General features: G+C 42.6%; 1 protein-coding gene across 1 annotated transcript; it reads left to right on the top strand.

The window, feature by feature from the left end:
• Positions 1 to 31,190: 31,190 nt before the first annotated feature.
• On the top strand, positions 31,191 to 42,039 carry ISL1 (ISL LIM homeobox 1). The gene is made up of 6 exons (XM_074166543.1): positions 31,191 to 31,218; positions 32,070 to 32,259; positions 35,315 to 35,574; positions 37,593 to 37,879; positions 39,322 to 39,489; positions 41,682 to 42,039. Exons 1-6 carry the CDS (start codon positions 31,191 to 31,193, stop codon positions 41,796 to 41,798), a joined length of 1,050 nt encoding a protein of 349 aa, XP_074022644.1. The 3' UTR covers positions 41,799 to 42,039.
• The last annotated feature ends 30,050 nt before the right edge of the window (positions 42,040 to 72,089 follow it).

Consider the following 72,089-nt stretch of genomic DNA (forward strand, 5'->3'; position numbering starts at 1 on the left):
TTTTCAGTCTTGTAAAACATATTACATGAAGATAGTCTCTGGTCATGCTAAATGAATTCATTAAAATCAGTAGAACTCTTTGGTACATAGTTATTTTAACTCTGGTGAATTGTAAGAGATTACATTTACATTTAACTTTCCATGAGAAGCACTAATGAAAAAGGTTGCACATCTTGTAGTGAACATGCCTTGCTTTTGGATTCTATGCACATGATGTGGGAGGTATCTTTGACATATCTGCATATTTCACAATTCTTATAAGAATTTATGTAGGTAACAGGAGAGGTGATCCTCGGTCTTCCCAGGCTGATTCATTTTCAAAGAATATTCTATTATATGTTATTTTTATCCTTTTTGACAAATCCATTTTTAAACACCTTTGATCTGAAGTAGCTGATAAGGACTCCAGGTTCTACATTGCAATTGAAACAATTTTAAAAAAAAGTACTTTGACTATCATCTACTTATATATGGTACAAATGTGTGAACAGATCTAACAAGATTCTTTTCGTCATGATTCAGCACATCAGGTTTCACGAAGTAAGCATACGCTTAAGAACTGAGCTGAAAAACAGAAGTTTACTCACATACTTATAGCTGGAAATGTTAGGAGCTGAAATTTAACAATTTTAAGGATCTTCTTTTTCATGTTTCGTGATTCTGCTCTCTTACTTACTCAAGTTACTGCGTAGATTTGAACCACCATCCTAGTATCATTCACCAATGTGATATTAATAAGGACCGGTGGATTCATTCCTTCTACCAGATTTTTTAGGCAAAAACATGCTGTTCATGAGTGAATATTAAAGTTTATGCCTTGAATTTCATGTGACTAATTTAAAGGTCATACTTGTTAACTGTTGCAAATTTTTGCCTATGGAACCTTTGACATTATAAAATGAAATATAATCTTATAACACTCTAAAATTCCTTCAGCCAATGGATTTTGTTTCATATGATGTGGCATTTCACATCTTGAAAGCATGGCATTCCAAGCCCTATTCTTATGGAAAAAATCAGAAGTATATTGTGAAACTGATTATGCAGACACCTGTAAAGACTAACTGTAAATGAGTATGTTGTAATCAGGACTGAAAAGGACATGATACTTTCTTTTGTGTTATCACTTGGAAGAATGAGAAGAAATTAACTCACATTACAAAGGAAATGGACAATATGTCGTGTCTTGCAGCAGCACGTGTACAGCTTGCTTGAGATGAGATGAACACCCTACTCCAGTATTCCTAGTTCATGATGAATAAGCCATTTTGATTTCTTTCTCTGAACTCTCCTGACCTGATACGATGCTGCAGGGTTCCAAGGATCAAGTCTCACACAGCCCTAATGCTTCGGTAGACAAGTAGTGGTTTTCCATCGGTGGGCTGTGGGTCCTGCCTGTTTGCAAAAAAACTTCTACTGTGTAAAAAAACCCCAGAGTCTGCTGTCAACAGGCTTAGGCTTAGCCTTAAATTTGCTACAGATCCTCATTTCCAGTCAAAAGATTTTAAGGATGTGAAAACTGCAGGCATTTGAAATTATTGTAATAGATGTTTTATCTCAACAAGATGTCTGCTTCTCTAAAACTATACTTGTAAAACTTCAGCTTTTTAATCCTTGAAAATTATGCTAGTGGAGACAATGTAGTTAAACATACAGGATATAGTTTGACTGGAAGGTGCCACTGTCACTGCTGTCAGGAGATTGTAGCCAGTCATGTCTGAAAATCTGGGACACATTCCTTCTACTCGCACCCTTGTACTTTGCATTCTGGCTAGCGTGCTAGTAATAATACAGTAATATCTTTTAGATGACATGTTAAATCAAAGTTTTCCAGAGATTAGCGATTACATGGTACATTTTGAAAAAGAGAAGGATAATAAATCTGGTGTCCTGACAAATTTCTTCAGTAGTCTTCATAACCTCCCCCCCTAAAACAAGGGCATGGTCTCTTTGGAAACAAGCATTCATGCTCAAAGAGATGTCCTGCTCAAAAAGCTGCTAAAAGATTAACGGATATCTAATGCTCTAGGACACATTGCAATATGCCGTTTTTGGAATGCCACAGTTTCACGGTTGCATTAAAGCATAATTTTATTTCTATGCTCAGCCTACAGATTGCAGATGGATCTATTTTCCACTGGTTTATTGAAACACTGGCAATTTGAAATATAGTACTACAGGTCACACATTAGATACAAACTGTGTAAACTGCATATTTACATGAAATTAAAATGAGGGTTTGAATGTATTGAAGGTTATGAGACTGATTTGAGAATTTTAGCCAAAGAAAATTATTTGCTTTGTTACATACTTACTACCTGTTACTGCCCTATAGAAAAACAAAACAAAACAAAACAAAACACTGGAGTGCTTGAGTTCAGTTAATACATTTAAAGTGTCATTTCAGTTTCTATATAGTATCCAGCATTTGAATAGGATGTTTTTTTAGGTGAACACACACCCTAAAAAAACCAACCAACCAACCAAACCAAAAAAAAGAGTTCTGCAAAAATACTGCTACTTCTTAAATGTAAGGGGAGTTTTTTATTTGAAAAGCTAGGTAGCTCTATCACATTGCCTTTTTCATCAAAATGTAACTTACTCCTAAACAGAGGAAGAATTGTAAATGTTGATTTTCCTGAGTGTTTCCAACCAGCATATTGACACTTTTTTAATTACAGGGGCAAGTAATCATAGACAGGTTTATACCATTTAAGGCAGAGATTTTCTAATAATTTAAAATGCATGTGATACATTTTGGAGCATTTGGGGTGCATTAGGTAATTGGCTTTCAGGTGTGTGCAAAAACACTGTTCCCTGCTGTTACAGTGGAGGTTCTTTCAAACTGATGAAGTTCAAAGTATTGTATTCACTCTGACCCTTGCTTTACCCATGGAAACTGGCAGGATTTATATGCATTTATGGTTTCCTTGCTGTACCCATGCGGACTAAGTGGGAAGAGTTTTAGCCTTGGAATGCCAGCTTGTGTGTTATTGCTGCTGAATAGCACAGCACATATTTTAAATTGGAACAAAACACTAATATGTGCTGTTAGATGAAGCTATTCTGGTTACCTACTGGGATGGGGCAAATGCAATGTCTTGATCTGTGCCATGTGCAAGACGTGCATCTCTGGAGCCTGAAGCCCCCTGCTCGCAACTGGTATATTCAGGGACCGGCAGCAACGCCGGTTGCTTCAGACTGGGAGACCACTGGAGCACCACGGCTCCTTCTCAGTGATGATTCACTATTTGTTTACAGACAACAAGCTTCTTTGCAGAAACAAGGAACCTGTTTCTGAGGTGCTCTGAAAAGGTTGAAGAACAGAGCTCAGGCTCCTCAGAAGCGTGCAGATTAATGCTGCTTTCGGGTCTGCAAGGAATGTGTGTGAGGGGTGCTTATCCGCTTGGGAAAAGAGCATGTTTAACCCCAGCCAACAACTGGAATCACACAGCTGCTTGCTCACCCTCAAGAAGGGAGGGGTGGGAAAGAGGAAACAAAAAAGGAGGGCAAAGGGAGAGAAAAAAACCTTGTGGGCTAAGATAAAGACAGTTTAATAGAAACAATAACCAAAAAGGAAAAGTAACAATAATAATAGCAACGATAACAATGACACGGATCACTCTCACCTCCAGTGAATTGGCACCATCCCAAGCAGTGATCGTGAATTCCCACCCCCCAGCCAACCCACATTTCTATACTGAACATGATGTCTATGGTATGGAATATTCCTTTGGCCTTTCCATCGTCCCATCGTTCTGTCTGTGCTTCTATGGGAAGCTGCAAAAAAGTCCTTGAGTAGTGTAAACATCACCTAGCAACAACTAAAAACAATAGGTATTATTGCCATTCCTTTCACAACAATCACCAGAAAGAAAATTAACCCTTTCTCAGCTGAAACCAGATCAATGATAGATGCAATGAAGATATTCAGATAAATCACCAAATGGCCTAACACCGTGAGCCTGTGATCCTTTAGACACACATTATGGCTCAAGGATAGATTTTGAACTCAGGAACAATGCTGTCAGCCTCTGTGGAGGTCTGTAATAATACCAGATGGAATAATTTGCAGAGCCAGAGTCCCTGAGCCCTTCTTTTGGCGATAGAGACGTTACAGGAATTACTCCCCTTCAACAGCATCTGAAGCAGGTCGTCTTCAGGGAACTGACAAGAGAATAAGATTGTTTAAAAAGTTTAACTTAAAGCTAAAATGTTGCCAGTTCTGAAATGATTCTAAATATGAAGCACAGTAAACAATAATTCTATTATTCCATTCAGTGTTCTATCTTTTATTCTTTATGCAAGAAGATAAGCTCACATTATTTGTAATGACATACACTATGCCACACTATGCCAAATGTCAAAGGGAATTCTGTAGTATTTGGTAAGACCTTAGTTCCTTTGGTAGTGGGCAAAACATAGCTAGAAATATATACATGTAAACAGAATGACCAGTCTTTTCTCTAGTAGCATAAATCTTAAGTAAATATGCTAAATGAAATAGCTAAAGAAAGTTCAGAAATAATCAAGGTCAAGCAGTGAATGAATCAGGTTGTTTAAAATCTGTCTCTGTTAGAAATTTGGCTACATCACAGATTTTAAAAAACCCTTAATTTTGGCTAAGCTACAAAGAGATTTCAGGCTTTGGCAACACAAATCAGTGAACAACTCACAGCCAGGGACAAAGACCATACTGAGAATGTGGCCAGTGAGTTCTTGGATTTTGCTTGACCAAATGACTGCCCTCTTACATCCACACTGTGAAAGCTAGCACAGCAGTCATTGCAGGGGCTCCAAGACAATCCAGGTTAATAAAGCAACAGCTGTAGGTGGAGGTAAAAATGTGAGGCTGTGATAAAGGCCCATCTATCCCCATGCTCTGTGCCATCCTGAAACCATAAGCCCACTTCTGTGGAAGAGTAAGAATTTGGCAAATGTATACAGAACTATCCTCTTGTATTATGCTAGCTCTAGGATCTTCCGATTCAGATGTGTTTTCTACAGAAGACAGAAATAGCAAAGATTGCAGAGACCACAGGCTCCCTTTTGCCTCCACAGTCTGTGATGAAGTCCATGTTTGGGAGACTTTGTTCAAGGTAAATATGAGGTCAGATTATGCCATATACTCTCATAACTAGAAAGAATGCACACTTATGGCACAGCTTTTATAAATAAACAAACAAGCAAATAAAAGATAAATAACATGCCAGATTCTCTGAAAAGCAAATTAGTCCATTTCCAGGAGCTTTCTGGTGACTAAATGTGACTGGTACCCCCTGCTCGCTACCCTGGCAATGTGGTTAGCATAACTAAAGCCATTTTATGAGACAAGCAGCCATTCTCTGTGACTGAGCAGGTCACGTATTTGTTCCGTTTCCCCTCATTATCAGCCCTGAAGGTCCTGTGAACCAAGTAGACAAACCAAACAGACTTCTTCTTCGCCTCCCTACCAGCCTCAAGGTTCCTGGGCGCCAGGCTGATTACTCCCTCCTCACCGGCCTTGAAGGTCCCAGGCACCCGGCCAGCCAGGTGGTGTTGATGACCCCTCACAGAACAGGGAAGCATAACAGCACACAGAGCAGTGTCCACAAAATCAAGTACTTACATGCCTTAAGTGGGAACCTGGACCAGAACTGCTGCAGGACAGTGAGACCCATGACCCCCCAAGGTCAGGGAAGCCTCCACTGTCCTCTGCTTCCTCCCAGGATTGAGTGAGAAACTCATATTCTTCCATATGATTTTTGAGTCTACATTGAGATTGTTATATTCATACAGTATACCATGTATTAAGATCTGACCCAATCTGCAGAGGGTCTGGGTGATTAGAAATCATAAATTAAGTTGTATTAAAAATTCTGTGTTACATTACTTATAGGTTTTACTACATTGATTCTGCTTGTAGAAATCCTGTACCATTCTAATGATAAATTCTGTGTTATACAAATCATAAAATCCCGTTAAGAAAGTAAAGCTTTAATTGTAACTACAATTTAGTGCCATCATCATTCTGCCAAGGATCCCTAAAAGAACCTGTCTGTCCCCTCAGTGCTAAGTGACACTAAAGCTGTGGAATTTCCAGCTGGAAATACAAGAGCAAAAACAAAGAGCTATTTCCTCATCAAAAGATAAATCCTGCAGGAGTCACATTTCACAGGAAGAATCCAGAAAAACATCATAATATGGTCACTTCCCTGCAGCAACAGGACTCTGTTTGCTGAAGATTCCCATTATACTTAATTACAGATGTGAGTTGGGATCCAGGACCTCGTTCCAGGCTCCTTCTGACTCCATGTTGGGTGACAAGGCTCAGGCATTAACTGTCTATATATCAAACTGTGATTCCACACAAAGCAGAACTGTTACACAAGGCAGCATGACCCTGTAGCATGTTTTTAACTGGCTTCTTGATCTGGACCTTTGGAATCCAAGCCTGATAGACATGCCCTTTTCCCACAGCAAACATGACTCATGAAACTGGCCATCTCTTTCATGATCAGGTGATATACTTCCCCCAAAACATATATGCAGAGAGAGAAGCAGTTTGGCACATAAGAATTAATGGCAGTTTTGGGATTAATGCCACTTTTGAAGCAACTTCGAAGCAGGAGGAAACATGATCTGGCCCTTGCTAAAGTGGAAGGGGAGAAAAAAGAGACTCATCATCTGTAGTAAAATTGATAAAGCAAAACACTTACTTAATAATTCTCTATCGGGAATGACAGAGGAGCAAAATAATAAACAGATGACCAGAAACTATGATGCAGACCAGAAAACACTCTTCAGTTTCTACTCTCCCATGGGAAACTATATATTGCAAATAACATTCTCTGGGCAATATTGTGCTTTGCTCTCCACTTGCCTCGGCTTTAACCTTTTATTTCTGGTGGCATTAAGCCACATCAGCATGTCATGTCTTAAAATAAAAAGTTGTCTACAGGTAATAGAGATCACTGCATGAGTGCCTCTGGAGAGGACCTCTTGAAATCCACATAAGAGCTCAATGGGATAATTTAGACCTCAGAACATATTTTTTGATATATGCAAGAAAACAGGTAGGAACATTTTGCATTCCAGGAACTTTGAGAAAGACAGAGGTAATAATCAAGGATAAAACCAATTAGATTTACAGAAATAGATCTGAAGCAGTTTCATGGAAGGTGCATAGTGTCTGGGTGACTACAGTCAGCCATAAGCCTCCTGAAATACAGAATCCCAGAATCCCAGAGTCCTCTTGGTTGGAAGGGACCTTTGAGACCACTGAGTCCAACCAACAACAAAAAAACCAAAAAAAAACCAAAACAAAACAAACAAAAAAAAACCCCACCAAAACAAACACAACACCAAAACCAAACCAAAACAAACACCCACAACCCCACCCCACATCCACCCACAACCAGATACAAACCAACAATCTCGGGCACTAGAGCATGCCCTGAAGTGCCATGTCTACACGTTTCTTAAATACCTCCAGGGATGGCGACTCCACCACCTCCCTGGGCAGGCTGTCTCAGTAAAATAATTCTTCCTAATACTTAATCTAAACCTCCCCTGCCACAACTTTAGACCATTTGCTCTGGTCCTGTCATTATTCACTTGGGAGAAGAGGCCAACACCCACCTCTCTAAAACCTCCTTTCAGATGGTTGTAGAGGGCAATGAGGTCTCCCCTCAGCCTCCTCTTCTCCAAACTAAACATGCCTAGTTCCCTCAGCCTCTCCTCATATGACTTGTTCTCTAGACCCCTCACCTACGAGACAAGAGACACTCTTGCACTGTGAAGCAAATCTTTGAGTGGCAGCCATGAAAGCAATGGGAGGAAAAAGAAAAGGAGAGTAAAAGGTAACTTTCTAAAACTAATTTCTTACTTTTCCTAAAAAACACTTGTGTCTCAGATGTTTAAACTTCAGGAAGCTAAGAAAAAAACATGAGTCCTAGTCAAGACAGAATGAAAAGAGTATCTGAAAGTATCAAAAGGTATGTTCAGCTATGTATTATCAAAGTGAACATACTACTGGTTATTAAATGAAGTAACTGATTGGACTATTTTCAGAAGAAAAGAGATGGGAATTTAACTTTTAGGACTTTATAGATAGTTCCAATTCTTACAGCTGCAGCAATTCCACTGATCTAAGACAAGCTGAGCAAACCTACCCAGATGATGTTTGATCCCATATGCCTACAGGAATAACTTGCAAAGTGGCAGATCAGAAGTAGATTCTTTATAATTGAAATGAACTTCCTCTGAATTTTAGCAATGCAGAAAATTTTAACTTAGTAAATAAAGTCATATTCTTCTGCCATACAAAACCACGGATATATTCCACCGAAAGTACATGCTCCTGCAGATTTACTTTTGGTGTTGCATGTGTTAAAGTTATGCTCTTAATAATGTCATCCTTTTAAGATGCTGTCCTTAAGACACCAAACTGGTAAACATTTGGACTGCTAGTACAGTGTCACCTAATTAGAAATAACTAGTTGTCTCATCCATGATGCCAAATTAAAAGAAACAAGAGTACAGTAAGAGCAGAATTACCTGCAGAAGCCATAAGGAACTTGGAATAGGCGTGAGGAAGTGGAAAGAGGAGTTTTCTACGGAGTGTCTCCGCCAGCCTTTCAAGTTGACGGCACTACTCCGTAGAGCTGCTGGAAACGTGCCACCTTTTCTGCACATTGCTACATCTATATTTTATATATGAGCCAACTCAAAGCCTCATTTTCAAAGATCTGTGAAAACCATATTTCCACATTTGCAGGGCTGGAAAACTCTCTACATCTGTAAGCAGATCGTACACAGGGACCAAAGGATTAGGATGCTTCTTTTTAGGATATGTTGGGAAGAGAGAGAAAAAGAATAGTCTTGAAGAGCCTCTCCCCTTAACCTTTGAGCCTTGGTAGCACTTCACTGCAGAATTCTAGGCTGTGGCTCCATGGGTCATACTTCCCACCCTGCTGTACTCTGACAGATGTGGTCATTGTGTGAACAGCCCACGCTCATTGAAGAGTGCCCCTACTCCTTCAGATTCATGTAACTGTATGGACAGCTGTGGCACTGTAGAAATGTAATGGAAGCTAGAACCTAGCCCTAGATGTAGGCTATAGTATAATAATCTAAATCTGCATACAAATTTTCTTGTGTAGCCATGTTTTTAGAAAAATTTCAGCACCGTGAAGGTGTCACCTTTTATATGACAAGGCTGTTGCATTTATTTATTCTTTGGAAAGCTTGTGATCCTAAGCTTAGAAGGAGATAGTTTTAAGCAGAGAAAGGTGAGAGTTATTTGAACAGTGCCATTTTTCTAAGATACCAAGGCCAAACCACACAAAAAAATAACAATATAAAGTGTGTAAATGATGGCTTGATCAAGCAGCCTGGAAAATGTAACACTGAAATGAAAGGGGCAACAAAATGTTTCATCTCCTGTTAAAAAGCTAAAGAATTTTAATTTAAACTTATTTAGAATTTCAAATAAATTATTTCACATTATCCAGTCATGAGGGAACATGCAAAATAATGCTATTCTGGAGGAAGTTAGTTTGGTTTAGTTCTGTAAAGGTGCCAGCTGTCAAGCTTAAGTAAACATTTTCTTAGGGAACCGGCATGCACATGAATGAAAAAATACAGCAGCAGAATCAAAAATGAGGATGAGACTGGAGTGGCACAGGAAAAGTCCTCTCAAATCTATCTATAATTTGTCTGTGTGGCTGATAGGTTTTGTCCCTACTACAGTAATAAAAATAAAAATAAAATTAAAAAAAAAAAAAAAAGGCAAGAAAAAAGAAAAGTTATGAGGTTTCTTTTTAAATATATCACATCTCTACAGGAATTGTGAGGCTTTTTGCCAAATCAATTCTAATATAGTCACTTGAGACACTCATTTCTAACTGTCCTTACCTTTCTAGGTCTCACTTGAGCTCAGAGGCAGAAATGGGGCACCTGTCCCCACTTTGGTGGGATGATTCACATGGGCACAGCCTAAAGTCTCTTTCTTCTGTCTCTGTATGAGGGAGGAGAGGAAAACCCATGTTCACGTGGGGCTCAGCCTTTGCAAATCACAGAACATGGCTCAGACGTTCACCTTTCAGTGTATACTTTGTCATCTGTCTGACTTCCCAGGTTTCTATAACACACTGAACACTCCAGTACTTAGGCACCTAATGGTGGAAAACCACTAATGCAAGCTGTTGCTCGTGAGATGCACTGAGAATTAGGTTTAATTAAGCTATGCTGATTTTGGCTGCAGTACAGAATTTCTGGGTTAACCTCATTGCCAGGTCTCCGGATTTTACTGGCACACAGTATTTCACTTAGGTTCTAACTCCTGGAATCAGTGTTAGAGAAGGATCTTGGCTTTTCCATACAGAGAGGTTTTAATTTTCTCAGTTGCAGACAGAAGTTTAAAGCCACAAGCTCTTAAAATCTGAAATACCAAAGGTGAACAGAAGGACCAAAGTGTATTCTGTTAAAATCTAATTTTTGACACTGGATTTAACAATTGTGGCTCTTTGGTAATTGGCCAAAAGAAACATCAAAACTAAAGGTAAGCTTAAGCAACCCTTTTTTATGCTATGCTATATACAATGTTAAGCCCACACATGGTGATGCTGCCTTAATTTAAAGTCAGACTGGACTCCAAATATTTATCAGCATATCAGGCCGACTTTATGGAACAAAGATTAAAAGATTAAAAAAAAAAAAGGAAATTTGATTTTTACACAAGCATACTGTTGTGACGGATGTCCCCACTGTGAGGGAGTTCAGACATCAACAGCAAGAGGCCTGACTGAAATCTGCCCTGCTGTGCAAATCTTGAGAGTTGTGCCAGACCACGTCTCCTCAGGAACCAAGTCTAAGCTGTGTCTTGTCAGGAGGCAACAGTACCAGGCTGAGCTGGGACTAGACAAAACTAAACCTGCTATAGCTGCACACCTGCACACACACCAAAGATGGGGTTGATTACAGGTCAATCACTTTATGCTATAGATATTTATATGCTATATATCACTATATGCTATAGATAGTTATAGATAGTTATAGATAGTTATAGCCACCAGAGCCCATTGATCCCTCCTTTACAGCAGTGGGCTGCACAGTGGTGATGTCCCCTTGAGCAGATATGCCTCTCAAGGTTACTCCTCAAGGTTGAGAGACCCCTTATTCAGTATCTGCTGTCTGTAATGGGATAGGTGACATTTTACATAGGCCTAAAAGTATATATTGTATGCTAGTGACATTTATATATCCAGCTTTAGCTTAATTATTAGAAATGCAGTAAGTAGTAGAGTGTTAGACTGCCATCTAATCACCATCTGAATTGTTTAAATCATCATTTAAATCATTGTCAAATCATTGTTAAAACACTGATTACCATTCAACTAATGCTTAATCACCATTTGATGATCATTCAATCATCAATTAATTATAATTGGATCATCATTTAATCATTACCAAAACCCTTTTAGTTAACCCTACAATGATGACTTCTTTTAATAATTCACCTGTGACAGATACCAAAAGAAAACAAGTCTCCTTTTGTGTTTCCTGACTTACTGAACTGGCAAGGAACTTCAGGAGAAAATGGCAGAACTTTAAGTAAAAAAAATAAATCCAAACTCTGGGTGCTACCAAAAAAGCCAAACCTTACCAAAGCCATACTACACAAATATTAGATTCATAACATTTGGCTTAAGAAAGAACCAGGTTAAACATTCAAGCTAAATAAAAACAAGGACATAAATGTGAATATAGTCTTGATGTTCATCAGCTCATTCTTGCTGTAACTGAAGTAGTCTTCTAATAATTTATTACTTTATGGGTTATCTTCTTCTCATTTACTTTTACTTCACCAGTCCCATTTTCCTTCTTTATATTACAGGCTTGAACATAACCTGTTTAAGACGCTACAGTGTTTATTGATTAAGCAATGTGTTATTAAGAAACTAATAAATAATCCAAACATAGCAATGTTAGTAATTTATCGTTATGTTATTTTTCACATTCCCATACACAGTAATACACAATACTATACACAATAATATTTTTTGTCACTCTTTAGTTTGATGATGGTTATATTTTTCTGAAGTAACACTTCTTTGAGGCATAAGGCAGTACCACCATAAGTTCCAGTTGCTGCCCCCAGCCTCCTCCAATCACCTCCTTACTCCTGGCTTGGACTATTAGTCCTCTATTCACATATTGTTCAAAATAGTGCCACTTGCTAATTTCATTATCATTGCAATTTCATTATCATTGTTGTGGAATATTGAGGGTAAATAGAGTCACCTACGCTATGTAGGTTTATTCTGACAAATATTTGTGCACTGAGAAGCATGTGATCTGCCCTGTTACTCATACTATTTTTTGAAACAAACATAAAATCTACTAAAATTTTCCTGCTTAGAATTAATCTGTAGTTTTGTGTGTTCCAGATAGTTTCTGCCTGATACAGCATGTGCACAAACACACAAAACTCTAAGAATTCATGCTTAAAAAATTTGTCTCACTGGGTTACTCTAGCAGTGGAAGTTGCTACAGCCTGCCATCCCATTCAGCTTTGGTGATAAACTAGAGCAGCATGATGGGCTAAACGTGGCACAGCCAGGACCCCAGTGAGAAGCGTCCCCAGGATTGTAGCCCAGACATACTCATTGCAGAACAGATATGCAGAAATTGTTAATTTACTGTTAAGATTCACTAGCTCCAGAAAATGCAGAGAAGGCAATTAGCGGCAAGCAATCTGGACAGATTATACCAGGAAACATACAGAACAGAGCTAGTTAATGTACCACTGCTGATCTAGCCTGGGCTGCAAAGAAGCACTTCTGGGATTAAAGAATAAGACTGACACATTAAGTTTAACATTAAATGTGCAGATCTAGACTTAACCTGAAAACTTCCAACTTCAGACTGTGAGGCATGGCAGAATATGAGTGGACAAGTCCCCGTTACATACATTGACTGTTGTCCCCTTCGGAATCAGAGTGGAGAGATTGTCTGGGTTCTCCTGAATGGGGTTGTGGTCTCCTATCTCCAGCTGCTCATTGTAATGGATGAGAAACAGGAATAGGAAGGCCTTTGAAGCAGATTCCAGTTACATACACACACAGAGGTGTGCTCACTTTTAGGAAAGGAGCTAACCTTAAAACCTGTGGAAACAGAAAGGAGTCAGATCATGGGACAGAGTCCTATATCACAAACTCTGGAACAGCATGAAAGAGACTTTAAGGCCATAATGCCTTATTGTGCGGACCTGCTTTGAGGAGAGCCTATACCCTGGACCAGGTAGTCCCACCACATACCAGAAGAGGACAGTTATGCCACACACAGTGGCAAAAACGCTTACAAGCTCAATGCTGTTGAAATTGCACTAGGGACAGAATTTGTTTCTCAGCTACAATTGACTCCAATTGTAGGAATTTATAGATTAACATTGGCATGACAAACTGACCTGCAAGCAAACTAGAAGTCTGTGGGAAAAGAGATAATGTACTCCTTATAGACAGCAATGCTAACGAGATGAGAAATTGTGCTCTGAACTACTTGCATACTGTTAGTGGACTTCAAAGCAATCTTGGAAAGAAAGCTCTGAAATCATCCAGCGGAATTTATAATGGCACAAATAATTGCACAAAACCCGTATCAGAGCAATAAGAATAAAGGCTACAATCTCTAAACAAATGGAAGTGACTGGAAATCTCTGCTACTTTATAATTCAGGAACCACTGTGTTTTGCTAATTCTGAAATTCAGGGTAGTCATACGCCTTCAAAAGAAAGAAAAAAAAAATTACAGGGTCTTCTATATGTATTCAGTTGATAAACTTCTAATATTAGGTGTGAATTTACTTCCATTCACTGCTCATAGCATGTTCAGCCCTAGAAACCATTACCTGCAGATAAAAGCAGTTACAGAATCAGGCCCCAGATGGCTCTGATGACCTACAAAGTCAACACTGGTTGTGAAATGTTCTAAATGTCAAAGTTAATCTAAGCATCCATGTCAAGTAGGAGGTCCTTTTTCTTTAGAGAGACATCCTTGAAAATATGAGCCAGTACAAATCAGTGTAGACTGATAATCCAATTAAAATTTGTCACTTTTTTTTTTTCTCTTGAAATTCATGGGTTATAAGACTAGTCTTTGTGAGGCTGTGAAACTCCTAACAGTTCCTCCATTATCTGAGGGAAAAGGGAAGGCTGGGAGAGACAAAAAGAAGAGCTGAGGAGCAGAACACCAGACTAATTGGTGTTTGCAAAGGAACTGAGATGTCCAGGAAGCCATTAAAGATGTTGAGGCCAATGTGTCCCCTCTCAGTTAGCAGGCTGCAGCTAAGCAACACATTTCCCTTCCTCAAATATAAAGGGGAAAGTTTCATTCTGAGAGAAGTGCAGACCAGGATAAAATGTGGCTACTCTGTAGTTCCTCTCCCATTCCCTTCTAGCAATTCACAACTTCTCCTCCATTGCCAGAAAGGCAGAAAGCAGAATGAAATGTAGGAATGCTCTGAAGATACAGTGAGAGATTGATGAGGGCAGAGAAAAATAATGGAAAGAAAAAGGAATTGATAGTGCACACATGATGATGGAAGATGTGAGCAGACCAAGAGTGTGTAAATGGCAGAGAAAGACCAGGAGGCAGGAAAAGGACACTTTTCAGAAAGAAGGATAAGGAGAGGAAATAATGATCTGTCTTATAAAAACGTCCATTAGCTGGATCCCTCCATCAGCACAAGAGAGCTGTTGAGTAATACTAACACCATCCACAGCCGATGTTTCTGCTGGAGAATGGAAAGACATGCAGTCATGGGATTTCTCCACTGTCTATTCACTGCTTGCTACAGCTTCCAAGTATTCAATAATGTAAAACAGATACTCATGAAAAAATCTGCATGCAATCATATCACAGACACTTATTTGTTCCAAAAGTCACATTGAAAGTATTTTGTTGTTGGTTGTTCACTATGCATTTGTGTTCTCTTGGCTTACAAACAAGGAGAAACAATGCTATGTGTCACTAACAAACAATTATTTCTTGAAAATATCTGACAGTAAATAAGCAAACAAGTAATAGAAACCTTTAAGTTTTAAAGTATTCTTTTAATTCTCTGTGGTGTTCTTACTGATACGTAACTGGAAGTCAGTATATGGCACTCTTACAAATACTTAACTAAGCACACAGATGATGAGGCTTTGGAGTATGTCCACCCCAGCTCCATGTGGTGTCACCTGAGCTCACTCAGAGTGGGCACAGAGCTGTGCTAATGTATGCACAGTGTTTCTGATACTTCAACTGCCTTCTTTAGAGATCAGAAAAGAATTTAAGATTTATAGGACCAAAAGATGAGAACCAGAGGAACATGATTCTTTAATCTGCTGGTTGAAGAGCAGATAAGACGATATTTCTAGCTCCTTGTCCAACCACTTTATGAAGCGTCCCTGAACAAAATGTGTTTATAAGTTTTGAGACAGGGATCACAGCCTGGATTTTTCTTCATCCACATCAGTGATCTGTCATTGAGCTTCAGAACCATGTTTCTTCCAGTTCTTGCTTTCTGGTTCGGCACATCTCTTTTTCACAGTTGTACATCTTCAGTACAGTGGCTGGAAGATGCCTATGTTTTTCCCTGTCCCCTGCTCCCACCACAATAATAATAGTGAGGTGATAGGAGTTCTCTGACGGAACATGGAAGATGTCATCTTGAGTCTTCTCAGTTACATCTGGGCTGAGCCCGGCAATCCCTAGGTTATAGTATGTAACAGGTGCCTGACAGCAGCATGTTATGGTTTGCTTTGTTTTCTGTTGCTCTTGTTTGTTTGGGTTTTTTGTTTGGTTTGGTTTGGTTTATTTTGTTTGTTTTGTTTTTTTAATAGGGACTTCTAGTCTGCTTTTTCATAAAGATCTGTGACATCACTGAGTTATTACTCCCACCAGACTAAAGTGCTTTTTCACAGCCATGGCTAAGTAGTTGAAGCTATGAACAGGGAAAGAACTGAAGACCTAATAGTTTTAAGGCGCTTCTCACTCAGGAGTTCTGTGCATCTCTTTGATTAGCATGCTGACTGCAGGCAGACTTTATTACGGTGGACATGCATTTGGGATCATGTACCTCACACCAGCTCAGCAAGCTGAGAAAACTAACCCAGGGCTCCAGATTTTCCTCACAAAAATATCAATATTTCAGAAGACAAGACATAAATCTGCTGTAATTACACCCATTTTCTTGGATCTAGCCCTCACTGTCCTTAGGATCATGCATATACAGCATGCAGTATCTAGAGATATTCAGTAACATGGAACTCGGGAAACCTGCTTTTCATGCCATGTTCTTTTCATGCATGCTGTTTAATCTTCAAAACCTAACTCTTTGTGCTATTTCTGTTTCCCCTCCTTCTCATTACCAGTATTACACATTCTAAAAGGTTTGAGGCAGACATTTTTTATTATTATGTTTTCATGGTGGCAAACATCCTATGCCTTGATTCCCACTGGGGGCTGTAACACTAATAGTATCTTCAGTGATGTTCAAGGCAACCAGAACCACAGCTCTTAAAGAATGGACAACAAATATTGCCTCAGTACCTTTCTGTATCCATCATGAATGTATTGAGGCATACCCTGAGGGCCACTCTGGCGCTGTTCTGTCAGTGATGCACAGAAGCCGTTAAGCTTTTTATTCAGCCAGATGCACAGAAAACTGAGTAGCGGCTGGCTCTAAGAGAAGCTGAGGAGACACTCTGTGGTCAGAGCATCGCTGTACTCCAGTGCAACACACACCATGCAACCGTCATGGAAAAAAAGGCTGTGCATTGTCACATCAGGTCTTAGGACTCCAAGATGTATGAAGGATGGTCTCAAAGTCATAAACCACTCCCAATGGGTGTACTGAACAAAGGTTCTTCACAAGAATCTGTATAAAGCAATATCTGCCAATTCCTCAACTTTTTTGGAAGTCTTTTTATACCTACTTCTAAATGGATACAAAAATGTGTATTTCAAACAGTTATAGGTCACATATATTCAACATTTAGGCATTTCTTCACCAGGAAAATGACATACTCATATCAGGGTTCTGATCACCCTCACAACATAATCAATACCTATCAGCTGATAGTAATTTTAAGCTGAGCTGCAAGACTGACCTCGGTGTTCAGTTTTGTAGAAGTAGGTCCCAAAAACACAGCTCTGTTTTGGGAGCTTTTTTTTTTTTGGCTTTTTTTTTTTTTTTTTCCATGGCTCAGTGACAGGAATCATGAACTGAAGATATTTATCTTTTTCTTAACTAATGGAATTGATAACAAGGAAATTAATAGTCATAGCAATTAGTTTGCCTGTTTCTGCTTCAGAATTTGTCTGCATGTCCCTGCATTACCTAAGCAAAACAAAGTGCATATTGTCTCAGATATTCAGCATTTCATACCCAACAAAAGCTTGCCATGGTTATAAGTTAGTTTCACAAGCTTAATGTTGTATTAGCACACTCTTTTGTCTGTGAATGTAATAGCTCTATTACTGACATATTCAGGGGAAGGGGAAAGGCAGGGGGGGAGAGGAGGGAAAGGGGAAAGGAGAAAGCTTCTTTGTGAAAGCCTGCAATTAATCAGTTAAAGATCTAGCTGCAAAGTCATAATTTATTGATGGTTGCACAGAGGATACTGAAATGGTAGTATTAGTGAGTTGGTAGATTTATACAGGTTATATGTGTTCTATTCACAAGCACTAGACATATTTTGTCCCTGTAAATTTCTGAATATAATTGCATCAAGATGTTTATTTAGCAATCCAAAAACTTTTTTAAGAATAATATGGAGTAGTGGGATTATCATAAAAGATAAATATTTACAGTGCATGGGAAAACATGCTCATTCATGTCGGAAGTTTTCTAAATACCTTGTTGATGTTGGCAGATTAATTGCATATTTGATTGAAATTTTTTGAAAGGGTCAGAACAAAACTAAAAAAAACCTGAAGTAAAGTACAACTATATTCACTGTTTAGGATTCTGCTACTAACGTAAATCTTCTACTCTATCGGTTTGACTCCTAATTATACATGATTCTACTATCACTAACTAGCCACAAGATATTTCTTCTACAGAAAAGGCTATAGTTTGTGTATTATTCCATTTAATTCCACTTCATTTCTCCCCCCTCTTCCTTTCTTTTCCATTTTGTTTCTATGTCATCAGAACATGAATAGGAAGACATTAAAGGATTCATAAATTATGCTTCATTTGTATTATATATTTAAGCCTAACAATTCAATTTTCAACAGTATTTTGGCTGTCTATAAGTAATTTCCAGTGCTCATTTTCTTTTCTATAAAAGCTCTTTTGTTAATTGTTTTGAACAAATTGGGTTTGTCTTAGGCACAATTTTATGAAGGTTATATAAATTTTGTTTCTGTAACTGGACATAGATTAGAGAGATATTTCCGGTTTCTGATGAAAAGTATTCTAATAACTGTGATATTCTCAATCTTGGTCTTTTCTGGGGCGAAAAAAAAAAAATTCACTGAATTTCACTGAATTTCACTGAATTTTTAGAGTTGGAAGGGACCATAAAGATCATCTAGTCCAACTGCCCTGCTGAAGCAGGATTGCCCAGAGCATGGCAGAGCATGTTACTCAGGGCTGCATCCAGGCGGGTCTTGAAAATCTCCAAAGAAGGGGACTCCACAACCTCCCTGGGCAGCCTGTTCCAGGGCTCTGTCACCCTCACCTTAAAGAAGTTTTTTCTCATATTTGAGTGGAACCTCCTCTGTTCCAACTTGTGCCCGTTGCCCCTCGTCCTCTCACTGGCAACCACTGAAAAGAGTCTGGCTCCCTCCTCCTTCAACCCACCCTTTAGATACTTATAAGCATTGATAAGGTCTCCCCTCATCCTTCTCTTCTCCAGGCTAAAGAGTCCCAGCTCTCTCAGCGTTTCTTCATAAGGGAGATGCTCCAATCCTTGAATCATCCTCGTTGCCCTTCGCTGGACTCATTCCAGTAGTTCTCTGTCCTTCTTGAATTGGGGAGCCCGGAACTGGATGCAGTATTCCAGTTGTGGCCTCACCAGTGCAGAGTAGAGGGGGAGAATGACTTCCCTCGACCTACTAGCCACACTCTTCCCTATGCAGCCCAGAAAATCTTTGTCTGTAGTGTACATATTAGAGAAAAAAAATGTTTAAGCATGTGGGTTTTTTCTCACATGAAAATTGCACTGACCTGAATAAAATAGTACCTTTGACTAAGGTTTCTGCCGCAGAAACTTTTATAACAGAGGTCCTGATTTCAGTGAATAAAACTACACATATCTGTGGCCTGACTGGCATCAACATCATTGATCATCTGAGTAAGGATTTGTATGTTTAGGCCCCAAAATGCATATTTCTACAGTTCTGGACTGTCATACTTGACTATTGCAGATAATCTTATTAATCTAAGTCGTGTTCATGTACTTTCACTCACTCATTTTTCTTCCATTGAACTAAATTGAATAGGAGTAACAGGAAGAAAAGATAATAGGAAATGAGGTTGAAACACACTCATAAAACAGAAACAAGTTGCAAGAACCTCTGCCTAATGTTTGCTTGATTTTCCATAAAGGCCATGAAACCATTGCTCTGTTATTTCCCTAAATGAAAGAACAGCCCTTCTGAAGTACATGGCTGTGTTTCTTTTTGAGCTCTTAAATTTATAGAAGATTCCAGATACAAAACGAATTTAGATGCAGCCAAGCTGTATAAACCAAAACATTTTTTCCAAAAGAAGGAAAGACATGAAACCAACTAACAGTTCAAGCTGGTGACTTTCAAAAAGTCCTTCCTTCCTCTTCCATAAGAGTTCTTAAGAGTAGAGGCAAGATTTCACGCAAAACAATTGAAATCAGTTCTTTGTGATGATGACAGCATGTGAGAAATATTGTAAATGACTGAAAGGTGGCAGAGGTTCAGGAAGCCACATACTTTATGTGCCTGCCTTTAAATCTATATGTCAGACCATTGATGACAGTGGACTGAGTCCTTAAAAATAGGCAAATGCTTAACCACTTTATAAACAGAGCTCTTAAGTCTATAAGAAGTCCACTTGCATAATAAATAACCTTAGAGTCAAAGACCATTCATGTGTACTGTAAGTACATAAGGAAGAAAACATTATCCAAAATTTTGTAGGGTTTTTTTTTTTTTCATTTTTTAACTGTTTGCTAGTAGGCAGAAGCATCGGTAAGATTTGCAGATCTTGTTGGATCACATATGAAAATGTATGTATAAATATTTGGGTTTATATCTGCTTAAGTACTAAAGCTGGTGCCCCAGTCTAATACTACTCACACAGCTACCTTTGTAACATGCACCATTATTTACTGGAATGTAAAGATGCAGAGACAGTATTACTTTGATTCTTAATGCTGAGAAATATGACAGGATGTTACACTATAAATAAACAACAGGCCTCTCACTGCCAATATTGGTAGTAGGATTTCACCCTTTTTCACTTGAAGGACAGTTCAGTGTACCTGTAGAATGCGTGTAATGATTATTGCCTGCCACACCATGTTGTTTGGCTAAAATCTTTGGACTGAGTCCTGAAGATTTCTCCTGTGCACAGATATCCACAACTCCCATCCTATTATTAAGGACTGAGTCGTTCAGAATAATAGAATCATAGAATCATAGAATGGTTAGAGTTGGAAGGGACCTTAAAGATCAAGTTCCAACCCCCCTGCCATTGGCACCTCCCACTAGAGCAGGTTGCTCAAAGCCCAATCCAGCCTGGCCTTGAACCCCATCCAGGGATGGAGCATCCACAGCTTCTCTGGGCAACCTGTTCCAGTACCTCACCACCCTCACAGTAAAGAATTTCCTCCTAATATCTAATCTAAATCTCTCCTCTTCCAATTTAAAACCATTACCCCTTGTCCTGTCACTACACTTCCTGGCAAAGAGTCAGGCTCTCCTATAGGCTCCCTGCAGATATTGGAAGGCTGCTATGAGGTCTCCCCGGAGCCTTCTCTTCTCCAGGCTGAACAACCCCAGCTCTCTCAGAGTCCCTGAGGTAATGACTGTGTTGAGTCTTTGAGATCCTGAGAAATCAACAGATTTCACTGAATTTCACTGAATTTTTAGAGTTGGAAGGGACCATAAAGATCATCTAGTCCAACTGCCCTGCTGAAGCAGGATTGCCCAGAGCATGGCAGAGCATGTTACTCAGGGCTGCATCCAGGCGGGTCTTGAAAATCTCCAAAGAAGGGGACTCCACAACCTCCCTGGGCAGCCTGTTCCAGGGCTCTGTCACCCTCACCTTAAAGAAGTTTTTTCTCATATTTGAGTGGAACCTCCTCTGTTCCAACTTGTGCCCATTGCCCCTCGTCCTCTCACTGGCAACCACTGAAAAGAGTCTGGCTCCCTCCTCCTTCAACCCACCCTTTAGATACTTATAAGCATTGATTGATGAGTATAGTATTATCATTATCATTAAAACAAATAATTACAGCCCTGTTACAAAGTATATTTGAAAATAATTTTCAGGGATACTTCTAAACAGGTGCTTCATGTATCTTATTTTTGTCTTAACATGTTAGTCATTTGCTCAGCTTTTGAGTCATGGGTGCTATAAATGCTCATGTCAATGAAGCTCCACCAAGAGATTGGTGGATTTGAGGGAGAGGAAGGACTATTCTGACCTCCTGTCATAATTCCTGCAATAAAGCTGGGGATTTTTTTCTTTCTACCACATAAGCAAATGTTGTCAAACCCAACAGTTTCAGTATCGACAGAGTAATATTTATAGTGCAGTCTAGATAAAGAGGCAGGAGGCCTGAAACAAATAAGGCTGACCCCAATTATCTTTGAAAATCCAAGTATGGCAAAATATACACACGTCATAAAAACATTCTTATCTTGTCATGCAGAGGTGGAAGATGGCTCATTGCAACATGTGGTGCCAGTATTAGGGTTTCTAATGTCACACAGCAAATCAATCTCTAAATTAAAAAAAAAAAAAAGTAATTTAAGGTTTTAAAAAATCTGATAAGAGTTCTCCATCTGCCATGTGCCACAGTTGACAGCTGCTTCCTTTTGCATAGCTAAGATCAACCTGACCTTAGCCAGTCAGCCTGTGTAGGGTATATGGACATTGTTGAACATATTAGTGGAAAAGTATTAAGGCTTGGCAGAATTTTCTGTTCTTTGCCTTCTGTCTTTTGCTCCGATTAATACCTATCCCTTTCTATACTGTTCCTGTCTGTCTCATATTTCTTCTCTGTGGTAGATGCCTTTTAAGAGTAGCTTGATAAAGCTGTAGTTGACCTTTTATAGAGCAGTGCTGACTCACATCAAGTTTTTATAGGCCTGCTAGTTTCTGCACATATGCAGAGCAGGGATCCTCTTTGACCTACAGGAGTTACAGAGAGAGAGGGAGATTTTGGGGGAGGGAGGTTTGGCAGGGAGCAGGAGGGTACTTTCTTTTGAAAGAGCAATGCTTTCTTAAAAACAAACAGGCAAACAAACAAACAAAAAAACCTCCATTTTGTTTTTTAGGAGAAAGAAAACCTATGCAAATCCAGGAGTGGCAAATAATTAAACAATTACAATGTTACAATCAATATGCACATAAACATGTTTTGTCAAATATATTAAGACTGATTGTAGCCCTAACAGAAAAGTATTTTCGTCAGAGATACTGGAAAATTTTGCAGTTGAGTGTCAAATCATCATAAGTGGCAGCGTCTGATTTGTCACAGCCTCAGTATCTAACACAAACACACACAGCATCTCCAAGAAAGAAGATCTCTTCTTTCTATTTTCCTGTCCTGCCTCCATCTTCCCTCTCTTCATTCCTCATTCTGCCATGGTCTCTCTTTCATGTTCTTTTCATCATCAGTTTCTTTCCTTCTTGCTTATTTTCTCAGTTTCCTATGGCACTGCATTCAATTTCTTAAACATTTCTCTCACGTCTGCCCCTCTGTGGTTCTACTTATTCCTCCATAAATTTTTGCTTGTGCTTCTCCTAACCCTTCTACCACATTCATCCTTTTTTATCTTTTCCCTAGCCCTCATTCTTTTTACTGTAGTCAGTCCTCACACACACATTTTGCCCTACCACATGGCACAACTACATATTGTCTTCAGATCAGAACATATCCAGCCTCTTTCCAAGGCCCCCCATTCATTTTGGAACTCTTGACAACAGTGGGAATGACACGGCCTCTTTACTGATTGCGCTCGCAGCATTGCCCAGAGTATGTGTCATCAAGTACGGTCCTGGGGCTAGAGGGCATTTACCGCCCTGCCTCCTCCAAAGAGATTTCCTTTTCTTTCCAACCTTTCATGAAAGCAAGTGGACTAGTGCATAGCAGACACTCTGCAGGCAAACTGGAAAATCGTCATAAAGACATCAAATTTCCTCGTATCTGTGGGTCAGATACATTATATGTGCAGATAGGAAGATGATACAGTCTAAAAATTCCTGATCTGCAAAACATATATTTGGCAGTGAAACTGTTAAAGTATATACCATACTTGCAGGGTCTTCAGATGCTTGAGTTCACCCTGTACATGTTTGTTTACACAGCAAAACAGAAGCTGTGGGCAACAGAGTTGGAAAAGTCACAATATGTGCATGCAAATAACCATACAGGCAGAAATACACGTCCTGTAGAGGACAAGAACAAACGATGACAGGCAGCTCAAGCTCTTGCTACACTTACTCATGATGCATTTCTTTTCATGAGCGGGGCTGAATGCAGGATTCTGAGCAATACAAAGGAAACCACAAGTAGCTTTAATAATGATTATACACTCCAGATGAAAGTTACAAATGTGTAACACATGTATTGGTGGTATCTATTGCATTAATACTCTGATTGTCTTTCTATCTATATACATATATAACCCAATACCGCTGTATTGTATGATATACCTTTCATCTTTGTACATAATGGATGGCACATGTCCCACTAGCGGGAAAAAATGCTAAGCCATAAGTATGCTATGCGTGCTTGTTCTTAATGTAAGATTTATGATTTATTGATGGCTTTTATTTGCCCCTGTTCAAAACAGAGACCACTGAACAGTGGACAGTACATAAAAATCCCTCCCCCCCCCTTTCTTTTGCTTTCATGCATGAGAAATGATTGTATAAAGGGTCATGGTCCATCTTTAATTCATTCCTCTAACATGCTGATTGCACTACTTTCACTCAGGATTCCCCTATTTTGTATGTAGCCACTTTAACAAGTTTGTGTCTGCAGTTTTAGAACTTGCAGGGTTGGTGTTATGCAAATCTTGTTAAGGGTTTTTTTTGTTGAGTTTGTTTGGTTTTGGTTTTGTTTGTTTGTTTTTTTTCCTGTTGTAATGAGTAGCCTCTCCTCAGAACAAGTATAATAAACTGTGTGCTTTGCAGGGATATTCATGTGAGCACACCGAACTTGTAGCATTTGTGTACACTGAGGTACACAAGTTCTAAGTGTTCCCTGTTTAGACTTCCTCCCCTTTTTGGATCTCCCTACTGCTTCTCTGGTGTTTAATTTTGCAAGATTCGTTTTCGGGATCTAAGCAGTAATAGCTAACTTAACGGAGAATCATTTTGTGTTTACACATATCTACTCTCTTCGGCTAATTAGCTCAACCTGTCTAACCTTCATGCAGATAACTCTGTGTGTTTATTTTTAAAAGGCATATTTTATTTTTTTTCCAGGTTGTGGCTGTCAATTTTATTGTGCTCTTTTGGGAAGCAATAAATATAGCTTATAATGGCAAAAGACGGGTGGTATATCCTCTGCTAGGTCTAACGCTGATCACTGCCTGTCAGACAAGTGTTATTTCCCCTTCGCTGCTGGTGTTGTTGGGTCGCGGGTTTTTGGTTTTGTTTTTTTTTTTTCTTTGCATCGCTTGAAACCTTGTTGCGAAGGTCAGTAAGGCGCCGGGGAGGAGATCGAGCCTCTCGGAAGAAAAACCGGGCAGTGTTTTCCGCACAGCGATATTCAAAGTTGGTGAGACGTTAAAGACGTCGCTGTGAGCAGTGTAGGGGCGAGGGTGGCAGTAATGAATGCCTAATTGCCTGCGAGGGAAGGCGCCTTCGCTCAGTCAGGAAGAGCCCTCTCCACGGCAGCTGGTGCCGCTCGCACTGGGAGGTTGTTTTGGCTCCTCGCCTTGGCCCCGAGGCGCGGAGCGGCGCGGAGCGGGCAGCCCCGTCCCGCCGTCTGGGCTGCGGAGCGGCGCAGAGCAGCGCGGAGCCGCCCGCTCTCTGCCGCCCGGCCAGGCGCCGCGGCCGCCGCGTACCCTGCGGGATTCCCCGGTGCCCCCCGGCCGGGCGCGAGTGGGCAGGGGGCGGGCAGCCCTCTCCCCACCCGCGGCGACTGCGGCCCCGACAGCACCGGCCGGCCTCGGCTGCTGGTCTTGCTGTTGTTATTGTTACTGTTGTTGATGAGGAGGATGTTATTAATTATTTAGGGATGGGGGGGAGTCGGTTTTTGTTTTCTTTCCAAAGCTGAGGGTCTAGGCTGTTTTCCTGAAGAAGAGACTATTTGCAGCAGCACTGAGTTAGGACGCTGCTTGGGGTTATTTTCGGCGAGGCAAATTTCCAGTGGGAACGAGCCTGTTTACAAGGAGGCAGGGAAAGGGTGCCCCCCACGCACACTCCAGGCAAGACCCGTGGGCGACACAGTTATCCCGCAGCTCCGCAGCTCTCTCCCGGCAGTTTGTCCCCCGACGTGGGCCGGGCGCCCTTTGGGGCAGCGCTGGGTCGGGCTGGGCTCGCTGCCCCCCCAACCCCACCCCACCCCCCAGTCCCCTACGGCCGGCGGGGAGAACGAAAGGGCCCGATCCTCCCAGCGGCACCCCCGCCAGAGCCGGGGCTGGAAAGCGGGCCTTAAACTCCCTCCCTGCCCAGACATTTCTGTTCACCCCGGAGACAAAATCGCCGCTGTTATTTCCTGTCCTCGAACACTTCCTGACACGGGGAAGATAACAAAGGGGAAAGTTTAAAGCAATAAATATCCCCCGACCCGCCTCGCCCCCCGTGCGCGCCCGCGTCTGCCGCTGCGGAGGCCAGCCGGCACGTGGCGGAGGAGAAATTGGGCTTTTCCAGCCCTGTTCCGGACCGCCCGGCCCGACCCGCGCTCTGCCACCTTCTTAACGCCTTTGGGTGGACTTCCGTGCCCGCAGAACGTCTGGGGGTTTGTTTCCACACACACACACCCCCCAACTGCCAAAAACCTCCTTCCCTTGCCTGCGCTCCCCGTCCCATTGTGCCGGTTTCTGACCGGATTAACGGGGGCCGGTGCTGCTGCCCAGCCCTGTGACGGCGTCAGTGCACTCGGAAAAGACTCTAGGAGGGGAAGGATGGTTTGGGGTTTTGGTTTTTTGGGGGTTTTTTTGTTGTGGGTTTTTTTGTTGTGGTTTTTTTTTTTTTTTTTGACGGTAGCGCGATTTAATAAGCCAAATTGTATTATTAGAGCCACGAGGGTTTCCTAGGCGCGCACAAGCCCGCTGACAGGTTTTCTTGTGTTTTGATAGATTTAGTGCTGTTACGGTACACTTCTGCCTCACATGCAGTTGATAAGACTTGAGATTAAAGATCGCACACCTCTAGATGAGTCAAAGCCTACACCCCGGAGCAGCTAATACATTTCGTGATTGATTTTCCCGCTGCGTTGTTTCCCGTTCAGCCTTGTGCGAGCCCCTTTTCCCCCTCGGCACATTGCACAGGCTCAGCCCTGGTCTCCTCGCCGCATCCCGCAAGGCAGCGAAAGGAAATCTGAACCTCTGGGAGCCCAGACCCAGACTCCTCTTGCAAAGCATCTTTCTGGTCCAAAGCTCCACAATAAAAGTTCTAAACTGGAGCTGACCAAAGGAGCCTCTCTGCTTGCCCGAGTGGCGAGGCTGCGCTGAGCCACAGTGATACAGTGGGACAAAAACAGCCCTCCCGACTGGAGTCGGAGTCGCTGGGGGTGAGGGGCGGACCTTGCTGCCTCCCGAGGCCGGGTCCGCGGGTCTGACTCCCTGGACGGTGACCGCGACGGGTCCCGGTGGGGCGAGTAGGGAGCCGGCCGCTGCCCCCTTCGCGCCTGAGGCTCGGCAGCCGCAGCCCGGTGCTGCCCCAGCCCTGGCCGGCAAGAGCATCTCAGTCAGACCCTAATGCTGCCTCCCTTCCGAAACCAACACTACCTCTTTAACCCTTTCCCAAAACTGATTTGTTTTCTTCACCCCCTTATTTCCCTGTGGAAACTCGTCCTAGTTTTCACCACTAAGCAAACTCAGGACCGAATTACAAGCTGTTCTTTACGGGACAGAGAAGGTTAATCGCCGCTGTCGATTTGGGGTTAGATTTGGGTTTGGGGTTTTTTTTCCCCCTTCCCTTCTCTCGAATGCATATAATCTTATTTGAACCCCTCAACGTGATGAAAGCTATTGATTGCTGTGCAGAGCCACCAAGTTTTAGCAGGCTCCCCCAGTCCCCTCCCCAAAAGTAAATAAATAAGAAAAGGGGGGAAGGGGGGAAAACAACAACAACAAGGAAAAAATAAAATTAACGTATGTTTTCGGAAGTGTCTCCAATACATTCAAATCCCGTTTTATGTCTTCCCGTTCACGTGTATATTGATATCATACAGGAGAAGTCCTTCAGCAGGGTTTTTCTCTAAATACTTTATTCATTGAAACTGGCAGTTCCACTCATTATTCCACTCCCTTAAACCCGATTCTGATGCTGGCTAAATATAGAGATTCGCCTTCCTGGGAACGCGAATCGAATACACAGTAAGCAAATCAGTATCACAGGAGGGGGAAAAAACCCTTGATCAAAGCCCTCCTTTTCTTCCCAATCCTGGTTTGTTGGGGCGGAGACAGGTTTCTCGCTTATTGCGCATCATTTGCAAAGATCAAGCTTAAAATGCAAGCACCTCTCCCAGAAATAGTAGTTAAAACCCCAAAAGTTAGGGAGTGGCGGTTGATAGAATTAAAACTAGCTTGAGTTATTTTCAAACAATGGTGTAACGGTGAAAAATAAAATGCATTATTTCAGAGCTGGGAGGAGGTGTATTTTAATCAGGACAAATTTTTAAAAGAGCTACAAACATCCATGGGGGAAAATGCATAGGACACAGTATGGAAAAGCACCTTCCCCGTTTCAGTCTCTCTTATAAAATCCGCGGATTATTTTTTTTTTTTTCTCAGTCGCTGGAACGACTATTTTTATATATATATTTTTTTTTTTAATTACTCGGAGCTTTGCCAGCTCGCAGCCCGCGAGGTCACCCGTGGGGGTGCGGAGGGGAATCTCGGCGTGACCCGTGCCGGGGGGGTGGTAGAGAGAGGATAGCATTTGTATCAACCGCAAAGGCACAAAAAGGTCCGAAACGCGCCCACCGCGCGGGGCCGCGGCCCATCGTCCCTCGGCCAGCAGAGGTCGCCCGCCGCGCCGCCCGCGCGCTGCCTGCGCGCCGCGGCGCGGAGAGAGGCCGGCTGGGGACCCGGCGGGGGACGGTCCCCTGCGGAGGGCCACCACGGTGCCGCCTCCGCGCACCGCCAGCGCCGCAGACGCCCACCGCCGCGGGGGAGACGGCCGCACCGAGCGGCGGGGGCTGCGGGGGCTGCAGGGGGCCGTGGGGGGCCACGGGGAGGACGGGTGGCACGGCGGTGCTCCCCCGGCCCGGGCCAGCGGCACACATGGGCGACACCGCAGTCTGGGTCTATTTAAGTGAAATTGGCCATTACTAAATGTTTGCCCCAAACACGTGCCATGCTGTCCGAAGCTGCCAGCATCAGCAGTAATTCCTGATAATTGCCTTTTGGTTCACTCAGCTAACACACAGAATTATAAAGGATATGTATACCTAGTCTCTTATATATATATATATATATATGCATGTACATAAACACCCCCACATATACGTATATCGCCAATTCTTTGGTTGTAGAAGTGATCACCTAGCGGAGCTGCATTTCCCACTGTTTATTTAAACGTCGAATATGTAAAGTAACTCTGTGTGTGTTTACAATCGTATCTTTACCTCCTGACACTATCTTGAGATCCCTTCAAGACAGCTTAGTTATCTCCACAAGTGGCAACGTTGGGTCCCACTTCTTGTTTGAAATAAAGCCGGAGGGTGTGTTTGCTCCCTCAGCTTCGGAAAGGAAAACATCTTGCAAACTAAGTTAGAACTCTGAGGGGGTCCGTTGTTTAATAACTGTCTCATCAGCAAACGCGAGTTTCAGAACTTCTTGGCTGTTTCATTGCAACCAGAGTTCCCCGCGGGAAGATATTCCGCGTGAATACAGCTTTGCCTCTCTCTCACCCAAACGTGGTTGCCTGTTAAAAAAAAAAAAAAAAAAAAAAGGACTTTGAAAAAAATATATATTTTCCTGATGAGTAGTGATTGGAGGGCACTTATACGCTACGTTGATGAGGGCGGTGTAACAGCCCATGTGGAACAGAACACAAAAATGGGGTTTAAGCAAACTCAAAGGGGACGTTTAAGATGAGGGGTGGGCGGATTCAGAAGGGTTTGAGGGGGACACGCTCGGGAGCGGGTACCGTTTCGCGCACAGACTGAGGGAAAGGCACCGTGTCGCCGCAGCGGAGCCTGCCCTTTGAAAAACACACACAAAGAAATCCGTGCCCACAGGAAAGTTGCATTCTGGCTGGTTTAGGAAGCTTTCAGATAACCGCCGGCTGGAGCCCGCAGCCCCGCGGGGGCGGGTGCCCGGTGGGGCGGGCTGCGGGGGGGCATGCGCGGGTGCATGCGCGGGTGCGCAGCCGGGGGGCGCGGGCACCGCAACGCGCCCGGCCGTGGCTCTGGGGTCCGGGGTCCTCTCATCGCCTCCAGGGAGCAGCGCCTCAGAGCCGCCGCGCAAACGGCGGAGTCCGCGTCTTCTCCCTCCCTCCTTTTTTTCTTTTTTTTTTTTTTTTTTTTTAAATAAGAATTTTGAGGGACTCTCCACGGGGAAAAGCAGAAGTTCTTCACTTTTCTCCGCGAATCTCCATTCCCAGCCAACCTACGAAACCATCTAAACACAGGATGCGTTTCTATTTACAGATTGGGGAGGGGGGGGGGAGGATCTAAAAGGGGTTGGAAAACATAAATAGAATGGAAGGAGTGTTGAGAGACAATTTAAGGTAAATATTTGTACCTTCTTCGAGCTCGTGTTTAACAGAAATACATGAAGCTTTTATCCGCAATTTTAAGGGAGAAGGAGGCTGAAGGACAAAGATAAAGAGTCCCATGTCGTGGCTGGGGCCGTGCCCAGCCTGCCCTCCCCTCTCCGGGCAGCTCTGCCTGGCAAACCCGGGCAGCGACCCCCGCCTGGGAAAGATAAACGCTCGGAAAGGAAATAGGTGGATTAACACCACCACACACACACACACACACACACAAAAAAAAAAAAAAAAAAAAAAAAAAAAAAAAGAAAAATTATATATATATATCTATATATACGGTGTAAATATGGGTCGGCGATCCCGGGAGGGGGAAGGGGTGGAGGAGCCCCAGCGGGGCCGGGAAGGGAAATGAGAGGTGTGACGGGAGATAAGCGGCGGGGACGGAGCGGAGCGACAAGAAGAAAAGTATAAAGGAAAATACAAATGAGGAGCGAGGAAAAGTTGCCTCCGAGAGAGCCCGGGCCGGGGCGGCCGCGCCGCCAGACGCTGAAATATGATAATCAGAACAGCTGCGCCGCGCCGCCGGCAGCCAATGGGCGCCGGGCAGGCGTGACGTCCCCGCGCATGACGTCAGGCCAATGGCGAGCGGGCTGAGTTGGAGCAGAGAAGTTTGAGTAAGAGATAAGGGCGAGGCGAGTGACCGAGCCGCCAGCGCCCAGTCCGGCACCGCCGCCGCACCGCACCGCACCGCGCCGATCCCGCACCCGCACCGATCCCGCACCGCGCCGAGCCGAGCCGAGCGGCCGGACCCCGCCGCGGCCCCGGCGCCGCGCCCCGCGCCGCTCCGCGCTTCGCCGCGCAACCCCTTCTCTCTCCGCAGCCCTGACAGTGTCTCTCACGCCGGTGGTGTTTTGTTTTGCCTTTTTTTTCCTTTTTCCTTTTAATTTCAAGTCTCTATTTTTTTCTCTTTTGTTATTACTACTTCTACTTTTTTTATTTTTTTTTTTTTAATTTTTTATTTTTATTTTTAGCGACAGCTTTCAAACCTACTTTGGGGTCTTAAAACGAAACCGTACACCATTTCACTGTGGACATTACACCCTCTTACAGATATGGGAGACATGGGAGACCCACCAAAAAGTAAGGCGGAATTTTTACCGTTGTTGGAATAAATGTGCTGTCTATTGTAGTCGTCTCAGGCAGGCGAACTGCTAGAGAGCTGAACTTCATTTGAATGGTAGCGAAGGTGCCTTTGTTGCCATGCCTGCATGCTTGCTGTGTTTTAACCTCGTACGTAGCCTTGTATGTTAATAGCCTGGGGTCCTGCTCTCTTTTAAAGTTTGGGGAACAGGCAGGATTTTAACGGGGTCTCCTGCTACGGAGCCTTAAATTCTCCTCGTTCTAGGCTGTGGTGAGGCTGACTGACTATCCAGCACCTAGTCCGTCTAGGGGAATTAGCATTAGACTTGCAAAAGAGAGCAAGTGACAACCGTAGTGATGCTTATTCTTGCTAGCAGCCCCGACTCCCCTGTTCTGTGGCAGAGGGCTGCATAGGAAGCGCACCTAGCCACGCGTTCATCGTTTCCAGTCAGAGCCTCTCAAAAAATGAAACCAGATGTAAAGGTGATCTCCCCGTAAGGCAAGGAATTTAAACAAGCGAACAATAAAATAAAAATAAAACAACAAGGGAGTTTGGAGTTTTGATTCTGTGCAAGGCTTGCGAAATGAGGACCTTCACCCCGAAGACTATTCACATCTGCATTTTAACATATGTTCCGCCTCCTTCTAGATGAGGCAAGGTTTTGATGGTACACTTCAATTACCATCCGAAAGTGTAATGCTCTTTAAAAAAAAAAAAAAAAGAAAAAAAAAAGAAAAAGAAAAACAACAACACTCCCAGAGTACGCCCTATAAGGGAACGACACTAAAAGTGTGTTTATCTCTGTAGGAGAGTAAACGGTTAGTCAATCATGTATTTATTTTCATTTCAGAAAAACGCCTGATTTCCCTATGTGTTGGTTGCGGCAATCAAATTCACGATCAGTATATTCTGAGGGTTTCTCCGGATTTGGAATGGCATGCGGCGTGTTTGAAGTGTGCAGAGTGTAATCAGTATTTGGACGAGACCTGTACGTGCTTTGTTAGGGATGGCAAAACCTACTGTAAAAGAGATTATATCAGGTACGCCATTTACGTTGTTTAATTCTTCGGTGAGATTTCTTTCTCTCTCTCTCTCTTTTTTTTTTTTTTTTTTTTTTTTTTTTTTAACTTTATAAACCTGGCAGAGACAGGAAGAGGAAAAATGGTGAGAAAAGAGGGTAAAAGACAATTTGTAGGTTTTTAAGTGATTTCCCCATAGATAGACAGGCGGGGGGGAAAGTCAGAGTCGTCAAGTTTTTTATTCCACAGATTCAAATGCAAATTTCTGTATAAACAAAACCACATTCGGGAACAGCTAGTGACTGTGTGGGACCCTCCTGAGGATTTTAGCAATGCATCCTGTGATTCTAACAAAGTGGGAAATCGTAGGTAATGGAGAATATTTTCAATATTATAAGCAACACGGAACTGATTGCTTTTTAACACAACCTGAGAAGTGCATCTCGCTGTGCTTTTGCAAAGACATAATGGCATTCATAAGAAAGGCACTTCAAGCATGTATGCCGTAAAAATAAATACACGGAGGGGAGGGAGAAATACCCAAACAAAACCTATTTAAATTAGGCCTATCAAAAACAAAAAAGCAAAAGAAAAACAAAACCAAAGTTTCCTTCAGAATGCAGGATCCTTTTATGGGGAGCTTAAAACCTAGACCGAAGTGTTTCTTCGCTAAAATAACTGACATTTAATCTTTTTAAATATTAACCCCTTTGGTGATATCTGACTGCCTTTTCTTTCTTATCTTATCTGTACTGATGAATTAGACAGAGCAGATCAAATTGCCCATCATCTGTTCACGAACAATTGGGTATATTTAGATAATGGAACCGCTTCCTTCCTCACATTAAAATCTGGTAACTGATAAAATGTGAGAGTTGCCAATCCTGACACTACAGAGAAACCAAACCAGGAATTTCAAGTGTGTTTATTATTTGTGCTCCTGGGTCATGCTGGTCCGTTTCAGTGTTGTCTACTGGTTTTGCCAAACCAGAATTTTGTATGACACTGAGGTACGGACAGTATTTTTTTTTTACTGAAAGTTTTGGGAGCAAGTATCTACCAAACCACCTAAGATATCTTTTTCTGGTTTCTTTGTAATTCTGAATTGAAATAAAGTACTTGAGTCTTTCCTTCTCCAGTACACCATTCACAAGCAGATCCCTCCTTCAAGCCATATTGTGAGATTATTCTCAAAGTTTTACGATGGCGAAAACCAGCCCACTCCCTCCCCCTCCCGCCCCCATTTCTTTACTTTTAAAAGCACTTTGGAGCCGTGCTTTCAAATGTTATTCTTTAGCTAATTTCAGGAAAAGGTTTGGACTGAGATGTGCTCATTTACCTCCTGCTAGAACTCCGCGGGCGAAATTTAAACAAACAAACAAACAAACAAAATGCGGCTCTTTTGGCTTAATACGTAATACATTTCATTTGCTCGAATTTTAGAAGTAAGATGTTTGTTATGTACAAGTCGACTTTGAATTAGACCGTGAGTCAATCTATAATTGTCAGACGTGGGCAAACCCCCCGACTTTTGTACCTATAAATGCATACACTTTGCGATGGCTCTGCTCTTTTGCCGTTGTTTGCTGCTTGTTTGGGATTTTTTTCTTCTCACAACCTTACGATTAGGAAATATTTAGGTCTGAATACAGGATTAATACACCTCTATAGACATAGCAGCTAAAGATGTCTGTGAATAAACAGCTCTACCCACAAGCATACATCTCAGACTATCTCTAAGGAAGTGTACTGGTGAGGAATTGTGTGGGCATGAATATTAGCTCAGTTTTAGGAAGGGCTTTTACAGTTCTGTGGACCGAGTGCGTCCCTCTGTGCATGTATCTGTACATTTGCAGGAGGATGTTAATTTTACTTAATACCAGGGAGGCTGGCTAAGGAGCACTCGGTGGGAGACAAGAGACTGTGCAGTTCTAGACACCCGAGTTGGAGCATTTTCCCTTGTTCATCTACTGATGGATGAACTGTCCCCCTCTCCTCCACGGGAGACGAGGAACCCTCCACGCACTCCAGCGTGTAATCCCGGAAAAAAAACCTTTATTTGCCGTGAGGGGCTGTCAGCGAGAAGTTGCTCTTTCGCTCCTGCGGGGGGGCTTGAGTCCCGGCTCAAGGTGGGAGCGCCAGCGGGAGGGGGAGACGGGGCAGGGGGACTGAGGCAGGGGCACACCGCGGAGCAAACCCACCCAAATTGCCTTTTAGTAGGGGGCGAGGGAGGGGAGTTACACTACTATATATGTGAGCGAGTATATATATGAGGAGGGAGTTGTGTATGCCTATATTGTTGTATAACACGAACCTGGTGAGGAGGCATAGGGGGCCACCCCTATCGCGTCCCAGAGGCTAAGCTGCCGCTAGCCCGGGCAGGCGTTAAGCGGTAGAATAGTCTTGAGTGTGTTCCTCGCAAAAATAACACCGTTTGGTGAGGCTGGCACGGTAGTACGCGGGGAGCGGGTGGCAGAGTCGCCAGCCTCGCCTTTCCCCGGTGTGCCCGGATGGTCCGGTTGAGCCCGGGCCAGGCTAGGTCACGTACCCCCGCCCGTGAGGAGGGAGGGAGAGGGCAGGGACGCCCCCTCGCCTGCTGCAGCCCGGGCGCCGGGGCAGGAGGGAGAGGTCAGCAACTCCTCGGGAAGGAAGGGGGTCTCTTTTTTGTTTCTCCCCCTGTTTCTCCTTCCACCTCCGCCGCCCCTTCCCTCCCCCCTCCCCTTGCCCATCAGTGTGTCCAGGTCCCCACCGCCTTTTGCGGCGCGGGGATCAGGGCGCCGGGCAGAAAATGAATCCGTTTTTTTCCTTCCCTCTTCTGGCTCCTGTATTTTCAAGGCTTGTTTAACTAGTGGACCGCGTGTGGCGCGTCTACGCGGGGCCACCGGGCTGACCACGAGCGGGAGTGAAAACCTCTCTCTTTCTTTTTTCCCTTCCTTCCTTCCCCTCTACCCTCTTTTCCCCGTTCTCCCCCCTTCCCCTCCCCCCCCCCCCCCCACTCCGCTTCTCCCTACCCCCCTCTCGTGGCTCTCCCTCCTTCCCTCCCTTCTCCTTCTTTTCTGGGCTGGGCCCTGCTCAGGTTATACGGCATCAAGTGCGCCAAGTGCAGCATCGGCTTCAGCAAGAATGACTTCGTGATGCGCGCCCGCGCCAAGGTGTACCACATCGAGTGTTTCCGCTGCGTGGCCTGCAGCCGCCAGCTCATCCCCGGCGATGAATTCGCGCTGCGGGAGGACGGCCTCTTCTGCCGGGCGGACCACGACGTGGTGGAGCGGGCCAGCCTGGGCGCCGGGGACCCCCTCAGCCCCCTGCACCCCTCCCGGCCGCTGCAGATGGCAGGTACCGCCCGCACCGGGCGCCGCGGGAGCCCGCGGGGTTCGGCACCGCTCGGCCCGGCGCCTGGCCGGGGTGGGGGGTGGGGACAACCCCCGCCGCTTCCAGCGGGTCCCCACACCCCCGCGGAAAGGCGGCCCCGAAAGTGCGCGGCCGCGGAGAGGCGGCGGCGAGCCCCACGCCCGGGGCTGCCGCGGATCCGGCTGCTGTGACAAAGGTCCGCGTACGCGGTACGCGTGAGGCGGTAACACCTGCGCAGGGTCCGCACCCCTGCAGCCTGCGCCCCTCCTGCTCCCACCGCGCACCGGGTGCGGGAGTCTTGTGTGTCCCCCCCGTTAACCCCCCCGAGCCCGGGGCATCCCGGAGCGTTAGTCGGAGAGGGACGAGACGCTGCAGGGAGCAGGGCTGCGACCAAGCACAGACCCTTCTGCCTCCGGAGCATGTGGAAAAGCTGTTCTAAGCACTGGTGGAAGAGGGGGCCGAAAAGAGATAAACTTCATAACTACAGGCGAGTTCTTAGGCTGTAATTTAAAACTGTCAACAAGTTAATCTTCGGTAATTGCCTTTTAAAGTGACTCTGCCTTCTTGAAACGTTTTATGTGATTTGATGAGAATTTCCTCTCAAAACTCAGCATTGTAACTTCAGAGTCGCCCCACCTCACAACTTCACTCACACTTTTAGTTCTCCAGGCGTACATCAGATACTCTGAGACGCTTAGCTTTAGGAAGGGGCACGTCTCTGAGGCAAAGTAGGCTAGACAATACAAGGTTGGCCGGCGTTACTGCTGTGCAAGTAACTGTAGCTCGAAAGCTTATTTACAAACAAAGCTATGGTTAAACAGGCTCGTTTCCCGCTTCTGAGCTGCTTTCGGGTGACATATCTATATATAGGGAGAAAGAATTCCGTAGCTGTTCATGGCAGAATTCTAGAGAGGTTGTGTGTGCTCCCTGTAGTGTGCTTGTGCATATTGTGTCGGCATGTACAATACTGTTACTATTTGAAGCCTTTGTATTGTCTGCATGGCATTTGTTGATGCGCTGTTATAATCAGAAAAGTTGGAACCTGACTGTACAAAAGCAAGCACTTCTGAACGCTAGCTAGCCAGAGTTTTAGGAAAAAAAAAAAAAAAAAAGTAGTGTTTTTATTTTTCCCTTGACTGGGTCAAATTACATCTAGATAGCTACAGCTACACAATACACAGAAGAATAGCAGAATCATCACACGAATACTTTTAGCTCTTGATGTGACGCTACCCGTAGGTTTGCATTTCTTGGCGGGTTCCCCGAGTGGCTAGGCTTGTTCCCCTTTTCAAGAATTGGAGAAACATTCGTATTTTAACGTATTCATCGAAAGTCGACATAAAGTCACTTAGCACCTCCACTTTCTAAGGTAGAGCCGTGTCTTCCGAGCTCTGGGATATGGGGTTCTCCCGGGATTTTCCTCTACGGTCACGGTGCAGCGGATTTGGCTCGTTTTGCTTTGGTTTGGAAGCATCAAACTGCCGGGAGCTATTGCACGTTATCGCGGCCTCTGGCTATACTAAGCTACATTCAGTATACAAGAAGCAGACCCGAATTATGATTAATTTAAGAAGTATTCTTTCATTAATTTTCGGGCCAAAAATCTGTTTTGGTGATTTGTCAGGAAATAAATACATAAAACCCTCCCCCTCCTTTCCTAGCGCACGCACACCTTAGCGAACTCGCCCTCCACTGTCAAGTCTTACACAGGTTCAGGCTTTTGTCGTTAAGGGGGCTGGAGGGGGGGGGGAGGGGGTGTTTTGTTTTTGCAAATTAATTATCTGCGGAGTCAGAAATGTCAGTTCTGTCACTCCACCAGCGCATAAAGCAGAGGAGGCTTCAGGAGCTCCGATAGATCTGAGTGCTTGAATGGCCTTTAAAAGAGGGTTCATCACCCCCCGCTCCCGCCTCCCCCTGTCCCACCAGCTTAGATTCAGAGTCTCTGCAGACTCCCTGCTTCCTACTCACGGGGATCCTGTTCCTCCCTTCCCCTTCCCTTACAGCAGAACCTATCTCTGCCAGACAGCCAGCTCTGCGACCCCACGTCCACAAACAGCCCGAGAAGACTACCCGAGTCCGGACTGTCCTTAATGAAAAACAGCTTCACACCTTGAGGACCTGCTACGCTGCCAACCCCAGACCCGACGCCCTCATGAAAGAGCAACTGGTAGAAATGACTGGCCTCAGCCCGAGGGTCATCAGGGTTTGGTTTCAAAACAAGCGGTGCAAGGACAAAAAAAGGAGCATTATGATGAAACAACTTCAGCAACAGCAACCCAATGACAAAACTGTAAGTGGCTTCAGCCTCCGACGGGGCTTCCCAAGGAGAAACGCCTGGGCTACGTCCAGCCTGGGCAGCTCCTGGGATCGGTTTTGAGGCTTTTGATTTTGTGGGAGCTCCCTTAAAACAAAGAAAATGGTAACCATTATCCGTTTGTTTTTGCTGTCAGTGCAATTAAAAAGAGACCGCAGAGAGAAGCCTATATAGGCTGCTCAAGCGAACACACGTCTTTTTGTGGGGCTAAGGATACGTAGTGGATTAGACTGCTCTGCAGCATGGATTGGGACCTGCAGAATTTATGGGATGTAATAAACCCAGCCGTGTGTGATATTTATATTGCAAATGCAAGGGACTCCTTGAGGGGAGAATGACATTTTCGGCCCCTTCAATGGTTTTACACAGGAGTAAGCGCAGAAGCAAAACCCATGAGTAAAAGGGAAATTTGAAGTATTATATTAGCACTTTATATACTAGATTGTGTATGTGTGTGTGTTTGTTGGTGCACTTACTATAGAAAAAGATAAATGCAATGCAAAGGTTTTGGAATTACTATCGTGTTTACAGGCTAATATATATATAGTTCTCGCACAGAAATGTATTGAGTTATTGTCTGCGGGCATATGCACGTGTGATGCAAACAAGCGGAAAGTGCTGGATTCAGCACAGCAAACTGGCTGTCCCCATTTTAAACCATTTTTTTTTTCTTTTTATGTTTTTTTTTTTTTCCCCCTGTTTTTGTTGGTCCACTTGAAGAAGAGTCTGTTATTCTCCTTGTGTATAGTGACTGTCCAGAGTGACTATTAATTCATAAGGCTGCCTAGTTAAGTGGAATTTAAGGAGTTTCATTTTACCCTGTTGGAATGCAATAAAACACGATGTTATTAACTCGCCTGAACAATCTATTCGTCGAGGCTTGGAGTTATTTTGTACACAGTGCCTGCACCACAGGGTATACTGGGAGGGCTGGGATTTCCTTTTTTTGTTTGTTTGTTTGTTTTTGTTTTTGTTTTTGTTTTTTGTTTTGTTTTGTTTTGTTTTACTGACGTACCCCAGGTTTACCGTGCAGTGGATATACGATCCAGTTGAGGTCACGCAGAACAAAACCAGTCTGGATGCGACATAGAAAGGCAGCATGATTAACCGTTTCTGCTGCCGAGCCGTGCATCGGCAGCCAAAATACAGAATGCTAGCGTTTAAGAAAACTTCGGGCAGAGGGGGTACGCCTTGAGAGGAACAGGATTAAAGGGAAAGAAAGTAAACTTCCACCGTGAAAAATGCAGCGGGTAGAAATAGGCTGACCTGGAGTAGAATAGAGCAAGACATTCACAGCAGATTAACAAAGCAAATACAAGCGACTGTATAGATAAGATAGAAAGCAGTTTATTGACTCTGCGCTTATATACAATAAAGTTAACCAAGCTCATTAACATCTTATGCTGGGCTGTTTACAGAATATCCAGGGGATGACAGGAACTCCGATGGTGGCTGCTAGTCCGGAGAGACATGACGGTGGTTTACAGGCGAACCCGGTGGAGGTGCAGAGTTACCAGCCGCCCTGGAAAGTACTGAGTGACTTCGCGTTGCAGAGTGACATAGACCAACCTGCTTTTCAGCAACTAGTAAGTGTCGGTTCCCAGCCGGAGCAGGCCAGCCTGTGCCCGGGACAGAGCAATGGGGGATTCCCTTTAAACGGGATGTCCTCAGAGAGATGAGCAATCCAGACTAGCCGTGTTTGCCTGGAATTGCAAGGTGGGCATGATAGCACTCCGTAAATGCGGCGAAATGAACTGATTTAATAGGGCTTGGTGCAAAATACGACCTTAGTGTGCAGCAGAGCTCTTGCAGAGCTGAGTGGGTGATGCGTAAGGCCCGACCCAGGGCTGAGACTAGCTCAGTTCACACGTTGCTGAAAACTGAAAGTATCTCTATCCAGAGAACTGAAACATTCTTCACGCGTTATTCAATTCTATGTACATTTCTGAAAGCAGTTTCTAAAATTCGCCCCTCCCCCCTTCGGGCCAATTTTGCCTTTATGTGATAGGGTGGATTTAAAATATATGATTTCCCCTTTTTTTGTCACACAAACATGAATAGCTACATAAGTCCTTGTTTTAAGAACATGCCTCTAGATATAAATTTATTTACCTATATATACATATATACACACAAACATATACATATATGTAGCTTACATTAAACATTGTGCTTTAGAAAAAGTATTGTTAGTACATATTCATGTGAAAAATTCAACAATATAATAAAATGCCTTAAGTGGAAAGAAAACAGACCTTTTAGAATAAATTCTGTTCTTAACTCACTTCCTTATTCTTACGCCATTTGGCAGCTCATATGGGACCATATCATCCATAATACTTAGGCCCAACAAGGTGAATTAAGGACAGAAGTTCAGCCTTAACTCAGTTTCCTGGCCTAACTGTGTTAAAACCAGATCTTTAAAATAATAAGGTATGTTATGAATGGTTTTCCAGTGATTCAAAACAGTACTTAATGACGAAAAATTAACATAGAGACCCTTTTTTGATCTGTTGGGCATCTTTTTTTGACATGAAGTGCTGGAAGACGAAGGTTTGTAGCTGCATCTAGAATTGTTTTCAGACCTTTCCAGTTTAGTATCACGCTCTCTTGCAGGATCGCTTTTCTTTTACCCAGTGGCAGGCTGCAGCGTGTTTCCCTCCCCTGGCACACCCCTGGCTCAGGAAGCTGTAGCACAGCAGCAGAGCTGTTTGCATCATCTTACCTTTAGATCAACCACCGGTTTTCCTGCTTTAATCAAGCTGTCAAACAGACACAAGAAAAACTGATCTTCTTCAGTTGCCTAACTTATTGTGCCTTAACAGAATAGGAGACTTTAAAAACCTTTCATGCAGTGAATTTTTGTATGGAGTAGTTCTGAAAAAAAAAAAAAGGCAGGGTGGAAGACAGATAGCTCAAATACACACACACATGCAGGTAGACAGATCATTAGATAGACAGATGAATATTGATGTATATTGGACATAATGTCTGATACTGAAAAGAGTTAAAATAAAGGATGGTGGATGGAACAGACAGTTCATCGACCGTTCAAGGCACCTCTCTAATCTGGAAAGGGCCTTAATCACAGTATCGGCCAGCTAAATAGGTGCCAAAGAAATGCTTTTGGATTAGCAAAGCTCCACCCTTCAAATCATGCCCTTTCCCAACGCTGCTCCTAAACTAACGGGAGCCGTGGGGCACGGTAGGATGAAATGTGACCTTTTTTATCAAACTTACTCTCGTTAAAAAGAGATAGCACCCGCTTCAAATCCCAAATGAAAGAGAATGGTTTGTTTCAAATGCCTTGTGCTCCTGGATGCTCCTTCCAGGTTTATTTTAGTATGTGCACAAAAGGGGAAAAAAGTAACCTTGCAGTTTCATGTCAAAAAAACACATGCACTCTTAAATAATTGACTAGAACATCCTGTTGGGATTGCCACTCTTGCAAGACAGGGAAGAAGGCCTCATTAACAAATTTATTTGCTTGATTTTTCAGTCTTTTTTTTTTTTTTTTTAACCTGCTTTGTTTTTTTGGTGATTTGGCTGAAGACAAGAAGAAGATTCCTGTGAAGTCAATGGGGAAGCTAAACAAGGCGACAGCGACACAGCCTCTCGTGGAGATGTATCAGGCTGTTTGGCTGCATGCCTGTGTATTTATTTTTGCATTCTTCTTTGCCTTGCCTGCTACTTTTCTTTGATTGTTACAGTTGTAACAACACTTCTTCTTATTATTTTTCTTTTCTTTTTTTTTTTTTTTTTTTTTTTTTTTTGGCAGGTTAATTTTTCAGAAGGAGGACCCGGTTCCAATTCTACTGGAAGTGAAGTAGCATCAATGTCCTCTCAGCTGCCAGATACGCCCAACAGCATGGTAGCCAGTCCTATTGAGGCATGAGGAACGTTCATTCAGATGTCTGTTGTTGTTGTTTCTGCCCTTACCCTCACCCCTGCTGGAGAAAGTGGGAAAGTGATCGTGTTGGGACTCCGAAATTTAGGGGGGAAAAGTATTTAACAACCCTGTAATGAACATAGCAAGGAACCGCTCCATGAAACGAACGGAGTCATGTTTGAAAAGACAAGGTAATATGGTAGCAACACTGTGAAGACAATCATGGGATCTTACTAGAATAAACACTAAAAAAAAAAAAAAAAAAAAAAAACCGAAAAAAAAAACGAAAAAAAAAAGAAACCCCGCGCTATTCAATGATCAGAGGAGGATCGAAAAGACGTTTTCAAAACGTAAAGGATTTGTACTCGTGGATCTCAAAAAAAAAGTGAAAAAAATTATCTTTTCATTTGACTGCACATCTTAGAGAGAAACCAAGGTAGAGGGACTTTCTATCCAGTCCCTCCCAATCTGAATGGTGCTGTTTCTATATTGGTGATTGCCTTGCCAAAAGGAGCTCCAGTAGGTTTTCCATCATCAGGAAAGAGACAATTTAGTCCTGCATTGTTGAAAGATTCATTGCAGGAAGGTGGAGCTGCATTGGTTTGCAATGTTGTTTTTAGTTGATTCTTAACAAGGGGATATTTCCTGGGTCTCTTCCAGCATGTACTGTAGCGGGGTTTTGGTATTGTTTGGTTGAGACCCAGTCTCTATTAAGTCTGAAGCGATTAAAAATAGGTTTTTGAATTCCTCTTTAAAAACCAATTTATAAAAGCATTGCAACAAGGTATACCTCTATTTTGCCACAAAGCGTCTCGGGATTGTGTTTGAAATGTGTCCGTCCAAGACCTTCCCCTCCCCCAAAGACGTGTATAGTCATTGGTTAAAACGACTGTTTTTCTCTCTTTCTCTTTCTCTTTCTCTTTCTCTTTCTCTTTCTCTTTCTCTTTCTCTTTCTCTCTTTCTCTCAATAAAGAAAAAAAAAATTAAAAAAAAAGTAAAAGGAAAAAGAAAAAAGAAAAAAACACACCTTTTTGTTTGCTCTTGCATTGCAAAATTATAAAGTAATTTATTATTTATTATCAGAAGACTTGCCACTTTTCATGTCATTTGACTATTTTTTTGTTTGCTGAAGTAAAAGAAAAAAAGAAAAAAAAAAAAAGAAAACAGAAAAGGTTGTACCGTGGTCTTTGAATTATATGTCTAATTCTATGTGGTTTTTGTCTTTTTTTTTTCTTAAATATTATGTGAAATAAAAGCGCCATATGTAGAATTATTATATCTTCAGGACTATTTCACTAAATAAGCGTTTGGAATAGAGAAAATAATAATAATATTAATATTAAATAATGAACAAAGTTCCCTCTTTTAAATATTTACAAGTTAGCAGCTAAAATACCTGAAATAAAATATTGCATGCAAAGCAGGTCGTTAGTGAATAAAAGGAGTGTGATATTTTATTGCAAGTATTAACGACCAGCTTGTAAATTTCCATTTCAACAACTATATCAGGGCTAGTTGGATGCCTTAGCTTTCAATCGATAACGTTAGAAAGTCTCTTGTTGCCCCCCATCCCTTGCCCTTAAAACTGATATTACTCTAGGCATGATCTGACATAACGTTAAGACATCTAAAGAACTGAGAACTCAGGCTTTTTGCTGAGTTCTATTATTTTTTAAAAATAATAAAAAGAAAGTGCTGTATACCAAAGCCTCGTTGTTGAGATTGTTGAAGTGACCTGTATTTTAAGTATAAGCTCCTGATAAAAGGGACGCTTTTTGCTTAACAAGTCAAGTATGACCATTATTTATCAGTGTCTGCTGTCAAAACGCTTGAAAAATGCTGCAGGAGAAAAATTTTGAGGGGATATTGCTGTGAAATTGCACGAATAGTGTTCCTTATTTTCTGTCGACTTCCCTCTCTTCACTCCCTCTTTTCTTCCTTTTTTAATTTGCGGGGGAGAGGGTGGTGAAAGCTAGAAATGTGGGCGATTTCTTGGGGAAAAGTAGAAAGGAGGAAAAAACCAAACCCGTAGGAAAGGGTTGGTTTTGCTCCAATCCAAGTGCTCCCTGTGCTCCCGGCCAGCACAAGACAAAGGCTCCTTTTAAAAAACCTTAACAACTGGAATATACAGAGTTTTTAGTCTGAAAAAGACAAGATGGTTTGCATGACGGTTACTCCAAACCCTAATGTTTTCTTAACATTACCTTCTTTTTCCTCTCTCCTCACCATCTCAGCCCACCCTGAGTAAGCTCATCTATAGAGATAAACCATTTCGACAGTACAGAGAAAATAATAATAATAATAATAATTAATAATAATAAAGGTTAAAAGTCTAATACAAGGATTTCAATCATCCTGATTAGAAACTGGATTCATTTTGTATGCTCAAGTGTAATACATTTTTGAGTACTTGATAAATATTTAAATAAATATGAAATCTACCTTAAACTGTGTGATCAGTAACCCTTGTGTTTTCATGCAGGATCAGAGGCTTGGTACGACGCTTCGGGGGGCGGGAGGGAGAAAGGGTGTCATTTCTGCCCGGTGGTCTAACGTGTAAGTCGTTTGAGTCGCTCTTAGTGCCGGGAAGCCGGAGGGAGGGAGGGAGGAAGGAGGGAATGGGGAGTTTGGAGACCGAGTCTCCCACTCGTGGGGTGTCTTGAGCTGGCGCTGAGAACCGGTAAGGTCAGGGCACCACGAGGGCCTTTGGGTTCGCCTCTCACCGCCTGGTAGCTAACGCTTAGGTGGGAAGCCCGACCACTCCGTGGGGAGAAGGGCAGGGTTACGCCGGGGCGGGGGATGGCACCGCGGAAGAGCAACCTGCGCGCCGGGGCGTTGCTGAGACACCCCACCCCACCCCACCCCACCCCACGCCAAGGGCAAGACCTTCAGACCAGTAAAGGTCTGTAGTCTCCGAGAGTCACGCAGGAGCGCAAGGCGGATTTTGGCGGTCGCTCCTTGCGACGGGAAAGCCCCCCCCCTCCCCCCGCCCCTGCGAGGAGCCGGCGCAGTGCTGCGCGGCGCCCCACGGTCCCGGCGCGTCCTCCCGGCGGCTGGGGCTGCCGCCGAGATAAGCGGCCCGCCGGGAGGCAGGGGTTCGGGTTTGGGCTGCCGACGGAGGCTCTTGCTCCTGGACACACGCAGGCAGCGTGTTGTCGGGGGGCTGCAGCCGTGATCCGGCTCCTCGGTTCTGCAGGGGGCTGCGGGCGGGAGCCCCACCTGGGATGTGCCCGCACCTACACCTACCGCCGGCATCCTCCCCGCACCCCCACGGAGGGCCTAGGTCCCCTCGGAAGGCTGGGGGAGGCCGGGGTGGGGGGAGAGAGGGGGCTGTGGTTGCTGCCGCGGCGGCGGCCGCTCGAGGGTCTCCACGTCCTCCCGGCCGCCGCCACCCCGATTCGGCCCGCCCTTCTGCGCAGACCCACGGCCCCGGAGTCACCCGCAGCATCCCCCCTCCAAACTTAAGTTAAACAAAACGCGTCTCATTTTAAGATTTTTTTTTTTTTTTTTTTTTTTTTTTTGGCGGGGCAGAGGGGGTTCTTTTATGGCCTTTGGTTCCCTTTTCAATTTCAAATATTTGTGGCATATTTATTCCATCCCCCAAACCTTTGACTATTATCCGCCGTAAAGCAAATAGAGACAAACTTTCGCGCGGTCCCTCTTAGTGCCTTCAGGAGAGCAACGCTCCTGAGCTCGGGCAGCAGGTTTTGTGCAAGAGAGAGAAAACATCCTCTTCATGAAATGCGTGTCCTTATGGTGCTCTGTGCAGGTTCCTGCTCTGGTTCCTCTTTCCGATGCAACTGAGGGCGGCAATTAGCAGTCCCGGGTCCTCCGGTTTTCTTCTTGCTGCAGCCTCACTTAATAGTGTCAAATGAAGTCGGTTAAACCTTGCTGTAATTTTTCTGAGAATTTGCACACACAGAGGCCACTCTTCTCATTTCAATATTTGTACCAGGTTAATTAACTCTCAGCATCTCCAGCCAATGTTGCGGTGAGACGCAGAAGCTGGGGACGTGAATTCCATCGTTGAGATCAGTTGAACATCTCAAGAGTAAGTGCTTGCCTTTGTATACATACGTATACATACATATCTTAACATATCCACGTTGGGTCACACAAAAATGGGCAGCGGGGAGGGAATGAGCCCCCCCCCCGGCGGTGCCGGCCCACGGGCCGCCGCAGTCCCAGCGCAGCGCCCGGGACGGAGCCGGAGCGAGTTGCGGGTCCGCCGTGCCGGGCGAGTTTCACGGGCACCAAGCCGCCCTCGCCCCTTCTGCATGCCCGAAACGCCAACAGCGTTTTACGGTGCGAGATGCTGCTGCTGGGGGCTTTGCGTGCTTCAGCGGAGCCGTAAGTAGTTAATAAAGGGGCTGGAAAGAGATCCTGTTTACTGATTGTCCCTGATTGTTGTTTTCTTGATAACAGAGCAAGCCACTGAATGACTGTTTGAGCTCAGGCGCCACAAACATAAACTTAACAGCTCCCAGTGTGCCGGCCCTGCTGGAGGATCACTCCTCACCTCCCGGGACTTGTGAAGTGCAGGCGGAGAAGGCAGCTCCCAAGGAGGCAGGCACCATGGAGGCGGGGGAGGTTCGCCTCTATGGCCGAGCTTTCCATATCGCACAGTTATCTGCCGTCATTAGCTGGGAGAAAGGGGAATAAAAATTAATGGGCGCCTTTCTCCGAGACCCCTGCCCGTGCCGGAGGTCGGGGCAGACTCTATGCGCCGCTCTTCGCAGCATCCCGGACAAGAGATGCGGTTTTTACATCGGGCTGCTGTTTTGTTGGAATTTCGTCGAATTCTCTTGCGGCGGCTAAGCGCCACCAGCCACACAAGCGCTCTGGGCTCGTCCGGGGACGGGGCGGCAGGAGGGCGCCCAGCCCCGCGGTCACCGGGGTCCGGCAGCAGCGGGGCAGCACCCGGCCCGGCGGCCCGGCCGCCCTCCGCCGCGGCGGCAGCTAAATTTCCTTCAGCCTCGGCTTTCACTGGGGGCGTGTGGCGGGGGTAGAGAAGGATAAGGTTGCAAAACAGGATTTTTGCTGAAGCGTCTCTTTGCGCTTTGGTTTTTTTTTTTGTTTTCTTTTCTCTTGACAGACAAAACAGGGCAAGGTGTGTGTGTCGGAGAGAAAGGGCGGAAAAGTTTTCCAGAAATAAGTGACACGAACCAAAGCAGAGCTCAGCTCCTATCTCGCGGCCGACCTTGGGCGGCAATGAGAAGAGGAAAATAGGGTGTTACTGTGGCTTTTCTTTAGGAGGGCTGTTCAGGTCGGTAGATCTCCAAGGCTAATCCAAACAACCCGTTTGACTTGTGAGGTCCGGAGTCTAGACAGAGCTGGTGGCTCGGCGGCTCCTTATCTGGTTTTGGAATCAGCCAAAAGAGACTTTTCTTAATGTCCACAGCAGCACTGGGATCTGCCGGGGCCGGGGAGCCACAGCACCTCGCAGACAGGACAACAAATACACCCACCACCTGGAGGCTTTACAGCCCGCTTTGTTGTCCCCGGGCCGCCACGGCCCTGCCTCGCCTTCCCCCCCGCCCGCCCCGGGGGTTTGCTTAGTAAAACCTACACCCCGCTGCTTGCCACCGCAGCTGCCCCTGTCGCCCCCCGGGCACCGAAGGGCCACCCCCGCGGTAGGACATGGCAGTGGGTACTGGAGCCCCTCTGGGGTCAGGAGTGCTATTTTTTCTTCTCCGCCCTCCCCGCCCCCCCCGCCCCATCTCCCCCCCGCCCCATCTCCCCCCCGCGCGCGCGTGTGTGTGTTTGCTGCTACTGGTATTTACTTTTTTTCCCAGTTGAAGTTTTACAGAGAATGGGAAAAAAATATCCAAACTCACTCTTGTTCACCAACATTAAGGAATGATCGAAGCAAATCAATTAAGAGAGAGGAAGTCGGTTTAGATACAAGATCTTCTTTGGGAGTAGAAAATTGCCTTCTGTATTAGTCCCTTTATACTGGGTTTGTGGATATTGCGAGCCCTAAAGCTTGTTTGAGGCAGTTGGGATCAATAAAAGCATTTAACTCAAAAACAAGCAGCATTTTGGAAACTAGGGAGAAAGGCATCTTTTAGTTAGATGTCACTCTTTCTATTTATTCATTTATTTTCCTGAGCCTTCATACTCTTCTGGCACGTTGGGCGGCTGTATGGTGGGTTTCCAGGTTTCTGAACAGTGCATGAGCCCGTCCAGCATCTCTGCTGCATCTCTGCTGTAACACAAAACAGTTTGCTGCGAATCTGTGCCATTCCTCTCCAAACTCTGTGCTGTTTCTCAGTGCGGTTGAGTTCAGGGCCATGATATCCCATTTGGGAAGAAAGCAAGATGATTGCTGTAACTGTGATGCACTGATATGCTATTTGCGGCGGATATTGTAATTGAGTCTGCTAATGTGGAATTATGAAATTTGCCAGTGGGTAGGACTCTTTCTTTTGCAGTTTAGAAAGCTTGTGGATAAGTGCTGTTTTGTAGATTTAGTGGTTGCAAATTTCCTCATGTACAGAGCAAATTATATTGCAAAGCTTTTGTAATAATTTTACATCAAACACATTTAAACCGTTTTAAACGCCCCAAAATTCAGGGAATTCAGGATCAAGAGAGGAACATTTCCCCAGAAAAGGAATCTTAACCATGATCCTGGTACTCCTCTTTTTTTTTTTTTTTTTCTCATGGGTAAAACTTTGTGTTTATTTTTAACTGTCACAAATACAAGGTGTTGTTTGAAAAGTGTTAAACTTAGCAGGTATATAGAGATAATAGTGACGTGTCACTGTGCATGATAAAGTAAAATATGGTGGGAATTAACTTGAAAAGTTTATGAAGGTTTTAACTACAGCCCATAAATTAACCTTTTTTACAAAGATAAGATGATATGTAGAAGATCTTACAATATATATGACACTTAAAAAAATACTCCAATATTTGGAGCCCAAACATTTTTTCCCCAACTTTAAGAGAGAAACTGAGGTTCTAGTCCTCGGAGAGCTTACTGTATGTAATCTGAAGTAATTAATGTTAGACCACTCTAGTGAATCACGAATTGCAGGAGCAAACTTTCTAGTTTACACAGGGCCTTCTGTGAAGGTAGTGAAAGATTTGCTGCTAACCTCTAGCGAAGCAGGAATGCGAAGCTCTGAAAGCTCAAGTCCAGTTCTCACTGAAGTTAGTAGCAAAAATCCTGTAGACATGTGGGTATAAAATCAGTGCTGTGATTTTGTAGGAAAAAAGTAATTTCCTTTCCAACACTCTCTTTTTTTTTTTTTTTAATCGTATTTGACCTTATGCGACTGCATAATTTTCTGTTATAAGAGAAAAACCCTCTTAAGCTAGCGATGCATCAGTAAAAGCATCTTTCTTGGTGTGGTAATGAGAAACAGGAGCCAACAGCTCATCTGAATTTACAGAATATTATGAAACAAAACAGCCACTCCCTGTGTCACTTATTGCCGCCTAGGGGAAATTTCATACGTTGTGAATTCTGGGGTGGGTGACTATGTACAAATTGCTTATATTTTACAAGGGAGAAATCTTAGCAAAACTTAACAGAATCAGCTGCACACCAGCTCTGAAGTTCTAATTTATATGTATTTCACCTTCACGATATGAAGCAAGGAAGGTTTTGCAGGATTTGGCCCGACCAGTGTGACTCACATTCAGGCTTGTTCTGAGCCAAGCAGCTGCCCAATTGGCTCTGTGGCAGAATGATCCCAAACTTCATACACAGCACAGGATTTGAGGTGTGCTAAAGATGCATTGTTTCCTTTAGTGAAAATGACTTGATAGTATTTTTTTTTTACTTTACTCAGATTTCTTTTCTGCAGCAAGAATGTAATGTTTTTAGTACTTGAAAGGCTAGAGATTCTTTTAGATATTCATAATTTTCCTCAGGGTTGGGCCTTTGCTGTCTGAAAACCCTTGGTAGTTTTGATAATTAAGTCAGGATGAGCAGGACTAAGCACTTGGTGGCAAGACATCTGAAATTGTTATATTACTTTAAATGAATATGTTTTAGTCCAGCATCCATTCCAGATCTTACTGGCTTACTGGTTAGTGTAAACTGGGGAAACGACTAACTCCCAGTGTTCATACAGGAGAATTATATTCAAGACATTAGACACATCTTCTTCATTGCATTTTTTAAATGCTAGGTTTTTAAATCTCTTACGGTTCACTGTTTTTCTTCTAGTTAATTAGTTTTCAAGGCATCTTTGCCTGCCATTCCAGTAAGCATAGCTGTTTTATGCCCTGATCTTAACTTTTTTTCTGAGTAAAACAGCAATGGACTGTAAGGGAGTCACGTGTCCTCAAATCAGTTGAGCCCATCCTGTTTTAATGTCAGTGATCTCTGCCAATTAGTGGCAAAGGCAAGAACATTTAGATTTTTGCAATGACCACCACATGTGGTAACAGTACTATTATGAGGTACTTCAGAGCAGAAGAATCTGTCATTAAAGTAGTGAAGTGAAATTTCACCATTTGGGATCTCAGTTCTGCGGTACGTTTGCTCTTCAAAACGGATTACATTAGTGATATGTCTTTGCAGTTTTAATATAACTTACTAAACCATTATCACACAAAAAAACCCAAATCCCCAAATTAAGAAAGGCAAATAACCACCTCTTACAACTGTCATATAAAAATTATTCTTTGACAGTTTGCCATTTTCCCTGGTGAATATTTTGTTTATAAAAACACATCTCCTTCTGAAATCATTAGGTCATTCAAGCAGGTATTCATCTGAGGGTGCTTACAGCTGTTCCACGGTTCTGCAGTACCTAGTACTATGTATGGCCCATGCTCCTCACAGGTCCTTAGAGCAATGCTGTAACCAATGTGGTCAATAACAGTAAATAAAAGAACATGGTAATGGTAATACAACTCTACAGCAATAACTGGCTAATATAGACGTAAAGCTTTGTGTCTTATAGATGCTGAATTCCCACAAAATAATTTTTGAGCCCTGCTTTTATTCCTGTTTCTATGGCAAAACTGTTGCTAACTTCCACAGGAGAATTTGGTCTCTTCATTCAAGTAAGTGCCTCAAAGAAAAAATGGGAATTAAGAATGAAATAGCATGACAAGTAGCAGCATTGCAATCAGCAGGACAAGTTTTATGCTGCAAGGACTGATTCTGGATGGAAAAAACTCTGAAAATTGTAAGTTTTGTACTGCAGGATCAAATGTTTGGCTATTGCAGTCACTAAAACAATATGTTCATTCTTTAGGGTTTTATCGCCTTCAACTATTTAGCAAGATAACTCTATACCTTATATTTCAGAAAGTATTTTTAGTTTTGATATACATTTGAATATACTGCTGGATGAAAGGCAGTCATTAAAGTAGCTGTTGATCAAGCAGAGAATGCAAAAATTTAATGACCAGTTTAAAATTTAAAATTTTAATAAAATTTAAAAATTTAATAACCAGTTAATGATCAATTAAACATGGTGAGTTATCTACTCCAATTCTTAATCATGTCTTTTAGTCAGGTGGCATTAATCTGAGTTGCCCTTTAGTTAATGATTGTTTTGTACTTTTTTTTTTTTTTTTTCAAATATTGTAAGATATTTCTTCTTTGGAGATACAAGTGAATAGAGCTGGGGGAGGTATGGACTTTTGTGAATGTGGGGTCTGAAAGGAACAAATAATTAATGCTTCCAATTAGGTCAGTGAAACTCCCAGGGGCAGTAGAGTGGTAAATCCAATTGTGAGAGCAATGTGGAAGAGAAAAAGGGAGGATGGAGGCAGTTGATGTCTACCTGTGACATGACACAGAGCCTGTGACACCCTGATAAAGTTCTCTGATATTGAAGCCCTTGATTCATGGCACAGCCCAGCCTTGTGTGGGCTCGTGAAGGGGCCAACTGCTCGTGAGAAGCAGCAGAGCTCCTCTGGGAAAGGATGGTTTGCTGCCTCTTCGGCAGAGGCTGAGGAGCCCTTGGCAGGGATGGTTAGACAGGTACTCTCTTCCTAAGCGGGATGCTGGAAAAAGTCATGGCAGAATAGTTGCCAAAGCAGAGAGCTGCCTCACATTCACATCTGCACAGGAAGAGGCAGTGACCACAACGAGAGCTGATCTCTCGATGATGGATAGCCTTCAGGCGTCTCTGATGAACTTCCTCATGCCTTTGTTACAGTTGAAATGAAGTATTGGTAGCTGGTCTGCAGAGCTTGCAGGGGAGACTCGGGCTTGTGTTTCAGTCAAGGCTTCCTCCCTCCCTGTGACAGCCCCTCCAGAGTGGTTGCAGGGAGGCCATGGCTGGGAGCTGAAACTTGCCTGTTCTCAGGAGCGCGACTGCCCGCCCTTGCCTTAATGCATTGCTGCTCTTCCTCCCCCTGCACCACTCGGGCCGTGACCTGGAAGTCTCCAGATGTGGGAGAGGTTGGCCCTGGCCGGCTCCTCGCCCTGAGTTCCCACACTCCTCGTCCCTGCCTCCAGCACGGGCTGTTCTCGCTCCGCTGTGCAGCCCCAGCTACATGCAGGATGCTGCAGCCAGCTTGGATGAGGCTTCACCTGGGCCCCCTCCATCTCCTCCGCCAGCATGGGATCCCTGCACGTACTTCATGATGGGATATAGGTCTCTGTCCAAAAAAGCCAGGATGTGAGATGGAGCACGTGGCACCCGCTGTTGTAAAGCCTGTGATGGGAAAGGGCAAGCGTGCTTCTGCAGGCATCCACCCGAGCATGGGGCTGGTGAGGAGGTGCAGGCTGGGGCCATAATGTGTCTCTGGTCTGTGCTGCCCAGAGGGGAGCTGTGGCTCCGTGCTAGTGCCCTGATTGGCGTCCCCGAGAGCCTGTGCCATAACCAAAGCTTGGGAGATGGCGAGGGCTGTGCATGCTCAGGGGGATGAGCTTGGTGGGGCAGAGCCTGCACTGCAATGGCTGCTTTTGGACACCCAGCTCTGTAATGGAGTACTTGTTCCAATGGCATCTTGTTCCATGGTGGGTGGATGCGGGCAGCTGAGTGCGCCGGAGTGGGGATCAGGGAAAAAGAGCTGGTGCTTACTGAGCAGAGGGATGCATCGCAGATGCTACCCTTTCTCGTGGCATAAGCACCAGTGCTAGTAGAAGTCATCTCTCTCCTCTCAGAATTTACAGCTCAGACCCTTTCTTAATAGCAGGCACTTATGTCCTTTCCTTTTTTTTTTTTCCTTTTTATTTGAGCGATGCAGAGTATCATTATTTTTAGCTTCCAGAAGATGCCTGGAGCGGTAGCTCCCCCTACTCCAGAAGTGATCGGTGGTTTCAACGTTTACTGTGACAGACCTGGTTTCAGATTTGCTCCATGCCTGAGGGGATGCAGCCATGCGTCCCTCTCCCAGCCGAGGCAGCATCCCTAATCTTTGGGCTATAGGCTATGTATATGTTGGTCTGGTGTGTGTGTGTGTTTGTGTGGCGGGGTGTTTCCATCCTGACCACTGAAGCTGTTCTGCAGCTCAGGGAAGACCGGAGAGAGGAAATGAGAGTGTGAGGGTTGAAACGTGTCACGGGAATCAGGTCTGAGTCCTTTTGGAGGATGGATTTTGTCAGAGGTGTGTGGCCTGGCAGGAACAGGCAGGCCTGCCCATACGTGCAGGCAGAGCTGTGCGTGTTTTGAGACTCCAGCGTAGAAAACTGAAGCCTCTCCAGAGGCCGGGTGCCTCTGGGAATGGTCATCGGCTGAGCAAAGTTTTGAGGATCCCAGTTTTGGGTCTAAGTGCTTAAATTGCTTAAATTGTTGCTCTGACATGCTCTGGGCAATCCTGCTTCGGCAGGGGAGTTGGACTAGATGATCTTTATGGTCCCTTCCAACTCTAAAAAATTCAGTGAAATTCAGTGAAATTGCACCCAAGCCCCATGCTGGGCACCTCAGCTCCTTTTTGGAAGGCTGCCGCTGTGGAGGGTGTTTGCAGTGTGCTGACAATGCCTGCCAAAAGGGCCCCAGAGCCTCCACAGGAGGAGAGATCTGGCCAGCTTCCATCTTCCTAGCAGTGTCGGAGTGGCGTGGCGGGGGTCGTGCGAGGGAAAGTGGAGACCCTCCATCTCTGCCTCACTCAATGCGCTCACTGCTGTCAACTAAGGCAGTTGACAAGGCAAGGCGCCCAGTGTGTGGGTGAGACTGAGGAACAGTTGAGAGTTTGCCGTCTGCAGCTTGGTCTGCATAAGGCTGGTGGCCATGCCGGAGGCTGCAGAAGCTGCCAGCAGGTACGGCAGAGCTGGTACCTGCCCTGCTCACCGGGGGACCTGCCGGCTGCCAAGCTGGAAGCATTACTGAGGCTTTGGAGGCTGCTAGATGATCCCATCTCAGCAGGTGGAAAACAAGCTTCCCCACAACACTCCCCCATCACTTTCTGGTGAGACATTAGTTATTAATACTTTTGGATGAAGACCTTGCTTTTGTGATCCATGCCCTGGCACTGCCTTTTTGCATTGGTCTCTGTTGTAGCAAATACATCAGTCTGTGCTACAATTTGATGAGAGTGCCACCTCTGCTCACTAAACAACAGATCTCACTGGGAACATGAGATCAGTGTTTGCAGAGCTCTGCTAGCCACTGGTTAGTCTGCAGGTGGAGTTTTAAAGTATAATTGTGACCTGTGGAGCATATATAGCCTGCGTATATGAGAACATAGAATCATAGAATGGTTTAGGTTGGAAAGGACCTTAAAGATCATCTAGTTCCAAACCCCCTGCCATGGGCAGGGACACCTCCCATGGGCATCTATCTGGACAATCTGTCCACAGCTGCAGCCTGCTATAGTTGGTGCTAAGTTGGAGCGGTCACAACATGAAAATGGAAAAGAACCACCTGTCAGCAAGTTTCTCCAAGTCTCTGCTTTTGAGTTTATTCTCTAGTCTTGCCTGTTGTCGAGGTAGCCAGAATATGCTGACCTGCAAGATGTGACCAAGTGTTTTTTGGACGGCAAGGAACAGAAGATTGCAGAGGAGGAAGTATATGTTTGAGAAAGATAGGCATGGGTAAGATTTTGAGCTCATCTGTGGGAAGTTTATTTTCTAGGTTAGAGGTGAATCTTTCCTTACATGATTTTTCAAAATACTGTATTTGTATCTAATAGCTGTAATCCCAGGTTTTCTCTTCAAAGACTATGACTAACCATTGTGTTTCTTCCTAGAATACTAGTAGACATGGTCTCCTCTTCCTGAACTTGTCAGCAACTCCATTGTATTTATATCAGGGATACCACTGCTTTATTGAGAAGTTCCCAAACTTGCATTTGCTATGTTCAGTGCAGTGTGTGAACAACTGAGGAGTCCTTGTGCAAGAACTTCACCTTGCACAGAGCTCTAAGGTACTCTTGCCTACTCAAATTGTTTGGTAACCCTTTCTTTATTCAGTTCTACAGAGTGAGTCAAACACCAGCAGATTTAGACAAACAGACTTGTCTGTGAAGCACATTGTAAGTATAATTGGGATAATAATTGTAATTTGTAATGCAACTGACTTCATGAATATTAGACACATCTCTTGGCAATGTAAGGCTGTAGCAGAGAGTGCAAAAGAACCTCACCAGGGTTTTTAATGGAAACTGATGCTTGGATCATTTAAAATGATCATTTAAATTTAATGGAAAGTAATGGTGTGGGGTTGTGTGGTCAATACAAAGATTCCGCTGCATGTGGAAAGAAATGCTTTGTTTTCCCCATTATTCATTCAAAACTAAAACAATAAAAATAAGGACAGGACTGGGCAGAATAGAAGAGCAACACCATGTTTTTTTCCAGAATAATGAGATTTTAAGTATTATGAGTTCATTCTGATCATATTTTTCATCAGCATGTAATAGATACGCTGCAAAATAGTTCAGTGCTATCCAAAACAATTTTAAATGCAAATGAGGAAACCATAGCAGTTTTCCTTTCTCTTCTTTTTCTACCTTGATTAGATACACTGCTCTGTCCTGATACACAACATACACAGCGTGGGCTCATGGAGGTGCAACAGCTTTTTGTCTTTCGAACCACACCCACAACACAAAGGTTGGGGCATGGTTTGAAGATCTGATCCAGGATGTTTAAAAATACTGTATGTTTAATGACTAAGCTAACCCTCCCCAAAGACATTTTGAAAGAATTTATCCTACACTTAATCACCAAAACATTCTTTCTGCTTGCCTCTAGCAAGATTCAAGGTCGGAAAGAAAAGTTAGGGATTTTCCCACAGGAAGGCTGGCAGTCTGAGGTTTGGAGAATCTCGTTGGTATAACATTATACAGCAGAATATCAGAGCATGAGGCATTGTATACTTTTTTAAGGATTGAGTGAAACCCACCCAAGCTGCAGGGCTGTTGTGGGCTTGACTGTGTTTTCCCTGCTCTTTAATATTAAATAAATTTGTAGCCATTTCTTTTTTCAGCTAGCTTGCATGCTCTCATTTGAACACGTTTGCTTTTTAAAAAATATTTACAGTGTTTCTATCATTTGCCTGTGTTATGACACTATTAATTCTTTGTCGTGATGTGTTAGACTGCAAGTTTACTCAAATGTGAAGACTAACATGATGTATTTTAAATAAAGGTACACACTCAAATATATTCTAGTTTCTCTATGTCTGGGGATCTATCAGAGACAGACAGTGACTTACTACTTTCACTTTCATACTCCTCAGTTCCACTGGTTTGAATACAATTTGATGAGTATAAATCAGAATTTAACTCTGAAGTACCCCTTAGCTGTCTGATGCAGTCATATCTGTAAGAGTGTATAATGTAAAACAAATGCCCATGGAGACTTATATTTCATTAAGCAAACCAGAATGCTGTTTCCCTCAAAAGCAGCATTTCTCTGGCTCTGTCTGGAGCAGGCAGCAATCATGCTTCAGCTCCATACAGCATCTGCAGCACCACAATAAATCCTATATCTGATGAGTCCCAATACAGGTAGGGAAACAGTGAGAAAGTCACTGCAAGAGAGCAGCCACACACTGGCATGACCAGTTACCACTGCGCTTCGTACATCCTCAGCAAACTGCTGCCTTCTGTGCAGGCAGTGAGGTCTGACATAAACCGTTGCTTGTAGCAAGAGTGACAGAGCACTGACTCGCCACCATTCCCGTTCCACTTTCGATGATCAGTTATAAACATGATCTTACACAATGCCTCACTGGAAATGGGACCCACTGAATGTTCCTGAGGAAGACATGGCAGAGCACAAGCATGTGTGCTGCACTGAAATCTCTTACAAAACTGAAAGTACCGTTTATGTTGTTTCTTGTTGGAAGTACCCGTAAAAGCAGAGTACATTTGCATTCTTAGCAGTTACACAGGTTCTGTGCCTACATTTCTGTCTGCTGAAGTTTTAGTAACAAGCTCACTTTGCTTTAGTAGTCTTTTTTCTCTAGAAGAAAGTAATACTGTACTACAGTACTGTGTGTAAATTAAATAGTAAAGTATGAAAGGTCTGTTGTAAAGCTCCAGAATATATTTAGATGGAAACTACATTGACCTCAATAAAGGCAATGGTTCCTAAAATATTCTTATAGAAGTCGATGAGAGCTCTTCCACCATAAAATGATGGGCTCATATTATGATATAGAATAAGTCGAAGATAAAGAATAAAAAGCCTATTTATCACTTGAGCCACTCCCAGTTTATGTGGCAGCAGGTATAAAAGCAAACAACATGTAGCATTTTTTCAGACAACATATAATTAATTACTATGCTGTGCTCAGTCACATGATTTTTACAGGTGCTGAGAGGTAAATAGACTCCAAAAGGAACAAAATCAGTTCATGCAGGCAAATTTTGGCCTCTAGAAGGATCTATCAGGGATAGGTCACTCTATGTGTATCTTATTTTCTTAGGCTTTTGCCAGAGACAAGATAGAAGGACCGTGTCTGATGTAGTCCTCTGGTTCTTAACATGGTCAGGGCTCAGTCTTGTCCCACTGAATGACATGGAATTTCAATTACTGACTTCACCATCAGGGTGATTGAGTCCTTGCTATTTGCAGGCTTCAGTCTCTTTATTAAAGTTTTGACTCATTTGTGCAGAAGTGATGGTACTTGACATCACCTCCTTTTCTTCCACTGGTTGTGATGGCTCTTGATATTTTCTTGAAATTCTCCTCCTTGAAAGACTCGGATCTACCTTTTTTCAGCCCATATAATTCCAGCTTATTCGTTCCTAATAGCTATATAACTGTTAATAGAGATTAAGCATTCTGTTTGAAATTAGGTTTAATACTTCACTGTGGTAAAATATGTCTAAATCCTTTCAAATGACTGGTAGCACTGTAACATTAACAATCATCTTAATCACTACTTGAATATTTCCTTATATGTATTTGTACCTATAAATATATATATATATGAAGTTCTCATTCTCATTTAATTATCCCTGAAATTTTAGTTTGAACTCTCCAAGTCAAAAGGAATTTGGGGGTCAAAATTTGCTATAACCTCCCCCTTCACAAACTCCGAACAACTTTTGCTACTCTTATTTCTCGCAGTCCATAAAACCAGCAGGTAACATTATTTTGTTGCCGTCTCCCTTTGATTTTAATTTCCAATCAAATGGTACTGGATTTTCTAAAAACACTTCTTGTATGGTCAGTTACTTTTCATTCATGTCACATCATATATTAACAGTTCTGTGCAGCTCTTTCAAACTACAAAGCTTTGTCTACCTTGTATGTATTTTTCAAGTCCTACATTGTATATAATTTATTAATGACTCTGCTCTTTGTATGCACAGAATGTAGCCTCAGTGAAGGTCATTCCTAAGGAAACCATATTTCAAAAACAGTGATAAGGGCAACGCCTCCTTCTTATCATTCAGGATTTTGTCCAAATATATGAACTTAGGTATGAACTGAATTGGTATAAGCTGATAGGATTCTGCAAATAGAAGAGTTTGGATGGGTTTTGTCACCAAAACAAATTAAGTGGGTTCCTTCGAGTCAAGCAAATGAGTGGATCAGAGAAGAATGAAACCCAGGATGTGGGATTTGATCTCTTCACCATTATGGTACATATAAAGCTATCTCTAGCCTGGAATTTTTCCACCCTAACTACAACAATATGCTCTCATACACTGCAGCAATAAAACACTAGGACAAGAGACAATTTCAAATGAAAACTGCATTTTCCCTCCTGTTCCCACTGGAGAAAAAAGAAAATATCTTGAATTATGGCATTTGGAACTCAACTAGTAAAACCTTTACAAGAGGCCACTATCACTATAAACCACTCAGATTCTTTACAGATATACTAAGAACAATTCTGTGGCATTTATGTGAGTTCTTGTTTGTTACTGAACTTGGCCTTTTGAATAGATCCCTTTATAATAGCTGTCACAGTTATCAGGATAATGGCATTTTCTCCTCACCCTGGTTTGCTCCTGCTGAAGGTGGATGTGGTCTCAGTCTACATGACGAAGCTGAGCAAGGTGCAATATTGACACACGTGTCCTTTCTGATACTGTGATAATGAGAGAGGGCAACCAGCCTAGGAGCAGGGACAGAATTCCTTAGGTCTCCCCATTCTATATCAGCTCTCGATCAAAATTTCTCTAAGTAACCTGGTTCAGTACTTGCATTTTTCTATACATATCTTTGTAACCATTGGTCAGCCTTCTTAAAGAAGCATTTCTTTTATAGCAGGACCAAAGCATCAGAGAAAAGGGATTATGGTATACCCAATACCCTTTAAGTATGACATTTTGTCTAATAAAATGTCTCTATAGCAGACAATTTCATCAAGTGACCCCAAACCATGTTATGTTTCAATATGATTCTCTCAACCTATTCCTTACTGTCTTGAGGAAGAGATTCTCCTTTTTTGCTCTTCTGGGCTTTGAAACCTCTGTAATTGATTTGTAGGTATCAGGAGAAAATGTAAAACCTCCATAACTAACAGTTCAGATCCTGTCTTTTAACTATCATTAGATCTGTGTCATGTAGTAGCTCATCTGATGACACTGCTTCCGTTACTGCTCTTCTGTAAATCCTCAGGTTAAAAAGAACTTCTAAGATGATATGATCGCAGAACAAACACCCCACTGACCTTATTGACACATATTCTTGACAAATTATTACAGGTTTGCTACCTTTGAATCCAATTATAATACAAAAATAAAACTGTAGGTCAATATCTGCCCCTTATTTTAGAGTCCCAGTGACTAACAGGAGCCAGACATATGCATATTGAAGAACAGAACTACTCTGAAGTATGAATCTGTCTCAAAAATACATCTTGAACAGGTAGGAGAAATGCTATCTCCATAAATCCTTTTCTTTGTTCTTCATTGCTCAACACTTTACTTTTCAAGTCCTTTCATTACTGGACTCTTTTACAAACCGGGAGTTTATGTTTTTTCTTGTTCTCTGCTGAGAAGAAGGGTATTGCACCATCCTAATGAAAAGATGTCTTAGACAGTTTTCCTGAGTAAAGCTTTGGATGAAATGACACATTTCTTAGAAAATTTGTGGAGAATGCCAGGACATGGCATGAATAAAATTGGTTTCAAAGAAAAGTACAAGAAAATATCTATGTCTTTTTTGTTTTTACATCTATCAAGGCATTGGTGGTTCTTATACATTATGAATGTCACCGAGATCAGTTTACTCAGTATCTCCCAAAAAGAACTGAGCGCATCTCTGTGTCTATGCATGGTACAATGTGACTGACTCCAGCCATGCACAATCAAGCCCCAAGTGAATAAAACAGTGGGAAGAGTAATTAAAGGTATATCACAGGGATCACACTTTATTAATCAGTAATATTTATGACTCTAAGTCAGTGCTGCAAATTTTTATTCACCCACTTGCCCTGTGCAGGTTTTTTTTTTTTTTGACAAGGTTATAAAACACCACTAGATGTTTTTATTAGCGTTAATCACAATGGTAGAGGGCAGTCAGGTATGGTAAATTTTAGTGACAGCTGTGTGAAGCTGGGTTAAGATGAGTACTATTCAAACATTATTTGCAAAATTATTTTCTCAATGATTTTTCGCTGCCTTTTAATGAATACATTATTTATGCATGCATTGTCCTGTCCCCTAGAGAGATGATCAGTTAATATTCCCTTTCCGTACTTCTTGCGCTATTTTTCTTATCAAATAGATTGATTATTCAGTATTAATTTTCTGCTGTGACTTAGTTTGTTCTGCTTTTTTTGTATGAAAATCAGAATCTGAATTCATTGTATGCTACAGGGAAAGGATTTCATGCTTTTTCCATATGCTACTGGAGAAGCAGTTTCAGATGGCTTCAGCAAATGCTAGTGAGACTCAGGAGTGTCTTGCACCAACTGTGTCGCAGCCTGGCAAGGAGACAGCTTAGTCCTTCTGGTTTTCCTTAAGCAGCTGCATGGTTCCTCTTGTGTTCTGCAACACACCGTGAAGAAGCTGCCTTGTTTTCTGGATATATATTATATCCTACACTTAGTGATGCAAGTTAGCCTGTACTGGATAGCTTCTAGGTCCCAGCCTGGCCCCTCTTGAAAGATACCACCTCACTTCAACATAAATCTAGGACTCTTCTCTTGTCATCTCCTAACACACCAGTTTTAATTGGCCTCCCTGGAATCCAGGATGGTTTTGATAAGATATGCAACTTTCAGACAGCTAATACATAGTGAGGCCTGTGGAAGTTATAGAACCACAGTATTACCTGACGCAACTGTTTTCTGGCTTCTGTTTAAGAATGTGGTCCAAGTATGGCTTGAGTATAACTTACCCTAATAACTTTAAGACCTGTGTCACTGATGTACCTTTATTCCTGGCTTTGGATTCCATTCTCACCTTCCTAAGCTGTAGCCCTAGGCTGAGGCTGTGGAGGCACACAGTTCTCAAAAGGTGGTAGTTAAATCACTTGGCTGAAGAGCTAGAGGAATGTGTCTCTGGAAAAAAAATCTGTAATAGGAATCATCTCTGTACAATAGCTTTAATACAAGTTTACATGGGTTACCCACATTTACATTTTTCATTTAGAGCAAATCTCTACTTTATTGCCAGATTAATCCTCCTTCCCCTTATCCTTCCCCTTCCCCTCATTTCTCTTATTTCAGTGACACAGTGGTCTGCAGCAAGGCCATGAGCGAGGTCGCAGTGTGCACTCTTTCTGGGGGCTGAGGGGCTCCTGGCAGCACAGCCAAAGCTCCCCACTCTCAGGTGACAGGCAGCTGCACTTCCCGTTGCATGATTCGTCCTGTCAGCATTGCTCAAATGGCCACATCACATGGACGATATATCCAGAGCCTCTGCATGTGATGGTGTCTTTTAGATCAGATGAGCTGGTCCTAGACAGAAGATAGATTGGACAGAAGCATTCCAGCCAGCCGTTTGTGTTTCTACTGATAGTTTTTACCTTCCTTTCCACGTGACTGTACTTCAGCCACTCATGATACAATTTATTAGCACTCTGGCAAATTGCTTGTGTGAATTAATGTTGTTGAACTTATATTCCTGTACAGACATTGATGAAATTTACTGCAAAGTCTGTCTGGTCTATTCCAAATGAAGGATCTGTATTGTAGGTCATCTTAAAATCTCCTTTACATATATAAAACTTTAAAAAACATTCTTCATTACAGTTTTGTTACACTTGATAACTTATATGAAAACAGAAATGCATAGATGAGTGAAAAAAGTCCTCTAAGACAAAGAAAAAAGGAGACATTGACTTTTAAAGCTGCAAGAATTAAAACAGAAGGATATAAAGTATCTCTGGACACAGCCTGACACTGCAGGTGCTGTAGTGATGGAGGTGAGATAAACACTTCAACAAGCAGAGAAATTGTAAGCTCTTTGAGAAGAGAATCTCACCTTGCAGAATCTCACCTTCACTTTTCAGTGTCTCTCACTGTAGGTTTGCTGTATTTTGTAGCAGTTACAAGAGGGAGAAAGTGAATCCAGTATAGAAGAAAGATTTACTTCTGAATCCGGTGCAGTAGATCACGGGCCCATTTAAAGCTCTGTTGCTTGCCGTCAACAATAAAGTGGCTGTTTAAAAATGAGATGCCCATGGTTAGTCTAGGGTTGGATTTTTCACATCTGCTCCATGTCACAAAGGCACTCTACCCCTGGTTACACCTGAGTATCCCCATTGAAATCACTGTGACAGTCACATGTGGGTAATTGAGAGTAGAATTTGGCCCCCTGTGTTGAAGTTGCTCCTTTGAAAGCTGTTCCACCTCCTTTGGCTTAATCCTGCCCCATTAGAGGAATGTAATCCCACTCTTGTGTAAGTGTAACGTGACTCGAGTTGCAGCCTGATAACTGGAGGGGGAACCCAGAGGCAGTGTAGCTTAAATTCAAAGCCTCATTATACGTCTCTCCTGTGGAAATTACATGAACAGTTGAGTTAGATAAAGAGCACATTCTCATTTTTCTTTCATGTATCCTTTTCATGCTCTTGCAAAACCAGCAGAGGGTCCGAGCATCAATACACCATATGCATTTTCTTTCTCATGTACTTTGAATACTTTTTTGATTTTAGGAAGTAAGTGTAATTTTAGGAAAAAGCTAAGATCTTCAAAAGTGGAGCAAGAATACCAAAGCAAAAGGAAAACTGAATCATTCAGAAGTCATTAATAGATTGGAAGAGACCTCTGGAAATCATCTGGTCCAACGTTGCGTTGAAAGCAAAGCTTTAGATTAGGTTTTTCAGGGCCCTGTTAAGCCACATCTTCAATACTTCTGGCAAGGGAGTTTCCACCACTTCTTTGGGCAGCCTACTCCATTGCTTAATTGTTCTCACAGTGAGGAATATTTTTCTTATATCCAGAGAGAATTTCTCCTGAAGCAACTTGTTCCTGTTTTCTTGTGACTATGCTCCCTTGTAAAGAAAGTACCTCTATTTTCTCTATAAATATACTTAAGGTATTGGTGGAGTGTGATTAGGTTCCCCCTGAACCTTCCATCCTCTAATGAACAAATTCAGTTCCATCAACATTTCTTCGTATGTCAAGTTCTCCAGTTCTATAACCATCTTGCTGGCCCTCCACTGGACCCTCGACATTTTTTCAATGTCTCTCTTAAATCTGGGGATGAACTGAACACTTTTCCAGAGAGAACTCCTAACAAGCACAGAGTGGAGTGGAATAATCATCTCCCTTGATCTGGTGATTCTCTTGCTGATGCACCACAGGATGCTGCTGGCCTTCACTGCTGCTGAGCCTGCAGTGGCTCCAAGGCAGCTTGCTGTCTCCCAGCTATTAGATGTACTAAATTTCTAGTCCTCTTTTCTATGCTTCTGCAAATATACGAATCACATAACCTGTGTTAACCATACCAACCATGACATCAGATTTTAGTTCAGTTGAGATTTACATCTAATTAGCTGTTTGAATCCGGTTGAAAAAATTAATTCCTTTTGCTCAACCCTGCTTAAATTAATATTAGTGAAAAAGATAAATAAAAAGAATGCTTAAATAACTCATAAGGGATTTAATTTTCCTGTGATTTAGAGGCATTAGACATTTTGGTACTGGGGGACAAGAAGAATTAAAACAGGACGAGTGAATGTGAGTTCAAACTGGCTGCTCTTCTGTCTACAAAAACATGGTGAAAATTGCATCGTGGTTTTCTTATGCAGCTGCTTTTTGCAACTGAACATTCAATCTCTGCATTTATTTTTGTATACAGATTGTCTACAAGGAAGTAATTTGGTATAATATTTAAGGCAAAATGCACCTGGGCTGAGGACAGGGAAATAAAGCATCAAAGACCCAGTAATTAGGGTTGAATACACCAATGAATAGGTATCAACATAAAATACCATGCATAAGTTTGCAAAAAATTTTAAATATTCCCTTGTGATGACAGTGCATGAAGGAGAACAGGAGCCACATGGTTCAGAGGCAGGAACTCACATCTCACCCCACCTTCCTTCCACTTGCTTTTTCCCAGTTTTCCCCCTTATGAAGAACCATTTTGTTGCTGAATCAGAGGCGGTAGGGCACAACTCCAGTTATTTCACTTGTTTCTCTTCCATTTGCTACAGAAATGTCCCTTACCTGCTGTGGCCCACCCAGCTGTTTAGGCTCAGGGGAGAACTTTTGACTCCTTCTTCTTTTTCCTTTTACTAAATCCTGTTGAATCCATTTCTGAATGAGGCAAGAGTGGAGAATCATGGAACCTTGGTTGCTCATACTTTTCTTATGCTTTTTTTCTTACGCTTTTTTTCTTACTGAGTCTAAGATGAATTAAAGAAAAACAAACATACTTGTGAGAAAAGTTAACCCACCACCCATCCCTTTTAGAAAAAGTATACCATGATTATTTGCTGGTTTCACTTCTGCACTGTAGAAGACTTTTTTTAAAGATTTTAATTTTATTAGATTAAGTGATTATTTTCTTTCCCCTCCTTTTTTTTTTTCTTTTCTTTTTTTTAAATGGTTACTTTATTACACAAATCACCATAAAGAACTTGTGTAAAGATAGGGTTATGACAGGCTATCTTAGTAGAGCCAAGCTGTAAAAGAAAAGAAACTTCTGTATTTGAATAAATTTGGAGGTATATCTTCCTTTGCTTTCTTTGGTTCCTCTGAGGTTTTTTCTTGGAAAAGGACTCCCTGTCTATCTTATCTTATCTGACTAAATTTTTTAAGGAGGAATTTATCTCTCTGGGAGATTTTTTCAAGGTGTTACATTTAACCCTTGCATAAAGCCAGGTAGATCTTGTGACAGTCCTTTGCTTGAAACAGAATTTCACTCCAGGCTTCAACGACTGTCTATGAAGGAGAGTACCTCAGTGGTGGCATAGACAGAGTCTGCCAAATGACCTGAGCCCTGGGCTGGAGAATCCAGGGTTTGTATTAGATTCAACTTGACCCAGTTATACCACTGGACCTCTTTTCAGTCTCTCTGCAGACCCTCCTAATTTTATCTTGAAGACTGGCATATTTACCATTACTTGATTATCAAAGGACTATCAGCCCAGTTTTAATATTTTGTCAGTTTAAAATCTTATCAGTTAGGACAATAAAATGCAGCACTTAAGTGAATGTAAGTTTTAGGACACCACCACTCCACCCTCCACTCAGGGGTGGAGTTTCACTAATCAGTGATATCATGCCTTGCAAGATTCAAAGTTTTTTCTTAAACCTCCAGCTGCTTTATACAATTTCCCTAGAGTATTTGTCATTGAGCCAGTCAATCAGTTAATCAAATACTCATAACACCTTTCAGTTTCTAGTTCTTATGGCTGTAGAAAAAACCAAAACAAAACAACATGTGATAGGGACATTGCCTAATGATTTAGAAACCAGAAAGTGAACACAAAGAAACTAACTGTATTCAGAGAAAAAAAACCTCATGTTTTTCAATGATAAGTCAAGACTTGAGACACTTAGATTCATGCTTTCTGAAGGTTTGGAGTTGGATTAGGTTAAACATTAATTGTATCCTGGATTAAACTTCAGATAAACGCACTCCAAAACTTGATATTTTGTGTATCTGTGTTCTTGAGTAATGTCAGTGTATACAGAACACCCTACTTCGGTTGTGAACAGGTTGTATCAGTGTTCTCTCCTGTATACCTACCCACACGCATGTTGTTCCTTTCCTCTTTGTTTTGTTCTTCACAAAACTCCTATTAGAAAATACTGTGTGTAGTTAAAAACAAGAAAATCTCCAAAGAAATTAAACTATTTTTTTTTAAAGATAAGAGAACTGACAGAACTCCTTGCATGTTTCTTTGTGGAAGTAATGACACCATTAAAGACTTCAGCTTTTGGAATCATGTATTCCAGGGAAAATCACAGGACCAGAAAGCACAGAGGAAAGGGTAGCTGTATGTAACTTTAAAAGTCCAATGAGGTTGTGAAGCATCACAGGAGAGATGAAAAAAACCTGGCTCTCAAAAAAGACTTTGAAAAGGTAAACAGCCTTCTATCTTCTGATTGCTCTACTGTGCCGGCAGGCAGGAGACAGTCCTTAGAGCATTCATTGTCTCCTACTGTTCACATGTATGTTCTGAACAGTAGGAAACTCACTCATTTCCAATGCACACTTTATGGTAAAAAGAGGATTTTGCTCCGGTTTTGTATTCTTGCTCCCATAATTTCCTTTCTTATGATTTGAAAAATGTCTAAGCAAATGTTGGCAAAGGGATGTTAGTTTTTGTAGTGCAGACAAAAAGAGAGCAGTTTAGATGGAAATCATTGTAGCTCTTCAGCTCACTTCCTTCCTATTATGAAACACAGAACTGGAAAAAAATCTTCAGTGATGATGGAACACAAAATAACCAAAGGAGATGAAGAGGTGTGTGCACAATATCAGCATGCCTGATACTTCGGCTCGCCAAATTAACAGGTATATTATGTATGAATTATCAGCACAGCAAGCGAAATGAACTGCCTATTATTGTCTCATGATGCCTGAATTTTAAAACAGGGGAAGGTTAGGCTCATTTAGAAGGAACTGTCAGATTCTACACTGAATAGTTATTTCTTGGTTATGGCAGAAATCCAGGGCTCTACAGCTGCCCTGCTGCCTAGGGCAATACCCACATGGGGAAATAACCACCCACTTTTTATTTTGTTTGTGCTCTGTCCTCTTATATGGACAATTGCCCCTAGCCTGTGACTAGAGGTATTTCTGGTTTGGGATAATAGTGAGGGATACCTGTATTTGGTTATATGATGGATGTAAGATGTAATTCAGTCATTTGACAGAAGAAGGATATGTAAACCATTTGGAACAAAATCAACAGAGTGTAGATGTCCAGGACACACTGTTAAAGAAGGCACCAAGGGGAGGCCACAGTCTGGATAGACTTGTTGGATTCAGTCCCTAAGTCAGAAGTTCACCACTCTGATATCGTAATTTAATATGCAATTTTCTTTTTAATATCAGTAAATTCAAGTTCAGTGTATATCTTTGAAAAAAAGAAAATGAAAACTTCTTTTGGGGCCTTTATTATTTTTTTTTCTTTCCTATCCTCTTCTTCTTTTCCTTCCATGATTTTTTGAGTCTCCATTTTTTTAATAAAAAAATCCCTCAGTGTAAAAATTTTTAATTCTTCACCCCCCAATTTACTCTCAGACCAGTCTAGGCACAAGATAAACAGTCAGACAACAATTATGGGGACACTGAGGTGTAACGGTTGTGCCTCGAGGCTAGTAAAAGTATCCTCAAGGTTCCCTGCTGGATAAGGACATTGAGAACAAAACTAGAAGACTGAGGGGAGGTAGAAATGTGCAATAAGTACTAGTTGATAATAATGGTTCTAGTTATTAAAAGACGGTATACTGTTTTCTCTCTAGGAGATAACTGTAGGTGAAGAGACTCAGGGGAACAATCCTCCCCCACATCCAACAATCTTGTAGCAGGATGGAGACATCTTTTGGCTTGTATTTTATTAAACACTGTTAACAATTGAACTAGTTCCCAGCAAACTGGTCTGGATTACTCTGTTTTAACAGAAAGTAAAAGGAAAACCATAAAAAGCTATTGATACAGAAAAACTCAGGAGCTTTCCCCAAATGAAGATACTTGTAACCACAGGTAGGAACGTGTACAAGTAAGACTGGAAGGGCCCAGTGATTAGATCTTCTTGATCATAGAAAAAATTAAAAAAAAAAAATCAAAAGAAATCTGACCCATCTATATCCCTAGGAGTTGCCTGTGTAAGAAGGACCTGCAGTGGTGTAGGACTGTAATGACTCCAGGACTGGGCTGGCCACCAAAACAAACAACAGATCCTCTCTTTTACTTCTCTCCCCTTACTCTGTTAGAGATGGTCATACAGAAAGAATCAAACTTCCTGTTCTCCCAAACATTTCTACCTGTAAAGCTCCCTTTTGCATCTAGGCATTTCTTTAAAGATAAGACAAACTCAGATATTGAAGAAGGACTAATAGGTAGAATTTTGGAGATACATATTATTAATACCATATTATAACACTACATATACAAGCCCAAACAAGCTCCCAAGTGAAGTGTAAAGGTAGATTTTCAGGCATAAGGTCTCTGTGTTGTCTGTTAAGCTTTCTTCTAGGGAGCCTCAGATGCCTGAGCTTAATACAGAAATGAAGAAGCTTACCAGGTACCCAGCACAAGGGAATCATTGGCAATGATTCATTGGTAAATTAAGAAACATCAGGAAACAGCAGAAAGTAGTTGCAAAATATGAATATATGGATTACAAACAAATGAACAGCCTGTCCTGAGCATAAATAATCTAAAAGTAGGCTCTGTTTCTTAAAACTAAATTCCTATCTCCCATGAAATGCCTGTGTTTGCAGGCTTTTATTTCTACACGGTCAGGATGTGCAGCCGAGAGGCCATTGTGAGAGGCTGTGTACATACTGCACCTATTACCTTGTCCTGACGTCTGCCTGCACTGGTCAGAGTTGGTTGGGGAATAAAATGATAAAGAGGAAGAGGCAGACCTTGTTTCATCACTTTGAATATCCTACAGAGGCCATACAAGAGATATAAGTAATGAGAATTGGCTAGTGCACAGGAGACAGCTTAAAGGCTGAAGAACAGGACTTAACAAAAAAGGGAAGAAAGAAAAAATTTTGTATGAAAAGCAAGGTTCTTAGCATCATTATTGTGTTTTTATGCTTTTACTAAGATTATTCCAGGGCAAGACTGAATGGGGGTAAGGGTTTTGTCAGGTATGTTTCCTTCCTGGAGCCTGAAGGATTCCACGTTCAGCACTCATCAAATTGATGAGTACCTTCTGATGAAACCTTGTTCATCAAATCAAGGTTCCAAACTTGAAAAATAATAACGAAGACCTTGAGTGGTTCCATTTCTGTTCAATACAGTATGTGAGCACTTGTCTGTGTTTATGGTTAGAGTCGAGGTGAGCCCTGTGGTCTGGCAGCTTCCCACAAATCACCTCTCCCTTTCCTGGGCATTGCTTGCGATCCAGGCATCACTGTCTGAAAGCACTAGAATTTCACTGTCTTATGTGGGACAATACTATGAAAAACAATGTTTCCCACACTTCTGATCCAAGTCTGCTCAAGCCGTATGTGAAGCTGATCGGTGGGGAAGCCATTGCTGACATGGTGATCTTGGGAAGGGTGGCTTAGTCGTGTTTCAGTGTCCCCTCTCTAAGTGGGTCTTAGATTTACTATCCTCGCCCTGATGCTGTGAACAGCAAAGTCGTTACAAGTCTGACTTTGCAAAAAAGAGAAACATTAATATTCTGTCTGTTAAGAAAATGGATGAAGATACGCAGTCCTGCATAGTAAGGGTCTCTTATTTAGTTTCACAGAAGATAATTATGTTTTTACAACCCATTTACTGTACACAGAGAACTAAAAAAACGCCAACGAGCTTTAGAACACCCAAGAGGCAACAATTAGTTTGACAAGGAAAATCTGGTCATTTGGATTTTGTCTTGTCTTGTTAAGCTTCGAAGAAGGATGACCCTAAACTTTACTACAGATATGCTAGAATGCGGCCAGAACCATTGAACTTTCAAAACTGTTGGGTCTGTGGTAGCTTCTCATGCTACACTGCCGTGGCTGCTAGCACCAATGATTCATTTATACAGACTTTTCAAAAGAAAAGGTCCATGTGCAAGAAAATGGGCCTCTATGGATCTTTTGTCTAGCGGAGTATGGGATTGCATTAAGAATCTCTACTTTACATATACAGTAAAAATGGCAATGTCTGTAATTTTATTGGCTGCACCAAGACATTAAAGTAGGATGGGCCAGAGTTGGTCTAGGGGTGTATTCAGAGAGAGTGAAGTTGTGTATTTTTCCCTGAAGTCTGGCTGCTGCTTTCCTGCTCCTGTGAACATTTGATGCTTCATGCCTTTAGCTTAATTTGTAGCTGCCCACTCCAGAGAGGCAGGTGGCTGTGGAGATTAGTGGTGAAGAACTTGCTATCCCAACATGTTCTAAGAGAAAGACATTTGCTAGTGGAAGACATGTAGATGTGGAGTAAACTGTGATGCCTTCAAATTGGTCCTGCTGGGTGCTGGTTTGGACAGAGGTTTGACACATTTTCTAGTTAATGAGCTTTACAGGAAACTGAGAGCCAACACAGCCAATTTTACTGACGGTAGTTAGACAAAGGGGACCCAAGGAAAACCACTGTCTCCTGGACAGTGATAAATATCTGGTAGACTCCATGGTAAATGGCACGTAGCAGTGAAGAAGCAGGAGAATCTGGAAGGTGCATCTCCAGGGGAGTGACTGCTGGACTTATGACTCTCCCGTCTGGAAAACCTCTCTGCAGTGTGTCCATCAGCCACCAGATGTCTCTGCGTTATGTTGGGTAGTGCAGGCTCCTCTCTGGCTGGTAAACAAAGGAGACAAGGCTGGAACTCAAGTTCATGTCTGTAGGTTTTAGTCTAAGTGGATTTAATTTTATTCAAAACACTTGCTCTTCAATAAAAGCTTACATTGTATGAATTATACACCATTGTGGTAACGGTGGGTTGCAAGTAAGGAAAGCAAGGATAGTAGGCCAAAAGATTTTTCAAATCCCAAATAGTGTTGACGTTGTTAAAACTGGTCTTTTTTACCACACAATTTTGTTCGGGATTTTTCTTAATCACAGTCTAAAGTACCAATATTATGGTAAGAGAGTTTTTATCTCACTCTACATTGTATACTTAAAAAATATTATTGAAAAGACGAGAGACGCTTGTTGTCAAAAACAACCTGCAGGTACTAAAAATCCTTATATTTCAAAACTCACAAGTTACTACAAATTTTACTACAAATTTTATTTCAATGACTTTTGCATAAAATGCAGGATACTACTTAAAGTTTTTGTTTTGAAACATCAGCTTTTTTTTCTTCTTTTTTATTGCTGCAAAGCCAGAATTGTAGAAGGGATGCAAATTGGCAACAAGCCTAAATACCAGTGGGAATACATTGTCTGTGTTGGATTTGTATTCTTAAATGCTACCTTAAAAGCTCTGTGTAGTGATTATTGCAATGATCTTGAAAATATCAATCAGAAAAAAGAGCTAATAATTACTAAGCCTGTAACAGAACATGAACTAATTAGACTTAACTGCAGATTTTGTGTGTATGTTTGTGTAATTGATGAAAACACTTTTCAGTGACTTGCCTGGCATGAAGAAAAGCTGCTTGTTTCTGTTAATAAGCTCCTTAATGGAATACAGAAAGGAAGAGAAAAACAAAAAGTGAATAAGACCAATTAGTTGTTAACATTTTGGAATCCATACCTAGTATTGATTTCTTCTACAGGCAGAACACTTTCAGATGCACGCAGATGTCCTGGAATATAAGACTTCCTTTCACATCAATCAGGATTAGAATAAAGTCATTTTTGAATGAATGAGTATGAATTATCCGCCCCCAAAAAATATATTTTCTGTACAGTGTTTTCCACTGTTATGTAGAACAATATATGTAA

The sequence above is a fragment of the Numenius arquata genome, chromosome Z (assembly GCF_964106895.1).
Source record: "Numenius arquata chromosome Z, bNumArq3.hap1.1, whole genome shotgun sequence".
In the NCBI taxonomy this organism is placed as follows: Eukaryota; Metazoa; Chordata; class Aves; order Charadriiformes; family Scolopacidae; genus Numenius; species Numenius arquata.

What these genes read in the sequence shown, in the direction of transcription:
- ISL1 (XM_074166543.1), top strand. Translation starts at nt 31,191, where the DNA reads ATGGGAGACATGGGAGACCCACCAAAAA. An exon ending in CATGGGAGACCCACCAAAAA is followed by an intron (nt 31,219 to 32,069) that starts GTAAGGCGGAAT and finishes TTTTCATTTCAG; the next exon opens with AAAAACGCCTGATTTCCCTA. An exon ending in AGCAACCCAATGACAAAACT is followed by an intron (nt 37,880 to 39,321) that starts GTAAGTGGCTTC and finishes GGCTGTTTACAG; the next exon opens with AATATCCAGGGGATGACAGG.